This window comes from Arvicanthis niloticus, chromosome 20 (genome assembly GCF_011762505.2).
Source record: "Arvicanthis niloticus isolate mArvNil1 chromosome 20, mArvNil1.pat.X, whole genome shotgun sequence".
Lineage (NCBI taxonomy): Eukaryota > Metazoa > Chordata > Mammalia > Rodentia > Muridae > Arvicanthis > Arvicanthis niloticus.
In genome coordinates, this window is record NC_047677.1 from 1,559,407 (window position 1) to 1,631,495 (window position 72,089).

General features: G+C 38.2%; 2 protein-coding genes across 3 annotated transcripts; one reads left to right on the forward strand and one right to left on the reverse strand.

Moving 5' to 3' along the window:
• The first annotated feature begins 3,166 nt into the window (after positions 1–3,166).
• Positions 3,167–19,427, forward strand: Serinc1 (serine incorporator 1). Its single transcript, XM_034524176.2, has 10 exons — positions 3,167–3,330; positions 8,256–8,417; positions 11,340–11,509; positions 12,584–12,663; positions 12,883–13,020; positions 13,554–13,723; positions 13,828–13,918; positions 15,599–15,743; positions 15,864–16,094; positions 17,921–19,427. Exons 1-10 carry the CDS (start codon positions 3,292–3,294, stop codon positions 18,054–18,056), a joined length of 1,362 nt encoding a protein of 453 aa, XP_034380067.1. The 5' UTR covers positions 3,167–3,291; the 3' UTR covers positions 18,057–19,427.
• Positions 19,428–22,954: 3,527 nt separating this feature from the next.
• On the reverse strand, positions 22,955–51,138 carry Hsf2 (heat shock transcription factor 2). 2 transcript variants are annotated; one of them, XM_034524689.2, is made up of 13 exons: positions 50,891–51,138; positions 41,437–41,545; positions 41,196–41,323; positions 39,968–40,092; positions 38,051–38,126; positions 36,140–36,201; positions 34,636–34,723; positions 32,589–32,737; positions 31,915–32,151; positions 31,171–31,276; positions 27,758–27,811; positions 25,082–25,166; positions 22,955–24,171 (listed from the first exon to the last, which is right to left on the reverse strand). In XM_034524689.2, the coding sequence occupies exons 1-13, from the start codon at positions 50,981–50,983 to the stop codon at positions 23,876–23,878; spliced, it is 1,608 nt and encodes a 535-aa protein (XP_034380580.1). In that variant the 5' UTR covers positions 50,984–51,138; the 3' UTR covers positions 22,955–23,875. The 2 variants fall into 2 exon arrangements, with proteins under 2 accessions (XP_034380580.1, XP_034380581.1); XM_034524690.2 differs by lacking the exon at positions 27,758–27,811 and having other exon boundaries at positions 50,891–51,121.
• Between the last annotated feature and the right edge of the window lie 20,951 nt (positions 51,139–72,089).

Here is a 72,089-nt window from a genome sequence, read left to right on the forward strand (position 1 = left end):
AAAATTACATATCACAGTAGAGGCATTGCAGGTGTAAGATAAAGCTATATATTCTATAAATTTTAACAGGAAAATCTATTACCTATATAAAAAAACAAAATATAATTTTAGTTAGGCACGTACCAAAAGTATCTCCAGCTCACCACATGCTTAATATCGAAGAATTTCATAAATATATTGGTTCAAGGAATGACAGTTCCTCACTATATTTTGTAATTATATTAAAAAATTATAGGCCATCCACAACTCAATATAAATAGGTAGATAGTCCAACTGTGACTTTTTTAAAGACTTGAAAGCAACTTTATCTAGAAGAGTTTATCTCATTGTTCAATAAGGAAAGCAACGTTGTCAACCTTATCAGTGATCAAGAGTGTCAATGGACAGCATAAAGGGCTTCATTTTTCCATAGTAAATGTGATAAATTTATGTTAACCAATAGCAGTGCAACACAAACACAAGTGGAGAAAGTGCTTCGAGAAAATTAATTTTAAGCACAATTTGCAACTTGATGGCAGTAAACTGAAGCTATTACAGCACAGACTGTTGGTTGTACACTAGCTGCCTTCATTTCTAACAATAAAGCGGCACATAAATATAATCAGGAGCATCCCCATTTGTAATGTTTTCTTTCTTTTTTTCTTTTCTTTTCTTTCTTTCTTTCTTTTTTTTTGTTTTTTTTTTTTTTTTTTGTTTTTTTGTTTTGTTGTTTTTCGAGACAGGGATTCTCTGTGTAGCCCTGGCTGTCATGGAACTCACTCTGTAGACCAGGCTGGCCTTGAACTCAGAAATCCACCTGCCTCTGCCTCCTAAGTGCTGGGATTAAAAGCATGCACCACCACTGCCCGGCATGTTTTATTTCTTGAGGACAGAATGAGTTAATGGTCATGTCATTTCTCATCTTATTATGCTTCTAAAATATTTTGAAAATGTTTAGTTTTTTTAGTAACACATAATTTCCTCTTTTGATATGGCACATTTAAGTATCTAGTAGGCATCCATATGAATCATTTTGTGTGTGCGAAGTTCCTTCTTGAAAAAAAAATATTCTGATGCCACCAGTCTCTCCCCTGCTACCTCTATCCTGGCACCACATAATTGCAGATTCTCCAAAATTTGTTTGTAGAAGTCATGCTTTTTATAATTAACATATCACTTATTATCAGACATAACAAGCACTGTTCTCACATAAATTATTATACATCTGAGGAAAAGACATGAGTGACACCAGAAATTGTGACTGAATAGGCGGTCTTTACATGAACAACAAATATTAAGTGATATCTGGGTCTCCCTCCTAAATGTATCAAATGTATAGGAAGAAAACTTCCATTTTATAAGTTGGCTGGTTATATCCATTCCACAGAGATAGACAAGAAAATGCAAAGGAACATGGAGACATCACCTGAGAAACGGACACAACCCGTTGGGTAGAGGTTGTGTCCAACCTTGGTTGGGAAATCACAGACATTAGTAGTTTTGGTAGAGAAGAAAGTAGGGAAAATAGCCTGGGTTGATTATCTATGGATTCCTGTATATGGTGCTAGCATTTGCGTTTGTAAGGATGTGTGTCATATAATTTAATCCTTACAATTCCATAGTTGATTTTCATATCTGTATAGTATTAATGAAGACACTAAGCTTTTGAGAAATCAAGTATCTTACTAATGGTGTCTTGGTTTTCCTCCCTCCCTCCCTCCCTCCCTCCCTCCCTCCCTTCCTTCCTTCCTTCCTTCCTTCTGTTGTTGTTACAGTGATAGAATACTGTCACCAAAGAAGCTTAGAGAGCAAGGGCTGATTTTAGCTCATAGCTCCAGGTTATATCCCATCACAGCCCTGTTCACAATTAAGGCCATATCAATTAGAGTAATCAGAATGATGCTGCATAGTCGTGACCAGAGATGAATCTGGATTCTGTCAAGTTGACAATACTAACCATAACAATTAGTGTCTTCACAACTTATACAAAAAATGGAGTTTCTTGGGCAAAAGAGAGTATAGAGGTAACATTATTAGCCAAAGGAGGTACAAAGTAGTAGTCTCTATGTGATAGTTGTTTGTCTTGAAATGTTGGGCTCTATTTTCAGGACTCTTCTAACTACAATGTTTAACAGTGGTGATCATCTTCCATAAGTATCTTCAACTACAAATGAAATCACTGTACATTTTGCAGCTCTTTTTTTTTTTAAGAAAAAAAATTTTTTTCAAGCTTTTTAAAACATTTTTTTAAACTTTTTTTTTTTTTTTTGAATTTCCAAATACTAGTGGCCTCATTCCAGAGACTGCAGATTAGCATGCTCAAAATACACTGATTATCTTTTGTTTGCAATTTCACCCTCAGTTTTTGGTCTGTGTTAGTTAATAGTCTAGTTCTGCCATACTGATAAGAGTTTCTCCACCCCTATCTCTGCGATTTTTTAAATCAATTTTATGAGACATCTTTATTTTAAAATAATTATACTAATGGGTATTTCAAAGTGATGTCTACGTGCCAAACCGTTCTCACAGAATATTTTCAGGGGCAAATTACAGAAAAATAAGAATCAACACTTTCCCATGGACATATTCCAAATATATGCATCAAAACAAGGATGCCAATCGTATGTCTGGACAGCTGTCAGTAAAACTTCTATACTGTAATGTCTTAACTAAGCATTTTTCACGTATAAACCATGTACTTGGAAAATGTTACTAGAAAAAAAAAAAGTTAAAATGTGCATCAATAGTAAACAAAAGAACCTAAAGGACTATACTCGAGGGAAATAATATGCATATGTATATACCAGTGAAACTTGTTCCACACAGTGGCTGCAGGCATAAAATGGGTATGTGAGTCCAACAACAAAAGAACACAAAACTAGAAAGGGGACGTAAGCGGAAATGAGATGGCTACATCCCAAGAGGAACCAATGTCTCAAAAAACAGTAACAGTCTACAGCTCTTCTAACGTCCAAATTCAAGAAAATGGTAAGCATGGGTCTTCCTTAACACAGTCTTCGCTACTTGGCGAAGTAGGGCCACTCCACGAAGCCTCAAATGTATTTTTTAGCAGTGGCACTCGGAGTTCGCAACGCTGAAGACCACGCCCTTCTTACCGGCGGGCACACTGCGCACACCCAGCAGCAGTCACCCCCGCCCGGTGCAGGTCTTAACGGAAGTGACGCAGGCGAAGCTGAGGGGCGGGTGCGTCTGCGCCGGAAGTGCCTGCCAGACAGTAAATAAGCCCAGAAAAAGGAGGAAAGAAGCTGTCTCCATCTTGTCGGCACGCGCTGGGCTGGTGACGCTGCGGCGATGGGGAGCGTTCTGGGACTGTGCTCCGTGGCGAGCTGGGTAAGGTGGCCTGGGGCTCGCGGCCCGTGCAAGCTGGGTTTATCCGCCCTCCTCTGGTCTGCGTCTCCGCTTCGGGGCTGGAGCCTAGTGAGGGCGAGGCCGGGCGGAGCGGGGCGTCTCCCAAGCAATGGCTCTCCTTCTGGTGTGAGCCACGGACGTCGCTGTTGCAGCTCTTTTCTCCCGCGGGCACAGCGTCTCTCGTTGTCACCCCGATTCCGGCGACCTAGCACTGCGGCACTGTCATTCCCGGAGGCCTCTTTGTTCTGACACGCAGCCGCCAGGGAATCGGGCCCGTTATTTGGGACCTCTTGACAAGTGTCGATGTAATCTTCTCGTTTTTTTTCTTTAAATACAGTAGTCTAAATTACCTTCCTACCTGCCTTCTTCGGCTTCGGTTGCTTGGATTCTTTATATTTCCAAATTTACGTTTCTAGAAAAGGCGTTCAGGCCCGTGGTACTGATTTTTTTTTTTTTTTTTTGACGTAAAACATGAGCGTGCAATCTGAAAGTCTAAGCTATCGGAAGGGTATGTTGCGTTTTCGTGAGACAGTACAATCCTCTTTAGAACAATGGCAAGATTTTGTAACCCAGATGACACAGACGACCGCATTCTCCAATCGACAAAACATCGGCAGTGCAGTTTATAATAAAAAAGCTTCATTACTTTGAGCCAGGTGTTTGGACTCAAATCTTATTCTTTGGCCTGTGATATCTTTTTTTGTTTGTTTGTTTTTGTTGTTGTTTTTCGAGACAGGGTTTCTCTGTGTAGCCCTGGCTGTCCTGGAACTCTGAAGGCCAGGTTGTCCTCGAATTCAGAAATCCACCTGCCTCTGCCTCCCAAGTGCTGGGATTAAAGGCGTGCACCACTACTGCCTGGCTGGCCTATGATTTCTAAGTTTGCAATTTTTTGACTAACCAAATCATCCCATTGCATATATGTTAACCAATGTACTGGCTAGTTTACATGGCTTATCTCTTGAAAACTGCTTTGGTATGATTTGAATTATAAAGCCTTAGTTTTTAATCTAATACTGGAAGTCCAACAAGCTATTCCCTTATATTTTTCTATCCGCAGTTGGATATGGAAACTTGACCTCAGAGATTAAGAGAGTCTAATTGAGTCTGTTGACCCTTTTATACAGAGTGCAAAATTTAGTGTAATAAAAATTAACAAATAGGGCTGGGGAGATGATTCAGCTTGATGATTCTTGCTAGATTATGGAGTTTAGTTCCCAGCACCCACACATTCCATTAGGTAGTTCACAACTGCTTGTAACTCCAGCTCCAGGGAGTCTGACACCCCCTTCTACTCTCCACTGACATTGGCTCCCATGGAGACATAATTCCCACACACAGACACTCACGCATGCACATAAACATTGTTAAGTAGTTGATAAAATGTTTCCTTGTTTGGGCTGGGTTTTCTTTCCTTTATTTTTGTTAGGATGTTGAGTTATTTATTGTAATACTAGAATTAGCTTAGTTGTGGTGTGGGCACACAGCAGTTCCGTTGAGGGCATAGAGTTAGAGGGATATGAAATCTCCAGTCTAAGGGATATGAACGCCTTTTTTTTTTTTTTTTTGGTGTCAATGTTGATATTTCAATATTTTTTTCTTTTTAAAAGTCTTAAGGAATTTTTGTATATGTGTATAAAAGTCAAAAGAGTTTTGGAGAACACCATTGGATAAATTTCATTACTACATCTACGATTTAGATGGATTCTTTCGTTCACTAAAGGAATGCCTTTGGTGAAACTGGTGCTGCCTTGCCAGCATCATTTTCCTATACCTAGGTCCACTGAAAAGGTGGCAGCAATGACAATAGCAGGGTTAGGTCTGACTGAAGCTGGGGCAAGCTGTTCTTCCTGATGCTCCTTTCTTATGACTCATCTGGAGGTTCACGGTGTGGAGTTTGAGTCGCCCCTTTTGCTCAGAGTGCTCCTTTTAACTATTACATTTCAGTGCATATCTGTAAGTAGAATTTGTATTATGAGGTACAAATCCATCCTTTCCACACGCCCAAGTTAATATGCTTACTTGCTTGGGAGCTTTGATGACGTAAAATTTTATTCAGCTATTCCTACGATTGAAATCATTAAGTTATGTCAAGTAATCCATAATTTAAAGGCTTGCATTTTTGAACAGATTTTTGTAGACTTAGTCAAACGTAGTCACATTTTCCTTCTTGTTCATACAATAGCTACAGAACATTATTCCTAAACTACAAAAATGTATGAAAGAAAAATTACATGTGAGCATCTCTGGACCTTTTATCCAACTCTAAGTCTACAAATACCGCCAGCCACTAATTAACATGCCTTCCCCCAGTATAAGGTTAGCACTGGTGTTCTGAATAGGTTTATTTTAATAACTAGACCTTGTAAACAATCACAATCATTTCTTTATCCAAAATAGTTAATGTAGTTAAGTAATGAAAAGGAAAGAAGTAGGAATTACCAAATACCCAGTTCATTGCCCTGCTCTGCTCCATTCTTGTTTTGCAGCGGAATTTTTTTTTTTTTTTTTAAAGAAATGACTCCTGGATGCTATGAGACACAGCACAGTTTGGTAGGACTTATCAGCTTTGACTTTATCATGGACTGATCTAGTTTTGCCATTTACAGCAGAAAGCTCATCTGAGGTGCACCCAGAGAAAACTTGCAGGTTCCTGTCTGTATAGGATATTTGGGGAGCCCAGCATAGTGAAGTGTCACCTGCATATAAAGTCTGCTCTTATGTAATCAATATGTTGTTGACTTCACTTGCTGGTCATCTGTCAAGAACCTTGTTTTATTCTTTTCAGTTTTGTCTTCCACTTTAAGTTTTCCTGTCTCCTGTATTGGCTAAGCTCCTCGGTGTAAATGTGAAGACCCATACTTGCCTTGTTTCACGTGGTAGTCTTTCTGTTTTATGGCATTGAGTTGACATATCTTGTTTTTAATCTTCAAATATTAACATGTTCTTTTAAATTATCTCCCATGTCTCCTTTCCATGCTCTGGTCTCCCTCTGCTGTCTTGACTGTGTAAAGTGTAGTTAACAATATAAAAGACATTGGTACATGTTACCTTCCAGATTTGTTTTTGACTACTTGGTCCTCATAGGTTGTATTTTCCTGATCTTCTGCATGTCTTCGGAGACTCTGTTAGATGTGAGATACAGGTTTTACCTTGATGAAAGCTGGATATCCTTCCATGCTTAAACTATTCTTGTGCCGGGCAGTGGTGGTGCACGCCTTTAATCCCAGCAGTTGGGAGGCAGAGGCAGGCCTGGTCTACAGAGTGAGTTCCAGGACAGCCAGGGCTACACAGAGAAACCCTGTCTCGAAAAACAAACAAAACAAAACAAAAAAACCCAACAAAAACAAACAAACAAACAAACAAAAAACCCCAACTATTCTTGGATATAGGTGAATTATTTAGAGATTTAGAGATGTTTATGTCTTTGATGCTTGCTTATAAGTAAAATGATTCCAGCCTGTTTTACGTAGCTTGGATTCTGCCCCAGGAATGCTAGCTGCTTTCCCTTCTGTGAATTCTCAGCTCTGTCTCCTCAGGTAGACTGCTGTGCTCTTAGAAAGATGATCAACTTCTAGGATCTACACCATCTGCTTTCCAGAATCACTACCTTGCATTTCTTCTTTCCAGTTCTATCAGTTCATACTGTATCTAAAATAATTGCTTGATTATTTTTTCCATTGTTAAGACAAAGGGTAAGTCTGATCACTGTTACTTCATCTTGGCCTGCATTTAGGTAATTATCCCAAGTACATTCTCCATCTGCAGTTCTGTTATCAGCAGTGTCTTTTTGTTTCTGGATAGCATGCTTATTCTTTTGTTTTTACCTTTTCTTTTCTTTCATTATCCCTATGATTCCTTCCTCATCCTAATCTGCTATTTTCTCATTTCATTTCTGAGCTAATGTCACAGTCTCTGTTCTTCCTGCCCTCCAGGTGCCCCTCCTCTTGGCCTTCCTTCCCTCCCCTCCCCTTCCCTCTGTCTCTGGTTTTTGTTTCTCTAGTTCAAATGAAGTGCATTGGCAGGATTTGTCCTTTTCTCACTGAGTTATTTTTATGTAAATGTCTTATTTTGTAGTTGTAGAATTCTTCTGTGTATGTTAGCATAATTACTGTGCCATCAATTTCTGTTTCTGAAACATAACGTACAGCTGCTTTGTGTACATCTTAGCAGTTGTATTTGTTATAGAAATTTGTCTACTACAACACTTATTTCCCTGGAGTATCTGTGGTTCGTTTTCCCAGAGCTGGAATCCCTTGGTACATCCAACCTGAAGTCTGACTGATGGAGTTCAGTGTAGGTTATGGACAACCCTTGTGAGGATACTTAAATTTTACCTTTTTGAGATATTTCTTATTAATGCCTGTATATGTTAAGCTCTCCTGGGCAAAGCAAAGAGTTCATTAGAGAAAGTTAGCTAGTTGTTAACAAGTTGTTGACTTACCCTTAAAAAAAATCTTGTTCTAGTCATAGTTTTATTGCTATTAGCAGAAAGATGGAACAGGAAAAAATAAGAATACCAATTCACTTAGGGCTTGTGATGGATCATCTTTCCCCTGCCGCCTACCACTAGGGTTGAAAATTCCCACAATTCTATTGGATGTACTCTTATCTGGAAGGTGGGGCCTGGAGGTAAGCTTAGTAGCTGTGCTATTTATGAATCTTCATTTCTTAGGTAAGTCTTGGTTGCTGATGGTTATTCCATAATTTTACTTGATGTAGAGGACGGAGGCTATTTATTATTTGACCTTGTTCCATCTTTGCCTTAGGTTTTAGAGCATGTAGATAAGGTGTGTGAGCCAAATACTTTTAAGCCTTTTGAATTAATGTCACTGTTTATCCCTTCAACAAATAGAATGTGCATTTTATTGGACTGGTTTGAACTATGCTGACGTTTAATATTTTCCCAGATCCCATGTTTGTGTGGCAGTGCCCCGTGTTTGCTGTGCCGATGCTGCCCCAGTGGGAACAACTCCACTGTGACTAGATTGATCTACGCACTTTTCTTGCTTGTCGGAGTGTGTGTAGCTTGTGTCATGTTAATACCAGGAATGGAAGAACAACTGAATAAGGTCAGGCTTTTGTTTTAATGTTGATGAACTATAATTGTAGAATATGCATAAAATAGCATTGGGGGCATTAAAAGTAAGTAATAGAAAAGTACAGTAATATGAAATCCCAGTTTTAGTAGATTATAGTCTTATGATGGCAGCACAGAAAATGTTCTTTTGCAGTTTCTATGATTGTTAGTTCCCACCAGAACAGACAGTAGATTCCATTACTGAAGATACAACATGCTTTAGGGTCAGGCCATAAAGAAATCAGTCTGGAAGTGGTCTGGATGGTCCCTTCCTGTGACCAGCCCTCATCATATCAGCAATGCTATGCAGGCTGTTAGGGAAGAATTGTCATCTGCAGTCTTACTCAGTTGTTGACTCTGCACATAATTGTACCAACTAGCCAGGCAAGATGTAGCCAAGGGTACAGTAGTGACAAGCCTGTTAGGCCCATACACTGGAAGGAATTTCATCTGTTGTTGTAAACTCTCTTACTATAAGCCTCATCAAAAGCCTGAATAGAGAGTATGGGCCTACTCAGGATGCTACTGCTACTGTTTTACTAAATGAACTACCCATCAAATTTCCTTCTAAGTAACTGTTCTTCAGATATACATCTCAGTAGTGGTATTTAGCTATGGTCAGGAAAGCTTGTGTTTTACTGTGGACACCAGTACCTACAGACCCCTAGAAACTAGTTACAGTGTTGAAAATAACTTGATGGTTGAATGCTCAGCTGTGAATGGGTTATCTGTGTCACTGCATCCAGGGCTCAGGGAACATTGTTTATGTGGGGACAAAAAGAATGAAGAATGGTGTCAAATCCTGACTTTCAGACATACCATTCCACTTGCAAACTCACAGTGTCTGATGAACACATGATGGGACCATTAACATCAGTGATGGAGAAGGAAGAGCTCACAAGGCTCTACCTCTTCACATGCACTTAGGTAGTTGCTGGGGGGGTGGGGGAAGACAGTTTCTTCAGCAGTGTAGCCTGTGGTAAGGTGCCTGTGGTCCTATAAACAACCTTCTAAAAGCAACTATAATGAAAGTATCATTGGGTCAAAGGAAAAAATAAACAGGGAAATAGGAAGATGGCAGGGATCAACAGGAGTAGGAGGGGGGACAAGAAAGGATGACGGGCTGAATGTGATCAGAGTATAGAACTGTCATGATAGAAGCCATCATGTATTAATATATATCAGTACAAAAGTAAAGAAGCTGTAGTTTGGTAATGTCATTGTATCAGGAAAGCAGACTTTTTGTGTGTTTCATTTTTTTTTTTTTTTTTGTCCCTGAAAAGGGGACATTTTAAAAATAAGTAAAATGTAAATGCAGTGCCTGAAAATGAAGCAGTAATGACTGGGAGAAGTTTTGAGCAAATTACGTGTGAAGATTGCCTTGGTAGAGACAGAAGTCAAGCACTTAGATATAGAGGCTGTTGCAGTGGTAAGATCGTGGGGGATAGGCCTCAAGTGGCTTCTATGGATAGTGTAGTAACTGGCATTCAAGTATTTGTAGTGCTAAACTGTAATCAGCCAGGGTCTAGTTCTTGGAAACTAGGGGGAATGTTCTCTATCCCAGAAACAAGGGCTGGAGAGTTGGTTCAGTGCTCGCTGCTCTTCCTAAGGACCAGAATTTGGTTCTTATCCATAGTTGGGTTGCTCATAGCTGCCTGAACTCCACTTCCTAGAGATCTGATGGCCCTCTTCTGACCTCCATGGACACCTGTAGTCATGTGCACATATCTACACACAGACACATAACAAAAATAAATCTTTTTATACATTAATAAATTAATAACTATAACTATATGATATATATGTGTGTGTATATACATATACACACATGTATACACACAGAATATATATATACACACACACACACACATGTATACACACACACACACGTATGCTTGTGTGTGTGTGCTGTAGAAAATGACTCAGTGTCAGCTAGAACATGATCAACAGCTCTAAAGGGTTGACAGAGAGCAAGGACATGACCTGAAGAAGGAGTGTAAAAAACCACAGGAATACAGGCTTTAGATAGAATTGTAGGAAAGACTGTCAGTATACCAGGATTAAAGAAGGTCAGGACTAAACAGCTGCTCGATATGACTGCTACAGAACTGGTTTCTAAAGTGCAGTATCCTTGGAGTGCTGCCACTAGGTGTGGGAGAAGTAGTTTCTTCTTATACATATAACGGTACGTGTAGTTCTAAATGGTACTGCCACTTAACTCATCAAAATTTCTTCTTTGTATTCTGAGTTCAATGTGACTTTCTGTCTGTGAGTGTGTTGGTGGAGATCAAGCCCTGGGCTTCACCTGTGTTGCCTGGCAACAGTGCTATTACTATGCCTCTCTACCCCAATCGATTGTACGTACCTTTCTGAAGTGGTCCCTGCTGTTAGTCAAGATTCTCAATTACAATATGAATATACTGTCAGCTCCAGTTAAGTCCATAATCTCCTTATGATCACAAATAAAGTTTTAAGGTCTTATTCTCAAAATCAGTATAAATAGCCTTGGCTTTAAAAAGCTACTTTTTTATTGTCTGTCTTAGACGTGACTGTATTATGTAATTCTTTAAGGTTTTGTTCACTTCTCACCTTTTTTTTACATATATAATTCAGCATACCACAGCAAGTCTTAGGAAATTTGGGATTATGACAGTATAAATATGTACATTTTGTTTTCATTACATATTTAAAAAATAAATCTTGAGCTCAAAGTAATCATCCATCTTAGACTTGGCAATTTTTAGTTTATTATTTACTTGCCGGAAAGTTTTAATGTTTGTGTGTGAGTGTGTGTGTGTGTGTGTGTGTGTGTGTGTGTGTGTGTGTGTTTGATAGCCTGTAAAGCAGATTAAAGTTTACATGGAACTTTTAGTTTATGAAAAGTATTGATCATAAATCCATTTTGTTTTTCTAGATTCCTGGGTTCTGTGAGAATGAGAAAGGTGTTGTTCCTTGTAATATTCTGGTTGGCTACAAAGCTGTGTATCGCCTGTGTTTTGGCCTGGCCATGTTCTATCTTCTCCTTTCTTTACTAATGATCAAGGTGAAAAGCAGCAGTGACCCTAGAGCCGCAGTCCACAATGGGTAAGCTTTGATTATGGGAGAGAACATCTATATCACTTTTTCCTCCCAGGAATTTTGATTTTTGTCTAAAGAAATTTCAAAGCAGATTATCGTTTTCATTTTAAAAAAAGTTTTAAAAACTGCTGATTTTACTAGAGAAATTCTTGTTTGGGATATTAAATAATAGTTCTGGGTCATTAGTTGGCATCACGTCTGATTATGTATTTTAATTTCAAAGGAGGCTATATGTGTGATTAAAGGACGAGGATTGGTGCCTCTTAGCTTTTGGTGAACTAGTCCTATTATATAGAATTCTGAATTCCTAGATCTACAGGGCAGCCAACTAGAAAGAAACATAATTACTGAACAGGTATTGCTTTTCTAGATGATTGTTTTCCATAACCTAGAAAGAAAACAAAAGTGCTAATTTAATCAGTCTCATCTAATACTGATTAGATCATCATTATTTTATTTGAATGATTTGAATTTTATCTGTTTCTTCTTATAAATTAGTTTTCTTAATATGTTCTATTGTTTATTTGTTGACATGCTAAAATGACAGGGAGTAAAAATGTATTATTAGGGTAGTAAAAATTGTTCTATAACAGGTTTTTACCATTTTAGTCATTAGCTGTATTAAACTACTATTTTGATGTAGGCCTTTGTCATAATTTATTAAAGCTATTCATTTGGTTTTTTTGCTTGTTTGTTTTTTTGGTTTTTCGAGACAGGGTTTCTCTGAGTAGCCCTGGCTGTCCTGGAACTCACTCTGTAGACCAGGCTGGCCTCGAACTCAGAAATCTGACTGCCTCTGCCTCCCAAGTATGGGGATTAAAAAGCTATTCATTTGTGAACTGAAATTGTACTTTATATACACATGCAGCTCAGTGCTTTGACATGAAGCCAGTATTCTTAAGTGAATCGGTGGCACGTCTTTCTTATGACCATCTTTACAATAGTCTACATAATGAATTTTTTTATGTTCAGTATATGCTAGAACTATTATATAAAGTGTAACTGTTCTGTAAGTGGTTCTGAAAAGCTTTATTATTCCAGGTATATTTTGGGTTCTTATTACATTTGTTTCTGTCTTAGATTCTGGTTCTTTAAATTTGCTACAGCAGTTGCAATTATTATTGGCGCATTCTTCATCCCGGAAGGCACTTTTACAACTGGTGAGGAGTTTTTAAAAATCCTTTTGTTTTGTATAGGAAACGATGGTAAGCGCTGCCTGGAGCTCTAACTTTTTCTTGTTTGGTATTTCCTTTTTTACCCCAGTTGTGAAATCAATTTACATATAATTTTGTTTACCCTTTGTATTATGATTACTAAGAAAAATAATTAAAACGAAAGCAGTCATTCCTATGCTTAAAATGCACTGTTTTTCCTTTCAGTGTGGTTTTATGTAGGCATGGCGGGTGCCTTTTGTTTCATCCTTATACAACTAGTCTTACTAATTGATTTTGCCCATTCTTGGAATGAATCATGGGTTGAAAAAATGGAAGAAGGGAACTCAAGATGTTGGTATGCAGGTAAGCTTTTGTTTCTTCTACCTTCAGTATAGTGAATGTCGGTGAGAACAGAATAGGCTGCTGGCGAGTCACTTAGGGTTTTTGTGATCTAATGTTCTCTGAAGAGGCATTCAGTTGAAGTTAAGTGACTGTATCAACAACTTGTTGAAAGTTTTGTTCTCATAACTAGGGACCAGTAAAGAAACCAAAGACCCTTGAATATCCAAAATAGCGCTCTGAGTCCATTACTTAAAGCTTTATTTTTGCACCCAAATTTCCCAATACATTAAAAGTTGAAAGGGAAGACTACTAGAAATAAACACAGAGTTGTGGAATTGGTCAGCAGCAGTACGCAGCACAAACAAGTACTTTGGAACAGTATATAAAGGTATAAAGGATGCCTAACCGCTGAGGGGAATTCTGTAGTAGTGTAATTATAACAAGCTTGAACTGATTAGTTACATTAAATGTAAGATTTATTTAGAACCAAATGCCATGCGGAATTCCTAATATATTTTATAAAATCTAATAATTCAATTGTATTTCTTTCACAGCCCTGTTGTCAGCTACAGCTCTGAATTATTTGCTGTCTTTAGTTGCCATCATCCTATTCTTTGTCTACTATACTCACCCAGCCAGCTGTGCAGAAAACAAGGCGTTCATCAGTGTCAACATGCTCCTCTGCATTGGAGCATCTGTAATGTCTATACTGCCCAAGATCCAAGTATGCACTTCCTACCACTCATTTTATAGAGCCTTTGTGCTACATTTTCACAAATCAGAATGATGTCAGATTTTTATCTGCATTGCTTAATATTTTGTTTGTAGGAATCACAACCAAGATCTGGCTTGTTGCAGTCTTCAGTAATTACAATCTACACAATGTATTTGACATGGTCTGCTATGACCAATGAACCAGGTATGTTTTATCTATAATGAGTCCTGCAGTGTTGTTTTTTATTCAAAACTCATCATTTTAAGAGATGAAGTTACTTAATTATTAGTACAGGAGTAGAGCACGGAGGCAGTACCAGTTCACCTTGGAGGTGTTGTTATCTTTTCTTTTCACTTAGTGTCTTCCTCTACTAACAAAATGAGATGGCTCTAAAAATATGTATATTTCATTTTTACAGTTAGCTAAGATAGTTGAATATGGGGAGAAATCAAATATTTTCAAATGTTTTCTGTTTTCTTTAAGACAGAGTCTCTATGTGGTTTGTGTATTAGGGTAACTGTGGCCTCATGAAATGAACCGGGCAGGTGTTCCTTTTATTTCTATTTTGTGGAATAATTTGAGGAATATTGGTATTAACTCTCCTTTGAAAGTCTGGTTGAAAGTCTGTGCTAAATCTATTTGGTCCTGGAGATTTTTTCAGTTGGGATACTTTTAATGACTGCTTCTATTTCACTAGGGATTATAGAGCTTTAAAAATCTGATCTTTGGTAACTTTGGTAGATGTGACCTACCAAAATTATCCATTTATTTTAGGTTATCCAATTTGGTAGAATATGGGTGTTTAGTATGTTCCTATGAGTCTTTGGATTTCCTCGGTGTCTGCTATGTACCCTTTCATTTCTCATTTTATTAATTTGGATAGTCTCCACATTTTGGTTGGTTTAGATAAAGGATTGCCTATTTTGATGATTTTTCTCAAAGAAACAACTCTTTTTTTATTGACTCTTCATATCTTCTGTTGTATTTCTGCCCTTGGTTTGGTTATTTCTTGCTGTCTATTCCTCTTGCATGTTCTTCTTTTTGTTTAGAAAAATCTTTAATTCATTTCTGTCTTGTCCTATCTTCTCATTCAGTAGAGAGTTGTTTTGTTCCTATGAGCTTGTAAGCTTTCTGTTCTTGTTGCTAATATCGAGCTTTAACCTGTGATGGTCTGATAAAATGTAGGGATTGCAGTTTCTTTTATCTGTTGAGAATTGCTTTGTCTTCAAGTATGTGGTCAGTTTTGGAGAATGTTCCGTGAGCTGCAGAGGCGTATTCTTTTCTGTTAATAAGAAATGTTCTATACTAGTCTGTTAGGTCCATTTGGTTTGTAACGTCTGTTAGCTACAGTACTTCTGTTTAGTTTTTAGCTGAATGACTTGTCCATTGGTTAAAGGGTTATATTTAAGTTTCCCATTAGTATGTGAGGGTCACTGTGTGATGTAAGCTGCAGTGATGTTTCTTTTACAAACTAGGATGCCTTTGAATTTGGGGCATAGCTGTTAAGGACTGAAGAGTTACCTTGATGGATTTTTCCATTGATGAGTATGTGTCCTTCCCTATCTCGATTAATTTTGGTTTGAAGCCTATTTTGTTAGATATTAAAATGGCTACAACAACTTGCTTTGTATTTCTAAATGTATTAACTTTATCTAAATTATCTAAATTTTACTCATTTGTTGAACAAGATACCTTGGCTCTAAGATAAGATTGGAAAGAAAGTGATTTTAGTTTTCTAAATACTTTTCTAAAGTCTTATTAATAACATAAAAATTATGCTTAAGTATTTTGTTAATTTGTGCCTTTTAAAGCTCTCTTGGAGGTTCCAAGGGTTAAATATATCCTATTTTTTTAATATTACTAACATTTTGATGTACTTTATAGAAACAAATTGCAATCCAAGTTTACTAAGCATCATTGGCTTCAATACCACCAGTCCTATCCCAAAGGACGGACAGTCTGTTCAGTGGTGGCATCCTCAAGGAATCATAGGACTCGTCCTCTTCCTGCTGTGTGTGTTTTACTCGAGGTAAGACAGGCTAAGGCTATGAATCCACTTTTACAGGAAGCATATTTATATATAGACGAAGGAATCATTTAAAACACTGTTCCTTTCTTTCTTTCTTTCTCTATGAATTTCTTCCTGCAGCATCCGTACCTCCAACAACAGTCAGGTTAATAAGCTGACTCTAACAAGTGATGAGTCAACCCTGATCGAGGATGGGAATGGCAGAAGTGACGGTTCACTAGATGATGGTGATGGTGTCCACCGAGCTATAGACAATGAAAGGGACGGAGTCACTTACAGTTACTCCTTCTTTCACTTCATGCTCTTCCTGGCTTCGCTTTACATCATGATGACCCTCACCAACTGGTACAGGTACTACATTTCATGATAACTTCAAATAATTCTTGTGGATTTTTCATGATATATGGCACTACTTGAGTATGCATATGTGTGTACATGTTTGTGTATATGCAGGTTTGCGTACCTGGTGTGTGAAGGCCAGAGAGGAAACTCGTATGTATTCTTCAGTCACTGTGACCATTTAGTTCTCCAGAGCAGTAGGGGAAATGTTCTGGGGATCAGACTTCAGTCCTAATGTTTGCAAAGCAAATACTTTACCTCCTGAGCCATTTCTTGAGCTCCAGAATCTCTGATGTATTTCAATAGTTAAAGTGAATTTTGAGAATTCATACAGTTGTTTAAAAGAGGATTCTTTTTTATCGATATAATTAAAAGATCTGAAAAGCTGGACTGGAGAGATTGATGACTCTGGTTAAGAGCACTGGCTGCTTTTCCAAAGGACCCTGGTTCAATTTTCAGCATCCATTTGGTACCTCACAATTTTGTAACTCCATTTCCAGAGCATCTGATACCTTGTCTAGACAGTGGTACCATAAACATAGACATATATAGAATGCACAGACATATGTAGAAGTAAAATAACCATATAACACATAAATTTAAAAAGGTATCTGAAAATCTTTGATGCAGATATATTAATGTGTGTTGATTTTTAGAGCTTTTAAAATATAAATACATTTATTTATTTATTTATTTATTTATTTATTTATTTATTTATTACATCCCAATCAGTTTCCCCTCCTTCCTCTTACCCTGGCTCCTATCCCCCACTTCTCCATTCCACTCCCCTCTTTTTCTCGTTAGAAAAAAGATATCAACCAGCCATGGCATATCAAGTTGTAGTAAGACTGGGCACCTTCCCTCATAGTGAGGCTGCATAACCCAGTAGGAAGAAGAGGTCCCTAAAGTAAGCAAGAGTCAGAGACAGCCCCTGCCCCCACTTTTATGAGTCCTACAAGAAGACCAAGCTATTAACTATAATTTTTGTTAATCCCTTCAAAATTAATAAATAATTTCCTAATAAAATAAAAGTAACTTTATAATTTGCTTTTAAAATGACTTTGACTAAAATGATTTGCCAAAAGAATCTACACAAGATTGACATTGACCTGTATGGTTGGACAAGTATTTTTAAACATGTCTTTAAATATTATAGAACCAGAAAAAGATGGCAAAAACATCATTCTTTTCTGATGTATTTGATGCTAGTATTTATTCATTTTTATTATGAAAGAGTATTTTATAAAATTACTAATGATATCTTACTGAGCTAAGAAGTAAGTAGTTATCAGTAATTTATAATTTATTTACTATATAGCAAATATTGAAAATTTAGATCTAAGCCAGGCAGTAGTGGATGGAGCACACCTTTAATCCCAGCACTTGAGAGGCAGAGGCAGCCTGATTTATAGAGTGAATTCCAGAAAAGCCAGGACTACAGAGAAATGTGTTGAAAAAAATAAAAAATAAATATGAAGGTGTGTATCTGTACATATAAAAAGATCAGCTTACTTCAGGATCTTTTTCCTTCCCTATCTGTCAGATCTGAGAAGGAGAGGGAGGTGAGGTAGAGAAGGGAGGCCCATAAACATTGCAGTCACGTACAAAATAGTCAGATGATACTTTACTCACTTCTCATCTGCTCCTATTTAATAAACTGTACAGACTGCATACTGTGCCTCAAATTGTGGGAAAGATCTGCTGGAGCCATATGGAGGGTATGGCAGCACCACCATGAAACTCTGTACAAAGGAAGCTTAAATTAAGGGCCCAGTAGCCTGATGGCTTAGTAACACAGACCACTAACCGCCAGTCACTGACTTTTTCTCAAATCGTAGGTATGAGCCTTCTCGTGAGATGAAGAGTCAGTGGACAGCAGTCTGGGTGAAAATCTCTTCCAGTTGGATTGGCCTTGTGCTGTATGTGTGGACACTGGTGGCACCACTTGTTCTTACAAATCGGGATTTTGACTGAATGGGATGTCTGGCATGAGTCTCACTTTGGCCATTGTTCATTTGACAGTAACAGTATTCCCAGTTTTTGTAAAGTTGTATGTGCTGTTGTGTAACACTCTTTTTTTCTCTTGCATGAAATAGATTTACTCTGCCATTTTATCTATGTTCTTGCTAAGTATATGATGATATGAATTGCAATGGGAGAATTTTGAATATTGTGGGAAAGATGGACATTGATAGGCATATCATCTGCTCTGTACATATGGTATTAAAACTGAAAACAAAAGTTCTTGACAATTGGGTTTCAAAATTGTGTTAGAACTTATGCTCTTTTAGAAACATTAAGTATATGGCTGCCTTTTGAAATACTTCCTGTGTTGTTGCCTTACAGAGGACTACAAATACAAAGCAAATAGCTGTTTTACAATTATGTAAATAAGCCACAAGCTAGTTGTCTGAAAACTGTAAGTCACTTTAATTTTGTCAGAATGTTCTATTACTAGGCCCAGGATGTTCCATGTTTAGTGGAAAATAGTATAGGAAGTGGGGGGAAACTAAGCAGTAGACAAGAGCCTTCACAGAAAGTCATTGGTAATGGGTTTTAAAGGAGGTACTTAGATCATGATTTTCTCTGTAAGTATGGTCTTCACCAAAAAAATGAATGCTTTGCTCTTTGTGAACACAAAATTACGGATTTCATGGAGATATTAACTCTGCATTTACACAAGGTTTTGAAAAGGATATTGTGTTAGAAAAATTTGAAACTAAAAGTTTCCCAAACAAAATGGGAAACTTAAAAGGACAAAAAATATTAGGCTTGGGTTAGGAACTTAAGATAAAGTCTAGTCCAGTTCTTATTTTAAAAGTCAACTAGCTCAAAAGCTAGTTAATAACAAAGTTGGATACCAAAAATAGCCAACACTATGACATAAAAACTTTGTATTCAAAATATACAATTCACTTTATAAATTATTAACGGTAGATAATTTGTGTAAAATGTATTGCTGCTATCCAGCATGCCGTTTTTTTTTTTTTTTTAATCCAGACACAAGGCCAGGAGGATAATTAACTGAGGAATAGACAACTCACCTTACACTACATATTTAGCCATGCTTAAAATGTAATGTTTGTGTTTACTGCCATGCAATTGATATAATAATTCAACTTGAAAGTCAGGATGCCACTTAATTTAGATAAAAATGCTTAGTTATTTATGTTAGTATCTAGCTAAAAAACTTTTAAAGATCTATATGCTTCTTTAAAAATATTTATTGTGCAAATGAAATATAGCAATTCATCTTAATTTTCCAACCTTACTCTGTGTTAATACTTTGTTTCACAATTTTGAATGGCTGTGTTCTGTCTATTAAATAAATGAATTCAAAGAAAATGTGTGGTGTTAGCTCTTTAAGCATTACAAATTTAGGTGTATTTAACTCAGATTCTTCCTTCCACAGGCCCCTTTTTTAAAAAGGTGGTGGTCAGTGTTTTTCTCTGGCCAACAATTTGTGTCAGGATTTCTTTTGCTGTGATAAAACAGTGACTGTAAGTAATTGGGAGAGAAAGGATTTATTTCATCTTACACTTTGAAGTCTACCATCCAGAGAAGTCAGGAACTGATCAGGGCCTCGAGGGAGTGCTGCTTATTGGCTAGTTGCCTGTGACTTGGTCTGCCTATTTTTGCATAGCATTCCAGAACCACAGGCCTTGGGGGTGCAGTGATACCACCACCTCAATTGGTGGGCTCTCATCAGGGTGATTTAAGAAAATGATCGGGCTTACGTACTAGCCAGTATAATTGGGACATTTTCTCAATTGAGACCTATGCCCAAATGACTCCATCCATGAATTACTACATTAACATTGGTCTCTATAATGGAACACATGAGAAGACATATATGTTTATTTTGGCTCATAAGTCTGAAGATTCCAGTACACAATTAAGTGTCCTTATTTCTTTGGAATGCCAAGGTATGCCAGTGAGAACCCATAGCAGAGCAAAATTCTGGACTCCTCAGCCCTCAAAATGGACAGGATTATATAATCAAGGGTCTTCCTACAAGGTCCCACCTTCTGAAGTTTCCTGGGAACACCCTGTCAACATGGGAACATTTGACATCCAGTTCTAGCAGGTGCCAAACTTTGGTACATTTTATTTGTAAATTCTGTATAGTTTCTATAGTATTTAGGCAAGCAATTTGTATGTGTGTGTGTGTGTGTGAGAGAGAGAGAGAGAGAGAGAGAGAGAGAGAGAGAGAGAGAGAGAGAGAGAGAGAGAGAAAGAGAGAAAGAGAGAGAGAGAGAGACAGACACCAGAGGTAGGCACTGAAGTCCCTGAAGCTGCCTGATGAGAACAGAACTCTGGTTTCTAGCCATTACAGCTGCTTGCAATAGCCAAACCTAGACAATAGCTGCTTCTCGGTGGCTGAATGATTAAACACAGGGTATAAGCTAAGTAGTAAGAAAATAGCTAACTCAAATTCTGGGTTAGTGAAAAACCAGAAATGAAATGTGGAAATGGCTTGTCTATAAAATACTACTACTTGTAGATTGCCTTTACAAACCAAACTTTAACCTATGGCCAACGTAATAAGACTTTGAGATCATTTAGAACCATGTACTCATTCTGATCACATGTTTACCAAGCCAGTTTTAAGATCATACATGTATGTAAAATGTGGTGGCTAGACCAAAGATTATTTGCTGGAAGCAACTAGAGTTGAAAGCAACACTTCATTATGTGAGTTTTATTTTTTTTTACAAATACATATTTTATGGGATAAACAGTTTCCTCTGAGATCAAAATATTGCACACTATAGTAGGAAGTTCTTAAGTAGGAAGGAAACCTCAAAATAGCTTCAGGAAGTTCCTGAAATTGACCAGATTGACTAGGCCTGTTCCTGCCAGAGGGAGTCAAGCTTGGAAAACTATCAAATCAGATAAGCCCCAGCTGCCTGGAAGAAGTAAAAACCAGCTTATTTAAGAGGTTTAAATCAACTTGGAAAGAACACTTGTAAAACCCAAATGAAAAGGACCTCACCGATCTGTGGAGAACTGCAGACGCACCCCAAATCACTCACGAGAAACACAACTTGATGCAGCGGAATTCAGCCCAAGAACAAAAGAAGTTTACAGCTTTTAAGGGTGAATCTACAAACCAGGTGGGGGTGGAGTTAGGGAAGGGGGAAGGTTGAGAGTGGAGTTAGGGAAGGGGGAAGGAGGGGGAACAGGTCACTAGGTCATCGATACATTTGATCTCAAATTCCTAAGATGCATGGTGTGTCACTTTATAATTGGCTATTTCGAAGTAGTTTCACACTATATATCATGAGCTCCAGTTCAAGGGGGTCAGGCTTATCTCAAACTTTTAGCATCCTGGCACCAACTGTCTCAGGGCTGTTAGTTCAAAGCCCGGCCAAGCTAATCTCGGGCCCATAGCATCCTGACACCATGAATCTTAAGATTTGTTTAGTTAGGGCCATCTGTTCAAATGGTCAGCTAATTTCCTGGGACTGAGGCAACACAGTGTTTGACTTACAGGTTTTTATGTCTTTGCTTTTAAAAGTAGGGTTCAGGGGATCAACTTATGATTTTTCTATCTTTCACACTCAATCTCCAACTTGTACCTCACTCACATTCTGTACTTGCTGGGCTGTTCAATAGTGATGCTCTTTATACAGGAGGAAAGATCTGAACTCTTCTGAACAAATCAGGCCGACTTGGATAGATGGCACTGAGGGTTAGTTTTATTTCTTGTCTATTACTTTTCACATGTCTGTATCTTTCTTATAGTTTCCTTTCAGAAAAATTAAACATGACCTGATGAATAGCTGAATTCTAATATAGAATTATAAAAGAATTAATATTTAATGTAACAAAATTTATTTTAATGCTTGTTGATAGCAAAATCAAAACAGATGCTCAAGAGCCATTATTAAACTTTGGATCTTGTTTATCCCAGTAAAAGATGTATTTGTGAGGGGGGAAAAAAAGACTTAGTTTAACAGCTCACATAATTCTGATTATTCAGTATGTTAGTATTCTGTCTAAACTCCACCTCCCCAGTTACCTGGCAACAGCCAGGTATGCTCCTCCCCAGTTACCTGGCAACTGCCAGGTAGGCCGATCCACTATAAAAGGGGCTGCTTGCCCCTTATTCTTACTCTCTTACCCTCTTGCCTCTCTGTCCCCTCCCCCACCTTCCTCTCTCTCCACGTGGTCATGGCCGGCCTCTACTTCTCTTTTATCTCTTCCACCTTCCTCTCCCCACCTTTGCCCTATCCCCTGAATAAACCTCCTCCCCCTTGGAACCGCCTGGTCTGGAGTGGTCTGTTCTGAGCTGCGGTTGGACTTCTTAAAAGAACTAATACAGTACCCATGAGCACTAAAAGCTTTAACAGACCAACCTAGAAAGCTCATATAGTCTAAAGTATGCAGGAGGGATGGGTGGCTCTCCTATAAACTGATTTCGAAAACCAAGTCAGTTCCTTTTGTGAATGTATATTTAAAAGGTGTGCACTTCTCCAGTCAAGAAAGGAAGGAAGCCAGTGAAGAAATAGACTGGAGGACTGCGGGAGGAAGGTCAGAAAAGTCAGGAATGCTAGTCTTCATTTCTCCTGAAAACTCAGAACTCTAATTTACCACTTATAAGAAAAATTCTAATACCTGGGGCACAATATGGCCCAAAGAAGCATTCTCAAAATGCCTTACTGCATGACTGTACAATTTAGGTATTAACCACACTGCTTCTAGCCCTCTGCCAGAATGGAGATTTCTCCAAGTTTTAAAGAACCCTTTTAAAGCCGCTTCAATTCTTGAAAGGGACAACTTGATTCTCTTGTCCTATATTGTGGCAAAATATGTTAGCATTTGGTGGCATCCAGTGGTAATGTTTTCATCTTATTTGCAACAATGAGTGATTTTTCTCTTGGTTCTTTATTAGAAACATAGAAAGCAAGCCAGTATACTTTTTAAACAAAGAACATTAAAACACATTAAGGTCAGAAGCATATTACTCCCATACTACAATACACAGTCTTTTTCCCCCCAAGTAAAGCACAAAGACTCTGATGTGACTCACAGTGTGATAATGGACAACAGACAATTTAAAGCCACCTTCTTCCTATGAGAAGGAAAAAATCACTTCATGTGGGCATCACTTCCAAAGACGACTCAACAAATAATAGTACTTGACATTCATCATATTTATTTTACTAAATACCATGGTTCAAAAGAACACAAACCAGAAAATGTACTTAAACTAGTCTAAATGGGTGGAGTTAACCACACCCGGTCTCCACATTCTCTCTATGTATACGGAGCTAGTACCACGTCAGAGTGAATGATTACTCGTGTACACTTTGCCTTTTCTGTTAACATGAATAAATTTCTCTGAACCAACAAAGACATGAAATATTACAAGATACAGGCACTTCATGTTCCCAGTTTTAGAAATAAGCCAAGAGAAAAATACTTAATAAAAAGTAACTGGGCCAGAGTTTTCTACTTTAGTTCTAGACGCTTTAACTCAATTGAAAATAAACAAGCTTAGTTGGTCATATTTGTAAAAAAAAAAAAAAAATCCAATTACAACTGGGGAAAATGGCCATTTGAATTCACCGTAAGATACGCCAATCATGTGCACTACAGTGTGTATGCCAGGCAGCGAGTACATCTGAAAGCTTTGTGAGAGTATGGGGAGCGAGAAAAGCAAAAGGTGCTTTTATTCCACAGTATCTGATTAAACAAAAAGTAATTTACAAAACAAAGTACCAAATGATACTTTAAAATAAATACTTCATCATTTTGATGAATATATACAGTGTCCACTTGGGAGTTTAACTATCTAAAAGTGGCATTTCAGTATCCAGAGGAGCAGGAGCAAGTTCACATAAATAGAACAGGGTGGCTTCACTGGCTTCAGCTTCAGTCAAGGGCTCCAGGCGGACAAGCTTACTCTGGGTGGGTTCTGGATCCAGGCTGCTCTCCAGGAGCTCGTCAGCTTCCTCGGGTTTGTCTACAGAGGGCACAACTTCTGAGGATGCAGCTGTGCTCCCCTGCTCAATAGCAGATGCAGAGTTCCCATCAAGGAATGCAAGCAGTGGAAAGGCAGTATACTGGATAAGCTGTTTATCTATAAAGATCAGAAAAATACTTTTATAAATCCAAGTAAGATATTATACATTTTATGTCACTACATTTTAAAATACGTACATAAGGAAAGCTAGCCTTTCATTTCAACAATTTAACCGTGAGATTCATTTTTTAATGTTAAATTAAGGGGAAAAGTTTCAAACTATAAGAACCATTACTTTACCATGTTTTACTAGACACAAGGCCGAGTCAGCTCTCTCATTTGTTTATATGGTTTATAGCACTGGGGCTGAGCCCAGGGCTCTCTATGGGGCAGTGGGCTGTAAGAAGCAGCTGGGTGCTTGGTTGAACATGGGCTTGGAACCCCAGAACCAGCTCTGCTCCCAGGCCCTGGTTCTTTTCATTTAGCTTCAGCCCTCCAACAACCCCTCCCACAGAGAGGTCTATGGCCATCAGTCACAGAGGAACAGGCCTCAGACCCTACAGAGATTTACATACTAATGAGGTACCTGAAGGCCAGAGGGTGGAGTCAATTAAGCATTCTTCCCCAGCCCCTCCCCACCTCCTTTCCTATTTAACTCAGGTCTGCCCTGGGTTTTGGCGGGGTGCATCCAGATCCATCTACCATCTGCCATGACACTAAAGCCTGTAAAAACCCATGGACTTTGTGAGGAACTGTGGAGCCATAGCAGCAGTGCCTAACTTCCCCCTGGAGGAACCCAGAGCGTTCCCAGCCAACTACCCACAGCCTGGTGTAAGGAACCCATGCACAATTACCCAGCCACAATTACCTACAGCTCTCTCTACACATGCTATACCAGAGCCCGATCCATCCAGCTGTTACCATCCAGCTGTTTAGTATGACAATTTTTTCCACGGTTTGCATTAAATTTTATACTGAAATTCTTAAAAGAAAAACCTAAAGAAATTAAGACTGCTTCCATTCCTACCTGGTTTGGATTTAGATTTTCTTCCCTCTTCTGAAACTTGTTGAACAACACTGTTCTTGGTTGCTTCTAATCCCTTATTCTCTGACTAAAAAAAATTATGAAACATTACCATTTTACGTAAAATCCTTAAAAGTATCAAATAATTAGAAACTGATAAAATAACTTCAACACATCTGCAATATACTGGAAAGGGAAACATCAGAAATGATGAACCAGAAGAGAAATCTCACTGGAATTATCCAGACCGGCTAAGAAACCTGTCCCCAAGGGCAGAATAAAGCTCCCAGTGGGATAAAGGAAGGGCATTCAGTAACAGAGGGCACTCCATAACAGGACACAGAGATGGGTGTAAATCACACACGCTGGTTCACATGCTAGTGAAGATGTAATTAAATCCACACTTTAACAGTTCTGATTAGAAATGCATCGCACACTGCTCTTCTCGTGAACAGGACAGCCTACAGAGATGAACACGCTCAGGTCGCCATGGATGACAGGGGACACCTTTCAAACTGCCCCTGCTCTTGGAAGCTTCAATTGTGATGGTTTCTTCTGGTCCTTTCTGTGACTCCTTCGATCTCTTCATTTTGGTGGATTCTTCGGCCACAGTTGTCCTTCCTTCTGGTTACTGTGGAATGACATCCACAACGCTGCTGACAAGGCAGTGAGCTGGACAGTGCCCGGACTCTGAGGGCAGCTGAGGCTCAACTGTTTCAGATAACCCTAGTGTCACACACAACCAGCTACCACATCCCTACATGTTGCTATAGTATGTATGGAATAGTGAACACCTGTGTAAATCCTCTAGGCCTCTGCAGCTGTTATAAAGTGAAGCAGTAAAAGTTTCAAGATTCTACAAAATGACCTCAAGATGAAAAATCATTCTAAATTAAGGAAAAATAATTCATCATTTAGAAGTTATAATACATAAATGTTAATATATTTTTATAAACCTTAAAATAGGAATTTTCTAAGAATACCACTGTTGATATTCTAAACATGAGAACCAAGATTATAAATGCATTTTTCCCATGTATGTTCTTGTTCATTACTAGTGGCCACTCAGCTATGCTATAAGGTACCTAGACTAAGAAAATATTGATACATGTTATATATGCTTGTCATGAACAAGAGATAAAAATACCAATAATTTTCAAATCTCAGAACTGTATTAAAGCATCACCCTTAAATATATTTTTATAAGATCAGAAAGCAGTATGTAATTATTTGTGCTTACTGGTATTTTTGAAAATTCTAAAGTTATTGGGGTTTCTAGAATAAAGAGTATAATCAAAGAACAATGAGTCAGTTTTAGTAATCAACAGTAAAGCATATTCACTAAAGTATGATGTAACTTAATATAATGTCAAAATCTTACGCTATAAACACAGGTAAATAATGGTGAAATTCAGCTTACTGCCTATTTATTAAAAGTCTTTCTAAACACAGCCACACATTCTTTTATGCAATATCTATATCTGCTTAATCAACAATTACAGCATTCACTGTTGGGACATACAACTTACAAAACCAAAAATATTTACGTTTGGCCATTTATAGAAATAGTGTATGTATGCCAATAACTCAACAATGCACAATGAACCTCCAACTCTACAAATCCATCCAGTCGTGAGTCAGCCAGGGTGAACTTTCACTCCAGGCATCTCCTCACACGACAACAGGAAATCCCAACTCATCAGCTGTATAATCCTTCACATTTACCCGAGACGTCTTATTTTTAGATTACAAAGGACAAGCATGTAACTGACTTCACTAATTCAGAAATTGAGCTTAATTTATTTTGTAACTAATAAAAAATAAGGATTAAACAATTTGGTATATATATTAGATACAGGAGTAAATCAGTTAGGACAATTAACCTTTACAAAAGTAACAAGAATTTTATAAGCATCTGCCATTACATATTGCCCTAAAGAATCTCCTGTCAACTTGCTAAGTCCAACTAGATCCTATTTGTTGAAAAAATTGTTATAGCTTAAAACAGGGAAGATAAAGATATATACATCTATGTATCTCCATCCCTACTTAGTAAAACTGACCCTTGAATTAGTTACTGCTTTTAATGCTGACAAAGTAAACGAACTTACAGAGGAAATAGGAACCAGTTATTTTCAACTTAAATTGAGAAGTTGTTTGTGGAAAGAAAAAATAGACAATGCAGAAATATTTTAATCATTTTTTTGTTTGTTTGTTTTTTGTTTTTCCAGACAGGGTTTCTCTGTGTAGTCCTGGCTGTCCTGGAACTCACTCTGTAGACCAGGCTGGCCTCGAACTCAGAAATCCGCCTGCCTCTGCCTCCCAAGTTCTGGGATTAAAGGTGTGCACCACCACTGCCTGGCTATTTTCATCATTTTTATTTTAAAGAACTATCTGAACAAGCCGAGGCATAGTGATTTCCCAGCACTAAGAGGCTGGTTTCATACTGAGAATGTGTCCCACATGTGCCAAAACTGGGCAGAGAAAGACCACCCCATAACCAACTGCTGACCTTCCATCTAGCACTGCACTGCTCAGTCATGCACAGCAGTGAAGAATAGGAAAAAAAAAAGAAATATTTTCTGTCACTGAGAGTGATACTGCTTTCTATGTCTGTTTAATAGGACACTTTCATATTTGTATAGCTATGGGTCCTAAGCAACATGGATTAAAACTTACTTTTGTATTATTGATGTAATCTGTGGGATTCATCTGCACAGAACTAGTGAAAAGCTGAAAGACCAAACAAGAAAGATGATAAGTTTAAAAAATATTTAAAAAGATTTGTGTTAAAAATTTTTATACAATCATGGTGAGTGAAGAGATGTCACTCCTACATGAGGAAGTTTCCACAGATTCAATCAAGTTTGGAAAAGCAAGAAAGCAGAAAGAAAAACAAACAAAAGGCAGAGCAAGCTGGCCCGTGCGCTAGATGGAATTTTATCTTGTAAGGATCTCTCTACAGTGGGGTAAATAGTTCTCCATAATTCTTATCCCTTCATTAATCTCCATTAAATTTAATATCTTTTATCCCCGCTACTCAGTCTCTAAATGTTTGTTCTTGGCCATAGGAATCACCAAAGGCCGAGTCCCATGTCTTGAAGATAAGCATTTATTGAATAACTACTTACTGATTACACGACAAACTCATCAAATCTACTGACAGTGGAACCTAGCATTCATATCAAGTGGGACCTCTGACAATATGGCATACCTACTTTATTTTCTACATAGCAAAGGAAGTTAATAAGTGCTAAGACAATGCCAATGAACTGTACTTACATTCCAGCCAATTTATAAATACAACTTTCACGTCATAAGCTTCAAAATCCTAGCAAATCCCCTGCACAGGGTAAAGCTTATAAGACATCACTGGCACCATAAAAACATTTATTTCTGCTCTCCAGGAGCTTACAATCTAAAAGATGATATGGACGTTAAATAGCCAACTTATACTCATATACAATCCAGGTTTACAATTATAGAACTTAAAAGCACTAGGGAGTTTGGAGACCAAGAGGAGAGGAAAGCATGAACACAGGCAGACATAGGATGAAACCAAAGGTCATAATGAAGCTAGGTGCTACGTCATCAATCTGAGAGAACATCAGGAATTTAGAAGATAGACGAGTACTTAGGAATAGTAACACCAAGAAGGTAGAGCATGTTCTAGAAATGGTTAAGACCAATCCAAATAACAGAAGTTCTAACTCACACAGTTATAACACAATAGTTAAAAGGAAAAAAAAAAAAAAAAAAAAAAAAAAAAAAGACCTGAGCAAAGCCAAGAGTGGTCCAGGCCCTGTCCAATCAGGCTTAGTTCAGAGCCCTAAGAACAATCTGAGCAATGAAAAAGACCACAGGTTTGCCCTGGATGAGAATGAACAAAGCAAGAAAACAACAAAATGCAGGTTAGTTCTTTCTGCTTCCAGTCTCTGTAGCCTCAAGACTCCTTTCCTTAAAGACCACAGTTGTCAGAGGTATCCCTGGCTTTCTTTCCATTTTCCTCTTTTCTTATTGCCTACTGGCCACTGAAGAGCAATGGAGCTCACATCCTCGGTGGCAGATGACTGTACTACTACAGAGAACCCTGATGCAGCTCTACACCTATAGACAGGGTGACACCTGAGTGAGGCCAGCAATGCAAGCAAACTTCCTTCTCCTTCTTTTGCCTCAGCATCCTGTTCAGACTTGGGAACATGTCTTACATACTCCCAGAAGGTAGATGAGGCAAAATATACACAATCAATTCCCATATAAGGAACTGATGCAACTTAAGTTCTCTGGCCCGACGCCCTCTTGCTGACTCCACCCTGATACAGAGAGAACTGAACATTACAAAGTGCAGCCAGAATTCTCAATGCACTTGGTTTTGGGTTTATATCTTGAGCATCTTCACCATTTTAGAGAATAGGGCAAGCCAGAGCTAGATTTTAAAATTTATGACACTTGAATCTAATTCATGAGTGATATAAGTCTTACATGAGAGAAGTGAAAATATAAAGTTGGGATGGTTTGTCAATGTTATTTTGATAAACAGTATCGAATGATGAGATAAGAAAAGCAAAATGAGTCTGATATATACGTGAGCTCCATTCCTCTTCAGCAGCTAGTGGGTGATATGAAAACCGAGGGAAATGGAATGGAAAGAGAGCCAAGGACACTTCTATGACAATTGTGGTCTTTAAAGAAAAGTCCATGTCTAAAGAGACTGGAAACAGAAGGGGAAAATGCTATTAATGGGTATATATAGTTTCAGGAATAAAAAACATTTGGGCACTGAATTTGAATAATCTAAGGACCATCAGGTAAAGCAAGATATCCCAAATGCACAGAGTAGAATAGAAGAAAGGTAGACAGACACACAGCCCAAGGATAGAAATTTGAATTGGGTATAAGGAGGCAGCTAATGATTACCTCCAAGAAAGGATACAGAACTGCTACAGTTGGAGAGGCCTGGAACATAGTGATTTATTCTCAGCAAGTATGGGGGTTTGAACAGCAATTTAGTATATGTTCAAAGTGAAACTGAAATGAACCAAAGACCACATGGCTTTGTAGATAGCCAGAATTATTATTATTTTTTAACACTTTCATTCAGAGTTGAGACTGAGGCTAATAGACTCAGGGAGGTCTGTTAAGTTACTGCTACCAAGCTGGAATGGGATATCCACACTTACTCAATTACCATGGTAATAAGAATAGCATGGAAAGGAATTCTTTAAAGACAATGAAATACAACGCTGTGTGGTACGGGTAATTTGGGAACGATGTTTAGCTCTGTGATGAACTAATTTCATGAGAAGGGATGTACATGATTAATTAACCAGAAATAAGACAGAAGAGGAAGAAAGGTCTAATTCCTTTTGCATCATTAAGAGTTTCTTGGAATGACAATACTACAGAATCCTTTGATATGAAAGACTCCCTGTAAGGCATGTCTCGAAATAAAGAACAGATATCGGGAAGAGGAAAGAACAAGTGTCATGTGAGCAGGACAAAGCCGGGTGACTCTAGAAAGCTTTGGAGACCAAGAGAAGAACATCACAGACAAAAATCAAAATGGCAAATCCAGATGCTCAGGGGCCTGAAATCAAAGGGAAAGATCACAAGTGTACACAACACTGGAGTTCAGTTCACACAGCTGGGGACAAAGACGGAGACAGGGAATCAGACTCGACATTAAAAATATACCAAATAAAATGCAATGTATTTGCTAGAAAAACATCAATTCTCTAAGTATTAAGAAGTGTATTTATGCTATTCCCACTTCTACTACTAGTTTCCAAAGGTCTTTATTCAACTTACTCTAGAGAAAAATACACATACAGTAACACAACAGCAAGTCCAGACTGACCTGTATTCAGTAACAATAATGTTGAAAAGAAAGGCTTGTTGTTAGAGGAGCAACTGCTCCTCAGAGGCAGACAGCTACCACATGTCAGTGACCTGTACCCATCTGTCTATGCTTCCTAGTAAAATCATTAAGAAAGTAAAATACAGGAAGTATAGAATACAAAGAGTATTCATTTTAAATGACACACGAAAGTACACAAAACACCAGTACAATAAAGAGTATCCAAAATACCTACATCAACCAGGAGATCTGGGTCTATGCTAAACTGTCTTCCTGAGAGCATAGCTTGGAAGTCCTCTAAACTGCAATCAATACTGTCAAGGTAATCCAACAGCTCAACCCTAAAGAAAAAAAATAACAATTTCATATTCATTACATATTCTCATTCTTACATTGAAAACCACTGCTGGTAACCTAGCTAAGTGCTACAAAATAATCTTGGTGAGTCCTAAGTCCTGAACAGTTCTTAAGATACTCCATTTAAGGTTTGGAATTTCTAACTATAACCTTCACACAAATTTATTACCTTCAGAAAACATGTGCTGTAATAACAGTGTACTTTACCTTTTTCTTCTTTACTACCTCACTACTCTAATACTCCTAATAATCAAATTACTTCTGTACTATAAATTATTGAATTTTAATACAATGTATCCTTCAATAAAAACTATAGCACTCTATACACCTGGTAGTTAAAATCAAGAATATCTTACAATTAAAACAAGAATTTCATTTTAAAAATCTCAAGAATTGCTCACCAAAGTTCCAACACTACTCATGGACAATTAAATCCTGTTCACTAGAGAGTTCACCTTTGATCAACAGAAAGAGATAACACAGGGTCTACATCTAAAAGGAAGCTTACTGTATTACTTAAGCTATTATTGTTACTTTAAATTTATAGAAATTTAAATATTACTTTAGGTTTATTATAGAACTGAATAAGACAGTAATTCAAAACATATGTGTGAACACGCACTTTCCTAACAGGTTAATATTGTCATTCAAAATGGAATCCATCATGGTCACAGGGTCTTCTGAGGTGAGATTAGAGGAGCCGTTTAGCTGGATAGCACTCGACATGAGAGGGCTGCTGCAGCCAGCATTCCCTACACGTAAGGATCCTCTGGCTGCTTCGCTCTGCTCTGCACTCTGAATGACAGGAGCATACTCATCCTCGTTGTCATCTTCAACAATGACAATGTCAGGATACTGGCTACAGCCATATCAGCAATATGAGAAAAAAAAACACAAAACAAAAACCATTACAATTTTAGACGAACTAAATGATTGATTTTCATTCTCTGCAGGATCCCCAAATCTATGAAATGGTTTCCCTTACTAGAGTAAGTCCCTTGAGCACACATTTTCACAGTTCATAAGATAGAAAACCACAGAAACCAAAAAAAAAAAAAAAAAAAAAAAGTTTAACTCCAAATAAAAGCCATCAATTTTCATTTTTTTTTTTTAAGGTTTATCTGGTTTAATAATTCCAAACATGTAAAAAAGATTAGTATGGCAAACCAAATATCAAAAAAGAATTACTTTTTCATAAAACCAAACCAAAACAAAAAAGACAAACCAGGGCTTTTCTAGTATTTCAAAGAAAAAAAAGACCAATATTTTCCCAAATTTTATCTCATGATTCCTTACTTGGAGGGATCAACTATAACATCCTCATTTGTTTCTGGAATAACTGGAACATTTTCTTCATCCACATTATCATCAGTAACATCATAAATAATTATGTCATCTGAAATCCGTTCTCTTGACTTTAAACCTTCAGTCCTGCTGTGTGGAACCTAAAGAATCAGGAGAAAACAAAAATATATGGACTACTACAAAAGGTATCAGAAAAAAAAAAAAACAGGACACATCCTAAATACTAAAATGTTGAGGATCCAATACTAAACAAAACAGCTCTGTCCTCTGTCTTTCTGGGATTCACATTCTAATGACATATAATATTTTACACAGCTATTAAGTATATGTCCATATTCTACTTAACAAATTGCATTATTGTAAGAGACCCTGAAGATGAATAACATGCCCAAAGTATGTTTTTTCCAAGGAGATGTTCGAATTCTAAAATACTTTTTTAACAGATAAGCAACAAACAAGTTCAAGGCCTTCAGAAATTTCAATCCCAATTGCACAGCTGCTGAATTGGTAGTGACTGTTCTATCTGAACTTGCTGTGTCTAAAGAAGCTTTATTCTTACTCATTAAAGACCTTCGCTGAGAGAAATACAGCACTTCAACAATTCCATAGTTAGAGGTCACTTGGCTACTTTACCAACAACTGGTTTGTTTTAATGTTACGATGTAGATACACAGGTCTGTCTGATGACATAGGTCTGTAATCTCAATTACTCCAGAGGTCGACACAGGACTTCCTAGGCTACAGAGTGAGTTCAACAGCAGTCTAAGACTTGGTGGAATCCCATCACAAAATGAAAAAAGGTAGCTAGGGATAGAATTCAGTGTCCAATGCTTGCCTAGCAATCACTGGACTCTAGTGATACCCAGTAACACCAAAAGAAAAATACAATGTACGGGTACGTTCAGGTCAGTTACATTAAGAAGTCCAATTCTCTAAAGCAAGTACGTCATTATTATAATGCAAAAAAAAATTTAAGTTTCAACAATAGATGACACAGGTAAGAAAAGTAAAATGTTTTAAATATATAAATTCTAGTTAAACAAAAAAATCTAAAATATATGAAACACTTTAAAAATATATAAATTTCAGTTAAACTAAAACAAACCATTTACTTATATAAGCTTTTAATCCAACACTCACACTAAACAGGTTTACAATATATACTTGGTTTAGAAAGAAAAAAGGGGGTCAACACTGAAACATGAAGTTAACATTATCCCAAGGGATAAAATAAGCAAATAAAACTTCAACAGTTCAACAGTAAATCTGACATAATATTTAAAAATTCTAACAGTTCAAAATAACAACAGTAACTTAGTAGGACAGAATTTGCCTTGCTGTTCAAAAACCCAGTACACACACGTGCGCACACACCCCCCCCCCCCACACACACAGAAGATTATCAGTGACAGAAAGCAGTATCATAAGAAAGGCTTCAATTACTTTGATGGTAATCTGCAATTAGATGTTAAGACTGACAAATTATACAGTCTATAGCAGAAACAAAAGCATGCAAAATATTTTGAAATTGCTAGAGAAAAGTACTCTAGTTGGCATATAATTATAGAAGATGAAAAGAAAAAGCTGTATAGTGTAATCATGTTACACTATGATGATATCATCACACTCTTCAAACTTATACAGCATCTTCAACTTATACAGCATCACAAAAACTACATTTCTCAATTCCAAAAATAAAAAGGCCACATTGCAGTGTGCATGCAGTACACACTGCATAGTACTGAAATAACATCATCTATATCATATTTAGGTATTATGCAAAATAATAGCAATACTTGTGAATTCACCACATAAAAAAGCCAGGGCAATGACAAATATGAAAGCTTGGAAATAAGCAACTGTATTTGTAATGATATTTCTCAAAATACTTTAAAGTAAATAATGAACATGTCATGATGTAACAGAGCTGGAGAGTGAGCACTTACATTATTATTCACTAAACGTCTTTGACTGCATGACACACTGCCATAATAAAATTTAGTTTGAGACAAAAAATATAAAATACATTAAAATTTACTTTATGATGGTGATTATCAGATGGTTCTTTGACTATGTGCTGAAATAGATTCTTCTTTGGAGCTCCATTTGTGTTTAGAAGTAGGGGCCTGTAAATAATAATTGTAATATTAATTTAATCCCACCCCAAAAATTAAAGAACAAAAGGTTTCTAATAGTTTACTCATAACACATCATACTTGCTTCAACAGTGAATGAGAACTTTCAATAAAGATACAATAGAAGTTCTTTAGACTAGAACTATTCAACTCCATACAAAGTATACCTAGTTTTTTAAAAAGTAGTATCACAGAAAAAAAGGCAACAATTAAAGCCACAGACTTTATAAACTGTTAAAATCTTAGCCTTACAGCTCATCTTCTTCTCCTTCCATCTATGCCTTTTGTCAATTATTCTTCTAGTTTAGGTGTGACAATGGCATCAAGAACTAATATATTTGTATGCATTGCAACCTATCTTGAAGGTTTTGAATTACCAAGTCTACTAAATTTAAAATAATATTTGATTCTCTCCCTTCCTCACAACATTATTATTTTTGTTTGGTTTTTGTTGTTGTTGTTGTTTTGTTTGTTTGTTTTTCGAGACAGGGTTTCTTTGTGTATCCCTGGCTGTCCTGGAACTCACTCTGTAGACCAGGCTGGCCTCGAACTCATAAATCTGCCAGCCTCTGCCTCCCAAGTGCTGGGATTAAAGGCGTGCGCCACCACCACCCGACCACAACATTATTTTTAAAGAGTTCTCCTCCTAATGTTACTTTAAACTGTTAACATGAATAAACAATCAGTTAGTAACACACACAAGTTACTAAGTGATCATCTGGCCTGGCCTGTCTGTACTTCATAAACACATAAGCAGTAAGCTGAGCCTGTTGGTGCCTGTCTGCAACCCAGTACTCAGGAGGCACAGTAGGAAGATGGGGAGTTTGAGTCACTTCCAGGAATCTAGGTAAGACCCTATCTGAAGGAAGGAGGACAAGATGACAGTGAGAGGATAAACAGGTTGCATATATCCCAAACACGGAACCTGATTATGTTGATACGGCACAAATGGAAAATTCACTCATAAGTATGTGATGGGCCATGGTGAATTAAGGGCCTATGAGATGAAAATCTTCTGAAGCCTTTCAGCTGTATGACTAAACTAGCTCATGTACAAGATTATTAATGATGTTACATATAATTACTTTCACACTTTATGCACACAAAACACAAAAACTTGAACTCAGACATAAATTTCATCACAGGTAATTCATAGGTTTGCAAATATCCCAAATCTGGAAAAACAAACAAACAAACAAACAAAAACAACAACAAAAACCCTCTCAAATATTTATACTATCCTAAGTATTGTGGAAAGGGGTCCTCACCCTGTTAAGATTACTCTTGAAATGCTAACATAATTTAACAAAGGAAAGCTGTTCTCTGGTACCAGGCACACACACTCAGCAACCAGGTATTCATGCTTCAACACTAAAATGTTTGTAAGACAAAACTCAAAAAACTTACCTTTTACGTTTTAAACTCACAAGCTGATTATTCTGAACCAATGTAACAATAAACTGGACAATCTGAGAGGAAAATGTGAATAAAATTCTTTCATCAAAGACTGTGCAAATTATATTAAATCACACTAATTACTACCCAGTTTTCTGCCCTCAAGGTGCTCAATAAAGGACTCTAAAACACACACAAATAATGCTAAGTCTTTTTATTTTCCACAGTCTTAACATGGGAGATTTGCTTTTACAGGAAGATAGCACTGTGATGCAAAAAATACAAACTGCTGTTTGACAAACATTTTCTTTTCTTTCTTTTTTTAAGTTTTTCGAGACAGGGTTTCTCTGTATAGCCCTGGCTGTCCTGCAACTCACTCTGTAGACCAGGCTGGCCTCGAACTCAGAAATCCACCTGCCTCTGCCTCCCAAGTGCTGGGATTAAAGGCGTGCGCCACCACTGCGACAAACATTTTAAAACAAAGGTAATATAACTAGAAGCAAAAGGAGTTACTAACTCAGAACAGATCATAAAATTCAGGTTTGAAAGAGTATACTGGCCAGTTTTATCATCCATAGAAGCTTACCCAGATATAGACATAGTAAAATTTAAATATCTGCTAAATTTAGAGGAAACTCTATTAAACAGACATAACTAACCCTTCTTATTTTATAGACTTGTTTCTTTATGTAAGACACATGGCTAGCTCACTGAACCAGTATCTCCTTAAACATTTAATCCCCACCTCACTACAGAACGGTTCCATCTGAATTCTGATGGCACTGAGCAATGGATGGGTTAATTAGGTGTTTAGGAACCTTCTTGGTAACCTTTATGAGAGCCACTGTGGCTTACAGTAAGACTTGAAATTTTATTGTCAGCTTCCTACCATAGATGAGAAGTAGAAGTGAAGCCTGTGAGTAATAATGACCATAGTGTTCTGGTGTCTGAAAAAGGTCAAAGTAGTTGAAGGACGGTTCAGACTCTGTAGGGTTTTATATGCTTTATGAAACTTAATTACATACCAACTAAGTCTATTATGTTATACATCATATTCAAACTTCAGAGTTGAACAGGAAAAGTGCTGGTCAAAAACTGAAGTCCTGTTGTAACTTTACTAATTATCTTTGTCTTTTTGGAAAAAGAAAGTACAGATTAAGTAGTTAATATTTAACCAAAATGCTATCTTGTAAAAAAAATAGTAAGAGTCTTTTCATCAAGTACAAAATTAGGAACATCTGTTATTTTAACTCTCCTTAACACTTAAGGTCATTAAGGCCATACATTAGAACTGCGTGCAGAAGTTTAAAAAGAAAACATATACTTGAATGAAACACTGAGAACTGAATTCAATTATATTTAACCTTAATGTTATCTTATAATACTAGTATACTGTTTTGATCATAGGCCACATGTGACAACTGTTCTTCATCTCTGCCCTAAGGCTGGTTCACTACAACCAAACCCTGTCAGTCATCAACTTATTTTTAGCTCAAGTGCCTTTTCAGGCAAGAACAAGATTCATCACTCCCCATCCTCCCCCCTCAAAGAACCTGTTGCTATGAGCCTAGTTTACTCATAAGCAAAAAATAGATCCCTTTATTGCTCTCATGTTTCTTTTCTTAATAACAAATGGAAGTTGGAATGTACAGATTAAATGACAAGGACCCAATGCTGTGGCAGATTCTAAGTCTTCCTCGGATTCAGCTCAGTAATGCTGAATTTATTACTTTATTTTAACTACACTATATACAAAGCCCCCCAAAAAAGCACCACTGAACTCCTAGTTGGGCCAAATGACTTAAAAATTAACTATACCTATCAGAGTGAAAAGCAACAAGAAAAAGTCCATAGAACATCAAACACAAACACAGAACACAAACAAGCAAATACAGAGTACAGGACGGGCTGGAAGTTTCTTACCTTTCGAATAACTTGTTGCTGCTGTGCATGCTTTGCTCTTAACTCTGACACCTCCTTCCAAAGGGATTCATTCTCACTGTATTAAAATTTATTTAAAAACAAAAGCAAGAAAGATTGGGTCAAAAGATCAAGCCTCAATAGCTTTTAACCAAGAAAGCCAGAGAACTTGAACTCTGAGGTGGGAGGAGGCAGGCAGAGGTAGGAGAGTTACAGGTTCAAGACAAGCTTAAGTTATACAGTAAGACCTTGTCTAAAGAAACAAATACTACTTCTCCTATACTCTAAGTATTTCTTCTTAACTATTACCTACTTACTAGTCACAACAATACAGGGGGAAAAAAGATACATACTTACATGTGTATAGTAGTAGGTAATTTACTCCTTTTGATAAATGGGTTTGTTACTATTTGCTTAAACATATACTAAGTTTCAACAGTATAGCAAGTATTTTCAGACTTTGTTAATTGCTTCAGGAAACAAAGGAAAGTAACAGTGCCCAGCATCTGATGTTCTCCAGGCATCTTACATGTGTGATTCACTAAACTTCCATAAGCACAGCCAAGAAAAGAATCATGTTCTTCACTGCATAGATGAAGACACTGATGTAGGGAAAATAGAAGGGACTTTGCCCTACATCACTGAGATAAATCTACAACTATTAGAGTAATATGAAAGTCTGTCAGACCCTACAGTTATCTCAAGTTCTGTCTCAAACCCTCTAAGGAAGCAAAGGAACACCTCTAAGTGTTTTTAAAGAAGGAAATTCAGTAACTTATCCAATAGGCATAATTCCTTTCACTTCTTTCTTGCCTTGTAAGACTGAAATTATATGTGAATATTAGCAGAGTTAAATTAGAAAAATAATCCAACTTATATGAATTCCTATGTATCTCATAAAAGTTATCTTCCTCAATCTGTACTATTATTAAAAAAAAAAAAAGATGGCAGGTTCACATATGGAGATATCAGAAAAGGAAATTGTTTTAAAGTACTTACTAAATAATCACTGTTTTCAAATCAAACTTAAAGCTGCTGCTAGCTGTCTACCAAGATAGAAGATGGTTACCACTAATAGTTAAAGGATGGGTAAACAACCGAACACTTGAATTAGGTTAAAGGACACTGCTGACAGAAGACAAATAGAGCAAATAACACAGCTAGTTAGATAAAACAAGCAAAATTGGAAAGTTTACGGCTTTTTCAAACAAGGAATCAAAGTCCAAAGGCACTCATCATGAATATATTTGAATTAAAAACTAATGCAAAAATGTAAGATAGAATGTGTAAAATAACTATTCTCAGGCTCTTGTAATTAAGGGAAGACCCCAGAAATGTAAGAATAAAACACACCTAATCTATATACATTATTGGTATGGCAGTTAAGAAAATAATTAAGTAATTATTAAGTTAATGATTAATACAGTTAAGTAATGCAGTGAGACAAAAAAAAACATGCTTTTGAAGATAAGCGGTTTGTATAGGCCCTCTCCTGCATCTCTGTGCAGTAACAAGTAAGGCAACTCTCGTGTGTATATTCTTTTTATTCTTATTTCCCATGCCCTACTTTTTCCTAAGCCACAGCAAGACATACATTTTAACAAAGTCATTTATGCATAAAGACCGTATGAAAACTAATCTATATATATAATTTACTACACTATCTTAAAGATCATAAGCAAGTCCAGCTTCACGGCTAGGTTTATATATTCTTCTGACAACTATAATTTAAACTTATTAGGACAAAGTCTACAGCTACAAACTAAAAGTAAAGCAAACTAACACAGGCAAAGCAAACAAACAGAAAACACTGATCTTGGCTACTGAAGACTACTTAAAACACCAAAGAATCTCCAAACCCCAACACATACCCCACCCTCCATAATATAGTAGGATTATATTTGGAAATAATATTTTTACCTTTTTAATTCTGAAAGCCTGGACTCAATAGTTTCTTGTTTTATTTGAACCTTCTGAGCACTACTAATAATTTTTGTTAAATCTTCTTGACGAATTTTATTTTCCTCTGGTTTTGAAGATGAAACCTTCCAAAATACAAATTTAGAAAATTAAACACATACTAAGCCCCCATGATTACAAACTAAAACTTATTATTATCTAGAAGTTCTAGATAAATTCTAAAACAAGAATACACTTTATAGTTCAATACAGAAGAAAGCAAGGAATATCACTTTAGTCTCCCTAGCTTACTCAGGAGTAAGCCATCTCATTGTAATGGGACAAGCAGGACTATGAGAGTCTTTGTTTATTCCCTCTGACAAATGACTTACCATTTCCAAGCATCTGTATTGTCACATCCCACATTTAATTCAAAGTATGCAGTAATAGAGTTGCACAGTATGTACCTTTCTTCCATGGGCTCTTCACCTTTTGCTATTATTTTGCAGCATTTAGCACTGAAGTGGAGGACTTCATGTTAGGTGAGACTTACATACTTTAGCCACTGAGCTATGTATACACATTCCTTTGCCCCCCTTTCCTTTCACCACTGCTTCCCACTTGATGGTGATGGGAACTGAAGCCAGGGTTTTCAGGGTGTCCTATAATGGACTATGTCCCTGTTCTTTCTATCCACCTTTTTAGATTTAGTAAACATATTCATTTCAGCAGAAGATACCTGATTTTTGATTTTTTCCCCTCAGGCAGCTCAGGAGTAAGCGCCCCCATTAAGATGTGTAGCCACCCTCTGGCTCAACACAGTAAACATTTCCCTTCCCTTGTTAAAGTGAAAACACTGGAGCACTCTCAGCACCACTGAGCTTAGAAAATAAGTGATGGGAAGAGTCACACGATTCATCAATGCTTTGTTAGTCTAGTTTGTCTCAATAAAGAATAGTGCTGTATTTCTGTATGTTCCTTTTCATTATTTATATATTTGTTATTATTGGGGGTTACTGAGAAAGGGTCTCACTCCATAGTCCAGGCTGGGTTGGAACTCACTATTTAGTCCAAGATAGACTCAATCTTGCAGCAATCCTCTGCCTCCCAACTGCTGGGATTACAGGTGTGCACCACCACACCAGGCCTTTCTGTACACTCTTATCTTAAATTCAGTGGCTTAAAAAAAAAAAGTCATGCCTCACATTCATAACCTAGTAATTAGCTCACGTCAGCAGCAGAAGCTCACCTTCCTTTTAATGTTCTCCAACAAGTCATCCTGGCCTTGTTTGAAATAAGGATGTTGAAATTCAACAGGGCCATCTCTTTCCTGTTTGACAATTCCAGATTCGATATGTACTACTTTACGGAAGCCATCTGACAAAGATTCAAATTTGATGACTAACATTAGACAAGTGAAAAATTCATGGAGTTTATACAGCAATACACTGTTATTTTAATGAGAAGAGTAAACCATTGGTCACACTCACACATATTTAGCTGCCTCACAAAGCTCGCCATGTTGTTGTGTTTGAAGTACTTAGGAAGAATTTCCTTTGCAAATCTCTGCTCATCCAAGACCAGAAAACTTTGTCCATTCTAAAAATCAAACAAAGCCCAGAAATGTCAATTAGTTAAGGTCCACTGACAAAAATCTAAATCAGCTCTGGTAAGTGTTCTTAGATACCTCCAGACCAACACTCTTTCTGATAATGGGGAAAAAAAAAAACAAAAAACAAAACAAAAAAAAAAACTAACTAACAAAAAAAACCTCTACAATTACAAGCCAAATTATAAGAATGTTTTTGGTGTCAGCTTCAAACTAAAAGCTTCATCATATTCTGTGATGAAATATTAGAAGAATTTCTATTAGGTAAGCAAAAATAAATTGATAAACCACTGTTTTATCACTATCTATAACATATGTAACTACTACATTTTAGTACACGACAATGAAAAACTATAAAAGAATTCAGAAAGTTTTTGGTTACAAGATTAATTCAGTAGAGCGTGGTACAGGGACTGGAATTTAGAGCTAGGCAAGTACTTACTGAAATATATCTCTAGCCTGCTTTTTAATGTCTAAAATTAGATTTCCTTAATTATAGGTTAAGTATATATTATATAAGTGTAGACCACATGTATGTCCTGCCATCCACGGAGGTGAAAAGACACCTAGACCTGGAGTTACACACATGTATGCCAGCATGTGAACACTAGGAACCAAAGTGCTCTTAACCACTAAGTCATCTCTCCAGCCCTTAGTTTTTGTGATAGTCTCAATAGTTGCCAGGGCTGGCTTAGAACTCACTCTGCAGCCAGCCCAGGCTGGCCTCAATTTGGTGATACCATAACAGCCTACAAGGAGCTGCAACAAGATATACCACCACCACCATCAGGCCAGGCTGGTTTCTAGATTAGTGTTAAAAGTCTTAGTTTTCATTCAAAAACATTAAAACAATTAGAGGCTTAGTACAAAACTACATTAACTGGAGGAAGACAGAGCAACAACAACAACAACAAAAAAAAAAACAAAAAACAAACAAACAAAAAAACCAAAACAGCCCAGTAATAAAGTCTGTCAAAGAATTTTCAAGCTTCATGGCAAAATAACAAGTCCTTTTGGTAAATGGTATTGAAAAAACATATGTAAAACAATACAGCTGATATCATTTACAAATTTTAACTCAAAATAGATCAAAAACGTAATAAACCCATTAGTATCAAAGACCTAAATCTTACGATAAAAAATTTCATGACATTGGATTTGGAAATGATCTCTTGAATATAAAACTGAAGTACGGGAAACATAAGCAAAATCATGAGAAATATGGGACCATATCAAGTTTAAAAAGTATTGTATGTAGAACGTCAGCAAGAATGAAAAGAGCAAGCGCAGATGGGGAAGAAGATTGTAAATCATGTATGTCACATACACGTGTGACACACATTCACAATGGATATGCACCATCTACAATCCAAACAATAAAAAAGCTCATTAATAGTAAGCCAGAACTTTCAGCAGCAGTTTTTCCAAAGATTCATAAACTGCCAATAAACACATGAAAGTTGCTCCATATTCACCAACTGTTAGGGAGCTGAGACTGGAACAGTAAGATGCTACTCCTTCCCAGCAATTCAGAACGGCTCTTATCAAAACACGTGTTAAAGGTGTGAGGGATTTGAACCATTATGAATTTCTAGTGGAATAGAATATAGGACAGCTCTCGTGGAACTATAGTACAAAGGTTGCTAAAAACAAACTAAGTAAATACTAAATCAGTCAATAATTCCTATTCTGTATGAACACTACAAAACAGGAAAAAAAAAAAAAAAAAAACCCTGAAGAGATATGGGTACCACACGATCCCTGTAATAGAAGTCACAAAGCCAAAATATAAAAGCAACTAAAGTGTCCATCATTTGATTAATGGATAAACAAAATGTGGTGTACACATTCAATGAAATATTCAGATTCATTTGACCTAGATAAACAGTAAGAACATTATATACTATGTGAAATTAGCCAGTCCAAGGGCAATATATACTGTAAGATTCCACTTACATAAAGAATTTTTAAAAGCCAATTTCTTAGGTAAGTAGTATGGAAGTATGGGTAGTTCAGGAACAGGCAGGCACTTTGTAGCTGTTTGAATGAATATGGCTCCTGTGAGACTGGAGTGATTGGCCCAAGTTGGTGGAACTGTTTGGGAAGGATTAGAATGTGTGGCCTTGTTAGAGGGGTTTATCACTAGAGACCAGCTTTGAGGTTTCAAAAGTCTACACCATTTCCACTTAGCTCTCCTTGCCTCTGGCTTGTAGATTAGATGTAAACTCCTAGCTACTGCTCCAATGCCATGCCTGTCTGCCTGCCTCAGTCCCCGTCCTGATTGTCATGGACTCACCTTAACTGTAAGCCTCAAATGGACTCTGGTCATGGTCCATGCCCTGGTCATAGTGTCACATCATAGCAATACAAGTTAAGACACAATTTCAGTTTGAAAAGATAAACTGTAGTGTAATTGAAGTGTACACTTAAAAATAGCTAAAATGATTAATCTGATGTCATTGGTAAAATGTAATACATTTACAAACAAAATAAAACAAAAACAAAAAACCCACAAAGGTGGCAGTATAAATCATCCAGAAAAAGAGGATTATTTAATAAAGATGTGGAGCAACTAAATAAATAAAAAAGCAAGATGGATCCATCACACTACCTACAAAAGTTTATTTCACATAGACTTAGAGAAAAGAAAAAGCACATTTATTTCCATAAAACATAAAAGACAATTTGAACTGTCCATGAGTAAATGAGTAAAATGTCCCAATAATAAATTATCAAAACACACAGGATCTTTACTTAAGTATAAAGGTAAAAGGGTCTAAGGAAAACAAATTTAGCACTGGAAAGCCACTCATTCTCCCTTAACTTAACCAATGCATTAAACTGTCTTAACTTTAAATGGTCTTCATTTTCCAGCGTTTTAAAGACAATGAAATGCAATTACAACAAATAGTAGGTAATTAAATATTGACTCTAAGGAATATTGATTTTAAAAAAATCTACAATACAAATTTTCCACAGAACAAGAAGCTGTTGTAGCTAATAACAGAAGAGAACTTTAGAATTCACTAATTACTATACAGAAATAGAAATTAAAGCAAAGGCTTTTTTGAGATAGTATTTTCTATTTACTCCACTGGTAACCCTTAAGAATGGTAATATTCACTTTAAGAGGTGACGTAATTGAACATCTTATGCACAACCATCAAGAAAAAAAGACAATTTTATGTCTTTGGAAAGCAATGTATACAATCTGTGGTTAAATTATCAACATCTTATTTTCCTGTAACTCACAAATTGTTAATATACACCAGAAATTTGAAACATTTGATAGCAGCATGTGAACTAATTTCTATGGTCTCACTCTTGTGATTACTCTTTTTCCTGGTTCCTTCCGGTCTAATTAACTGGATTTTCCTTATCTCTATTTAAATACCAAATCATTTAGTTCCTTTTATAAGGGGTGGCTCTGATGTTTTGATTGTGAATCTGCATATGAACGATGAAGGTCCTGTTCCCCAACTGGTTCTTGATCAATCAATAAAGATGCCAACGGCCAATGGCTGGGAAGAAGAGGGCCAATGCTGGGTAGAAAGGCGGGACGTCCAGGTTCCCGCAGGCAGGCTAGGAGATGCAGGAGGAGGAGGATTCACCAGGCTTCTGAGGGATAGAGAGTCATCAGCTATGTGAGATCTTGGGTCGAGTGGCCATTGGCTGCTTCTAAGCTGAGGGCAGATTTAGGGTGTTGAGCAAGGAGAAGTTAACCAGGCAATACAGGCTAAAAGCACATTTAGAGTGTTGAGCAAAGGAGTAAAGGAAAAGGCACACTAGCCAGAGGGAGACTTAGAAAAGCCCAGCCACTGAACTACACTAGTAGTGGGAGGCTTAGAAGAGCCCAGCCACTGAGCCATAAGGTTAGTTAAAAACGAGCACTGAGTGCATTCGACTCACGAGCAATTCAAAGCAGTGTAAACAAAACTACACACCACACATTTTGTCTTTGTCTTCCCAAGTACTTTCTTTCAACCCCATGACTTTATCCTCAAAGGCTCTCCAGGAACCCCAATGCCAAAGGTACACCTAACAACCTAGTCACTGCATCCATTGGAAGGTTTTGAAGTACAGAAGTCATGCTGTTCAGAGATATTTCTGTTCCTAGTAGTACATATCCCCACTCCTTATGATATTAGGTATATGCATATGACTAAAGGTGGCTAACCAAATGTAAGCAGAATAAAACAATTCTAAAATAGGGGTTGGTATACCTTCTCCAAAATGTTTGAGATCAGAAGAGTTTCAAACATTGGTAAAACCTCTTCAGTTCAACAGCCATATTCCAAAAATACCTAATTAGTTTATTATACATGGACCAGTTCAGATCCCAAAGAAGGCATTCTTGTTCCACACTATAGTGATCTCTTTTAATTTCAAACATAAAATGAGACCATACAGAATCTGCAACTAACATGCCTCCTAATCTTCCACTATCTTCCACAGGCCAAATCTGAGTACCCCTTCTCTTCTGGACTTTCTTCCCTTCCTTTCTTTCTGGAAGTGGGGAAGTAAAAGATGGTATTGAGAATGAAATTCAGTCTAAAGCATGCCACAATCTTCTTTACTACTGAGCTATACCCTCCCCCGTGAGTCACTGTTAATTCTATTCTCTTCCCCGATTTGACTTTACAATAGGTATCCAACCAAAGAACTTCTCTTACCACTACTGCAACCAGTCTGGAAAACTGATTGTCTCTAACTGGTTCCCTTATCTCCTCCTGACCCAGAAAGGTCCTTAAGGCCCTAACGTCTCTGCTTTTGCCCACCACAACCTCATCTTCTTCCTAAAGACAGAACCACCACAAATCTGTCTGGTTCCCCCAGTAGGGCATAGTGACAAGTCTTATTTTTCATTCTTCTGCCTGACCCATCCATTCTAACCACCCTGGTCTCTACTTAAGTACTCTTTTAGACTGGTCTTTCCTTTACCTTTCCTAAACTACACACAGTTCCCACTCAGCTTATGTGCCAAGTTGTCAACTTCTTGCTGTAAACTCATTCATACTGTCTGATCTGAAACAACAGAGTCTCTTACACTCAGATCCTGGTTCCAGTGTGTTTAAGAGAGTCTCCTGCAAAGCAAATACGCTCATGCATGGTTAAGAGGAGCTAGAACAGCATTTTTTCCCCTCACCCTCTTATCCTTGGGAGGTTTCAAAGCCATGTTTCTAACACAGCACCTCCTTATTGTTTTCTGTGATGCTCTAAGATGGAAAACGGCAAACTTTTCTCAAAAATCAAATTGGTCTATCAGACTTGCTAATCCCCAAAGTTCATGATCCTACTTCTATCCAGCAATCAGCTAGGACAGTATGTAAAGATATTTGGGCATAAGGCTAAGGTATGGCTTAAAGACAAAGGTGGTTGCTTAGTAGCCCTGGCATTCCCACCACAAAAATAACAGTACGAACAAATGGGCATGGTTATGTCCCAATTAAATTGTATTTACTGTCAGGCAGATGACAAGAGTGTTGGCTAGTTTTCTGGTTTTTTTATTTTTTTATTGTGACAGAAATCCTCAGTTGAGAAAATGCTCTCAAGCTTGTTCGGCATTTTCTTGGTTGACCTTTGAAATGGAAGGTCCCAGCTTACTGAGGACAATGCCTCTCCTGGGCAGACAGATAACCCCGATGGCTGTAAGAGAGCATACTGAGGAAGCCACAGAGAGCAGGCCAGTAAGCAGTGTTTCTGTAAGGCCTCACCTCAGTTCCTACCTCCAGGTGCCTGTGTTCCTGTGCATGTCCCACAATGACCCAGCACCTGCAAGAGTACATAAGCCAAACAAATCCTCTCCCTAGTTGCCTTTGATCATCACAGCAATAGAAACCAATTAAGGAAACAGACCTGCAAGTTAGTGTATCAACCCCACTGTTTTGTAGATTTCCAGTTAAGTTCCAACTGTATAGCATTAAGTGACTTTTTTTGTTGTTGTTGTTCACTCAGTAACACAAGCACACACTTTCCCCAACGGTTTGCATCTTAGCTTTATGAGAAGAAATGTCATCTCTATCAACAGTGGCTGCTCCTTCTAACTAGTCTTACACTCTTGAGTTTGCTATTTCCATTTGCTTAATGTTGTAGGTAATTCTATTAAACTACTGTTGAAATACACGACTTCTGTGATGTAGCTGGATCTTCATTGTAAATACTGTGTTTACCCTGCTTTCTTTTCTTTTCTTTCTTTCTTTCTTTTTCCTTTTTGTGCTTATTACCACCCAAAATTTCATTACTTTCATTAAGGGAGCTTCACTTCAACATACAGTGATTAGCAAATGTTAATAAAAATAAAAGCTCTTCTTTATCAATAAGAATCTATTTAACTTTCATAAACCCTTTTCTCTATCAAGTTTCTCAACTTGTTTCCATGCTAACATATGCTCTGTTTGGGACAGTGTTACACTGAAATATCCTCAGGGGGTCTAAAAGTATTCTGTCTTAGATTTTGTTTACCAAAGCAAAAGAACAGCTATGTAAAACTCTGAAGCTACAGGAAATGTTCAAAACAAACACCATAAGGGAAACTTTGTTGGGAAAGACTGAAATACATTAATTAAAAAAAAAAAAAAGATAGTCTGGATCTAATACCTACTATTCTGACTATTCATAGCTCAGACTATCATATTTTTGTATTTAAGGACAATGAGAATATTCTTATTTTCAAGTTTGTCACATAACAAATATCTAGGAAATGTGAACTTATACAGACCTGTAGGACTAGTAAGTCAAAGGTTCCAGAATACAGGTGAGAAGGTTTCTTTCCTTGGTTTATACTCTACCTAAAGGAGTATATGATTTTCTACCACTGTAGAGGATAGGGGTTGCATGAAAGTTTACTTAGTCCCAGAGCTTTTGCTTTTAAAGGGCCTTAAAGTGATAGCCACTGAGTAAATGCAAAAAAAAAAAAAAAAAAAAAAATCACCTCTATAATTCAATACAAATTTAAAGGAAGGTATGCACACAAATAGAATCTTTTAGAAGATTACAGTAGGGCTGGAGAGATAGCTCAGCAGTTAAGAGAGAGTTGCTGCTCAGAGACCCCCCAGTTTGGTTCCTGGCACTCATGTGGGTAGGTTCCTTAACAGCCGAAGTCCAAGACTTGGAAGTCTGGCTCCCTCTTCTGCCCTCATTCAAATAAGCATATGCACACACAGACAAGAACACGATTAAACATAAAATCTTTTTTAAAAGAGACAAAAAAAAAAAAAAAAAAAAAAAAAAAAAACCCAACAATGTTTTTCATCAACATCAACTTAAAGTTGTACCTTTCAGTATTGGCATTCCAAATAGTATTCCATCCGGAGTGTCCAACCTTTGACATTACAATATGACTTTGTCATCTACAAATGATTTGGGCCACATTCCTAGCTATCTCAGAACACCTGTTACTCTGTTCCAATCAAACCCATTTTGTAACACTTTGAGTGACTCAAACATTAAGGCACCAACTGTGTCTCTAGAACCAACACCCCACTAGGTTTACACTTTGACTGTCCTAGTGGTGTATTAGAAACGGGCACTTAAAAATATAAACTGATACTTAATACGATAAATCAAAGTAATTAAGTAGCTCGTTTATATTCTCCACAGTCCGTACTGATCAAAACCAGGAAAGTTATTAAAATGTTTGGCTAATTTGACGTTATCTGGCCACTTATACAATACCTTTTAATTAGAACCAATTGCCAATACATTTGCGTAGAAGTTTTAGACAGTACAATACCTTTTAATTAGAACCAATTGCCAATACATTTGTGTAGAAGTTTTAGACAGTACAAATAAACCGCCTTTTGCAAGCTCAAGAAGTTCCATCAACTCAGCTCGGTTGGGATAAAGAATATATTTCAGTCCAGTTTCTAATGTTAAAAGACAGCTGAGAAGCAGTCTGGACTGATCGAGCCTCTCAACCTTTAATCCTTCTGACTGATGAAAAGCATGAGCCGTCGGTTTATTTTAAGTTCAAGCTGGTAGCTGCCTTTCTTATTTTCACTTCTTTGTACCAATGTATCAAATGAATCAATTGCTTAGTCTACACAACCAGCAGGGGTTGGGGGTGGGGCACCTGTGTGACAATACACAGGAAAATTAAATTCTAGAAAGAAATTTTTTAAAATTGGCACTAATACTCAGCAAAATTCAGTGACACAGTTGTCCAAATATCAGGTATATTCTATTGCTGTTACCTATTAAAAGCACGCAAGGGTGAAAACTAGTTTCAACAACAGAAAAGAACACAAGAAACGGAGAAGATAACATTTATTTTAACACATTTAGCTTGGTATTTCCCACTTACTCATCTCAAAAACTGTGAACATGAAAATACCCTGAATAAGTCACCAACTCCAGGAAGAGGGGCCGATCCCCTTCATGAAGTGATTCGAACAATCCAAGAATTGCACGTCTAGTAAAGCAAAGGCACAAGTGATGTAAATAATCACTCTGCAAAGAATCTTTGTGTGGAACTGGGGGGAGGGAGAGGTCTTGAGTCACCTAGGCAACGCATCCATCTAACGCATAACTCAGACCAGGCAAGATACCGGGCTTCATTAAGGTCATCTTTATTTATAAGGAGAATCTGGATCAAACTGATCAAGGCAACCACATACCACTCTGCAAGCAACTATTCTGTGAAATTTAAGGGCTCGTTTTTTTAACTCCAAGCCGCTAAGTTACTAAGCATGGTCTACAAGCACTTTTACTAGAATAATTATTCTAAAGAAACGATTAAACAAATGACCCAGCCTCCAAACAATAACCGGGAAATTTCTATGTTAAAAGTACATAAATAAAATTAAAAAAGCTCACGGTCAGAGCAGTCTGAGTCTGCACATTTTTCCATTACCATCATAAAAGACCCCAGAGGCGGGAGCAATCAATCCCCAAGGAGGTGATTTCTTTAGATAAGCCCGCTGCTCTCCCCAGACAGCCCGTTTGTCCGCCCCAGGCTCTGCGACCTCCGCGCCCCGCGGCGAGCAGACGGCGGAGGATGAGTGTGCAGAACGCGCGGCCGGGGCCGGTTCCGAGCTCCCGGGACCGGCGGGACCGTTACCAGGGCGCCCCTCCCCCACGGCGCGCGGCTGGAGGCGAACGGAGCCTGCGGGGCCCGGCTCGCCGCGCACACAAAGCCGGGGGTCCGCGCGAGGTGGGGAGGCCGCGCGCCGCCGCAGGCCGCGGGAGCCGCCGAGCCCAGCCCAGCCCAGCCCAGCCCAGCCCAGCCCAGCCCAGCCCGGCCCGGCCCGGCCCCGCCCCGCCCGGCCCAGCCGAGTCGAGCCGAGCCGAGTCGGTTCGACAAGGGAGACCCGAGGCCACCGTGTCCCCGACTGTACCTGGCTCCAGGTGATGAACTCGTTGGTGTGGGTTTCCTCCACAAGCGTCCACAGCTTGCTGAGAAAAGCCGGCACGTTGGAACTCTGCTTCATTGTTAGCTGGGCGCAGGGATTCCGAATTCTACTCCCGAACGCGGAGGTCGCGGCAGTGGCGGCGGCAGCGGCGGCGGCAGCGGCGGCGGTGGCAGCAGCTGCTGCTCCCGGGGACGCACACCGCGCAGGCGCGGCGGGTCCCGGGCTCCGCCCCCTCGGCGCCGCCGGGCGCGCGGTGAAGGCGGGGAGACCCCGCGGCGGCACGTGATGGACAAGGCTTCGCGCTCCACCCCTGCGTTCTGCTCCCGCGCCCGGCTTCCGCGAGTCCAATCCAAGGCTTCAAGTGCACCACGGAGCAAAGCGATTGGCTGTTGCCGGGAGGAGGGGTGGGTTCAGGAGTGGTTCAGCCTTCTCTGTTACCTTTTAGGCAGACTCCTCTGTTAAGGCAATGATACTGGGGCTAGGGAACCCATGTTTAGTGGATTCACATGGGAAGGGTTTGGATGCTCCGGCTGTGGTTGGCAGAGTGCAGAAACGCCCAAGGGCAATTGACTCATAAGTTTGGCCACCGAAGTACACTTCGCTCCATTCTAAAGGAAGGAATACATCACATGGGGCAGGGAGCTGCTTGTGAGCAAGATGTGCTAGGCCCCTGGTTAAAACTAACTTAAAGATAATGAGCTTTTTTATACACTTTTCATTGGAAGGAAATGGCTCATTTAAAGACACTTTTATCAAAACCTGAAGCATCAATAATAGCTCCCCATTTGCGAAGTACTTGCTATTATATATACTATTAGAAGCCAGCATCTCTTAAGAGCATCTTACATGCCGGTCTCAATTCAGCAGGCATCAGGTTCAACCCGGTTCAAAAGCAACTAGTCTTCTAGTTTTAGAGTATCTAAGTCAAAATGATTGCTCTGCATGTGCCTCACAGAGGGTTTCTCTGGCAAAATGTGTTTTGGAACAGCTGCTTTAGCGCAATTTCCCATTTCTTCATTGACAGTACGACTTTGTACCTATGAAGAAGAGTAACAATGTGGATCTCTGAAAAAAATATTTTTTTTTATCGTTTTTTATTTTGTTTTGTTTGTTACTTTATAGGTGATCATAGTGTCCGGAATCTATAAGTCGAGCACTCTAGAGGCTGAGGTAGAATTGTGAAGCAGTGGAGGCCAACCTGGGTTAAATAGTGAGCCCCAGGTAATGCTGGGCCAATGGCAAGAAATATATATCTATATCTATAGATATAGAAATATATATATTTATATTTAAAAATATATATTTAGAAATATATTTAGAAATATATAGATATATGCTTTTTATATCTATGCTTCTTATATCTATATATTTCTATATATATATAAGAAGATATATGCTTCTTATATCTATATATTTCTATATAGATAGATAAAATATGTGTATTTATGTTCACATGTATATGTACAAGTTTTTCAGTAAGCATATACTAAACATAGTCATATACAGCACTGTTTGCTACATAAAAATCGGATATATGATGGAGTAATTGTGATAAAAAAGACTAATATTTGATGAGATCTTATTTGACAACGGCTTTACATGTCTCATCGTATTTAATCCTTACCGAAACCCAAAGAGGAAGCTTCAAAGGGTCTGATTCAGGTTGGTAAAAATTCTATTCACCCAATTACACAAAGCTAATTAAAACCAATGCTATAACCAGATTCCCAAAGTGGGTTGGCTAGAAGTGTCCAGCCACATTCCAATGCGATGATGTGTTGGTTTACCTCAGTTTGGGAATATTTTCAGTCCCAGAGCCTCACAGATAAAATGGCATCCAAAATCCTGCTATAATTACATGACAAGGTAAAGCCCTAAGAAAGTGCCTCCTCTTCTGGTCCACCACTGCATGCTTACAAATATGTTTCTGAAACACAAATCTGGACAGCCACCTCCAGACTAGAAACTACCCAGTGGCCTTCCATGCTTCCAGAATAAGTCCTGCCCTGTTAAAATGGCACAGAAGGTCTTTTGTGATCCCATTACCACCTTCCAGTCCATTCATTGTCAATATCTGTTCATGTCTTTGTCACACTTGACAGCTATACTGCAGGCAACTATTAACATTCCTTCATGTCTCTGTATAATTCTGGCATGCTGTTAGCTCTGTCATGTTACTTCTTAGTCTGCAGGGTCAAGCAGAATCCCACACAGAATTTATGATGACTCTTCTTGGTTGTCAACTTGACTACATCTGGAATGTAACAAAACCCAAGTGGCTGGGTACACCAAAGATGGAGTCTTCTTGATTGAATAATCAGAGGTGGAAAGATGCACTCTAATTTCAGATCTTTTGAAGTGGGAAGATCCACCTTAAATCTGGGCCAAAACTTCTGCTGGCAGCCTGACTAGAATCTAGAAGGAGGAAGCACTTGCTATTTTCCCTGCTTGCTCTTGCTTTTGCTGGCAACTTCATACCTTGGATTCCAAAATAAGCTGAAGAACAACTAAGACATCGAGCTTCAAGGGCTGAACAACTAATGAATTCTTGGACTCCAGAGAGATAGAGAGACATTGTTGTGCTAGCTGGACCACAGCCTGTAAGCAACTCTAATTAATCCCATATGTATACTTGTGTGTATAATATGTTCATAAATATATACACAAATCATACATAATATACAATATATATGTGTGTGATATATATGATATATAAAATGAATATGTATATTCATTTTATCAATTCTATTTCTCTAGAGAATGCCAACTAATACAGAATACATGTTTTTGTAAAACCTTCCTTAATGCTGTATTATCCCATTTAACGTAATGGCACCTTTTTGTTCATATACTTTTTATGCTAGATTATAAGAACTTATCAGATTTACACTAGACTATGAACATAATTAATAGAAAGATAGTGTCCATAATGCCTTGTGTACATTCACCTCTTTAATATTTCTTAAATAAATCAATGAATACATAAGCAGACAAATACTAACCATCTGCTTAGTCTTCCATGACCTCCAACTCTGGATTAGTTATTCCTCCCGTGTGCTCCTGAAGCTTGTGGAACTCTGGCTTCATAAACTTGATCATACTGCAGTTGCTCATTTACTCCCCAGCGCCCTCATCAGTCTGGTAGACTGCTTACCCTGTGCACCCTGTGTATTTAGCACTAAACACAGTGCTAATAACATAGGAACTGCTGGATAAATATTTGTCACATGAATAATTTCAGCTTTAGGAAGTCATCTGGATAAGATACAGTCTACCTAATCATCGGAAAAGCCCTTTTGATTTACTGTCAGTCAGTACAAATCTTTTTGTTGACTAAAGAAAAAACTGGTGGTGTGGGGGCGGGTAAGATCAAACTGGAGCTATATGGCTAAGGAGCTATTAGCACTGAGAAAACATCAGATTCTTGAAAAGGCCAGGTAATAATGGAATGTCACTGAAACCTAGGTTTGAGGTCATCTGTGACGTCAAGACAAATACCAGTAGCAAAATGCCTAAGCACCCGTATGGAGGCATTTCTATAAGCAGAGAACTCAAAAGACTAGAAAAGTTCATTTAAAATTTTCAAGAAGGCTGATGCCTCACTTTGCTCTCTATCGATGTGATGAAACAGCATGACCAAAAGCAAGTTTGGGAGAAAATAGCTTATTTCAGCTTACAGTTGTAGTCCATCGTGAAGTGTAGTCAGGGCAGGAGCTCAATGCAGGAACCTGGAAGCTAGAACGGAAGCAAAGCCATGGAGGGGTGCTGCTGACTGGCTTGCTCCTCACAGCCTGTTCAGCTTGCTTTCTTAGAGAACCCAGGACCACCTGTTCAGAGGTGGCACTTTACCCGGTGAGCTGGGCCCTCCTCCCACATCAACCATTAATCAATAAATACCCTACAGACGTGCCTACAGGCAGTCCAATGGAGGCATTTTTTTTCAACTGGTAATTTCTCTTTCCTGCTAATTCTAACTTGCCTCAAGTTGTAAAACAACAACAACAACAACAACCTATAGATAGTAATCTCTTCTTTTTTTGTTTATCCGTAAGATCCCATGTTAATATCAATATAATACCATAAACATTCCAACTTTTAAAAGTCCCGCAGTATTTAAAAAATTCAAATATTTTAAAAGTTCAATCTCTTTAAAATACTCGAAGTTTATTAACTGTGGGTGCCTGAAAATCAAAAAAGAAGTTAAGCATCTTATTTCAAGAGGGAAGAATCAAAGTCCAGTCACAATCAAAGTCAAACCAAGCTTCAGTGGTCTAAATCAAATTCTATAGCTCCATGTCTTGCACCTGGGCTCCAAAGAGCTTGGGCAGCTTCCCCCTCTCAGAGCCCGCCATTCACACACAGCATGCAGCTTCTCTTCTAACTTAGGCCAACACCATTCAACACTTGCTGCTTTTCTTGGCAATCGTCCCATGGCCCTGCTATCTCCATGTTTGTGTCTGTACTGCTCCTGAGCTGAACCTTCACTAATAGCCTTTCCTGGGACCTCTCCAGGGACTGTGAACCTGCCATGTGGTGCCAAGCCTCAGCTCCTCTCTCTGACCCCTTAAATCCTGGGGTTGCCATTGTAACTGAAGCTTCCCCTTCACCAATGCCCTGGCCTCTCACAGTGCCAAGCCTCTGCTACTCTCCAGGATCCCTCATGCCTTCAAAAGCAGTGTCACCTGAGAGACTTACACAGTACCAAATCCATCTGACAGCATGAGTTGCAGCCTTGGCCCTGTCTAGACCACAGCTTCTCTGTGCTGGCCAGGAGAAAATACTTGCAGAAAACTCAGCTTCAATGATGCTAGTATCTTCATAATCACACAGCTGACTTAACCCCTGCTAACCCGAGTCATTTGTTCCAGTAAGAGTTTCACTTCAGTGGTATTGGTCTCTTCGTAATCCTAGCTGATTCTTTAACTCCAGCTGACACCAGATTCTTAATACAAAACATCATATCAATGGCTCCGATAGAAACTTTGAGGGACTCTCAAACTTCCCTCTAAGTGTCCCAAGTCTAGCCTCCATTGTCTTCAAGACAATGTCCTGTTCTCACAGTTATCTCCCAAGTCTCCACAACAGTTCATTAATCCCTAAACACTCATTCTCTCATTGTTTTTGCCAACTGGAGGGTTCAAACTTCTTTCACAACCCTCCCCTAAGTAACACTGGCCAGATCGGTCAAGTCATTCCCTGCTCTTGGTACCAGCTTTTGTCTTAGTTTGCTTTCTACTGCTGTGATTAAACATCCTGACCAAAAGCAACTTCAGTAGGAAAGGGTTTTACTTCAACTTCTACTTGTAGTCCATCCGAAAAAGAAGTGACGGCAGGAATTTCAAAGCAAGAATCTGGAAACAGGAACTGGAGAGGGGGTGAGGGGATGGAGAAGTCCTGCTTACTCATTTGCTTCTATGGCGTTCTCAGCGTAGCCCAGGAATGGCTCTGCACATAGTAAGCTAGACCCTTCCACATCAGTAAAATATCCTACAAGCAAGCTGAGGGAGGCATTCACAGTGGTTTTTCTCAGATTTAAGCTGACCAGAGCACTAACTAGCACACATGAACAACAATTTTTTTTTTTTTGAAAGGCCACACATGTCTGTGACAGACACATAGCTGTGGTAGGGAATGTGTTAACGTGGTTTGCAGCAGATGTGGGTTTAAAATGCCATATTGTGTTGAATTTGTTAGATTCCAGACTTTCCAGTTTTGACAGTGATGTACTCTAGGCTTGTGCAGGGCATATCTTAGTACTGAAAGTCCTACGCCCCAAACAAACCAGGATGGTTAGTCACCTCCACTCTAATCTCTTCCAGTTATTGATGTTGGACAGACAGCAAAATTGGGCAAGATAAGCATCTAGTGTGGATAGATGATATAACCACTTTAATATCGGCTGCCAGAGTTACCTGAGAGGAGAGAACTTCAACTGAGAATCTGCCTCCATCACAGTGGCCTGTGGGCATGTCTGTCAGGCATTTTCTTAATTACTGCTTGATTTAGGATGGCCCAGCCCACTGTGAACAGGGCCAGCCCTGGTCAGGCAGTCCTGGGTTCTACAAGGAAGCTAGCTGGGAAGGCTAAAGGAAGCAAGACAGTAAGCTGCATTCCTCCATGGTTACTGCCTCAGTTCCTGCCTTGGCTTCCTTTAACTGTAATCTGTTATCCAGATAAACCCTTTCCAACCCTAAGTTGCTTTAGGTGATAGTAATCACCGCAGGAACAGAAACCTAAGTAGAACACAGGCTTTAGCCTTTTTGGAAACAGTGGTGCTCTTTGACAGACCCTTCTGCGGACTGCAGATAAATAGATGAAGTCTCTGTGTTTTCCTTAAAGTACTGATAGAAGTTTGCTGGGTAGAAAGAGAACAGGTCCAGACAAGTGAAAGGTCTGGAAGCCTCAGGGAAAGGTAGTTAGATGGTAAGTGAGTGACTTGAAATCTAAGCTTTCTGTTCTTTTCACCAGAATAGAATCAGACTGAGGCTACAATTTCCATTTCTCATCTTTGCAATTGAAGGTGCAGGCGAAGATAAAGGAATTTGTAGTTCATCTTCCTAAATAATGGGATTTAAGTGAGCTTTTATTCCAAATAATCTTAACACAGATATCTCTGAAAACAGGGCTATTTGAACCACCTCAAATATTATATGATCTGTGTATGGACTGAGATCAGAAGTATACTCTTAATTTGAATACTAGATTAAAATGTAAATATTGGCTTCTGGAAGACAGAACGATTCTCCTGGATAAGTCATGATCTGAGAGGTTTATAGGAGGGCAATATTGTTGGGAACTGTTGTGTTTTATAAGAATATAAGGAGAGAAGGGAGATGTTTGATGCATGTGCAGTCAGGTGTGGGGGAAGAGGGTGCCTCTTGGGGTACATGCTGAGACATTCCTTCCCCCTGAGGGATGGTATAGAATAGGTATAGTATAGAATAGTTTATTCAGGGCATGGGGAGGGGAGTTGAGATAGTAGAGACAGAGAAAGGCAGAGATAGAGAGAGAGAGATAGAGAGAGAGAGAGAGAGAGAGAGAGAGAGAGAGAGAGAGGACGGAGAGGGTAGAGGAGTAGAGGCAGCCATGAGCGTGTAGAGAGGGGGGAGGGGAATGGAGGGGAGTAAGCAGCAAGAGGACAGAGCAAGAGAAAAAAAGCAAAAGAGAAAGAGGAGAAGACAAGCAGCCCCTTTTATAGTGAGTCGGGTTGTTGCCAGGTAATTGTGGGGCAGAGCCTAGACAAAATGCCAACAGGAACTCTTCTAACACTTTGCTGTTTAGTCATAATGGCGACCATCAAATCAGAGTTTGATATTGTCTTAACCATGGTCTTGTAGGACATGAGAAATAATTGCTAATTAATAGCAGAAATCTTAAGTTATATACCTCTGTTATGGCTGTTACAGTTACTCAAATTTGCTGTAAAATACCATTTAAACAATATTGTGGAGTGTAATAGCTTGTTGTAATCCATACTCTAGTGTAAGTTAAGACTTGAAATGTTGGAATGATGAATGCATACTTTTCTGTCGATTAACTAGGCAAGACGTATCAAATGCCTACCATATGAAAGCTTATCTTAATTTTTCTTCTTTTTTAAAAAACATCATGACTGATGTAGAAATGAATTTTTACTTTTTGGTTGTCCAATTAAAGCTCAAAGTAGTTATATCAACTAAAACCAGTGTTTTCTTTTGAATTGTTGGCCCAGTAGGGAGGCTAATATCTTGAGTGACAACCTATGACCTTGTGAAGATAGCCATACCTTTGGGTTCTCTTAAATTCTGCTGAAAGAATTGAGTGGCCTGAGGCCAAGGTAAAACATAGAGGACTACACACCATTCTTAGAGCACTTAAAGCCCACGAATCAAACTAACTAACCAATTGTTCAATTAAATACCTTGTTGAATGAATATTCAGAAAAACAGATTAAAAGATGTATAGAGTTTTTCTAAGATTGATTTACAAGGTGAGCACGTAGTTCAGTGATAGGGCACCTGCCTGATTCCCAACCCCAGGTATTATTGCCTGATGTTTTAAGATGGTTTTTAAAAATGATTATATATATATATATATATATATATATATATATATATATATATATGAATCTTTATTATATGTATATGCTTTATTTATTTATCTATTTTTTGAGACAGGATCTTTCTATGTAGCTCTGGTTGGTCTGGAACTTACTATGTAGAACAAGCTGGCCTGGAACTTCTAGTCTTTACCTAAACTTCCTAGGTGCTGGGATTATGGGCATTTTCCACCATATCTGTCTATGATTTATACAATTACCAACCATATAATTTAAATTATATAACTATAGCTTATAATTATATAATTATTGTTCTATGGCCACAGGATTACAATTATTGCCATAAATCTTTATTTCAGTAAAGCCACTGGTTGGTTTGAACTTATTAAAGTTAACATAAATCTGATGTTTTGTTGGCTATCTTGATCAAATTATTAAAAACTCAGTGTTTTCAAAGCACAAAAAAGTGATTGCATCATCCTAAAATATAAAAGCATTGAACATTGAAAATTATAAAGTTATATTCATGTAAATAAAAATTCAGAATTACAAATTTTCAAACTAAATATAAATATAATTAATAACTTCAAATTTTAAAATAAAATTATCTACATAAAATTGATATTTTAAACTTAATGTTTTGGGAATAGAATTTATTTATTTATTTATTTAAATAACTATTTAAAGAAGTGAATTCTTATACTGAAGCCATTCTGTATAACACCTGCAGACTGCATAGTTTGTAACCTTTGTATTCAAGGCATTTGAGACCCAAGAATTTTCCTGGAGTCCTCCATTACTGGAGTGGTACAGAGTGTTTCAGGTTAGTAATATTGAGTGTTGGATCTCAAGTAGTAAAATATATCCATTTTTAATACATTTTAGAGTTTTATTAAGTGATTAATTGTTAATTGTTCATATATGGCTTTGATATTTTCTAAATCCTGGCAGAGACCCAGCTTTCCAGAATGTAAAGGTGTTATCATCATATTTTTATTGCTCTTATAAAACATCACGAACCAAGAATATATACAGAATAAAGCGTATACTTGAGATTACCATTCTACAGAAACAGGACTTCACGATGACAGAGCAGATGACAGCTAGAGTTGTAAGCTGAGGACTTATTACACCTTGCTGTGCATAGAGAGAGAACACACTGTGAATAGTGCAACACTTTGAAACCTTAAAGTTCTTCCCTGGTGACTTGCTTTCTCTAGCAAGGCTACACCCTCTAAACTTACCCAAACAATGCCACCAGGTGGAGACTAAGTATTCAAATACTGGAGACCATGGAGGTCATACCACCACAGAAGGTGATAGTGCTGTTTTGCCTGCTGTCTTTCATCTTGGAAGAACACCTGTAGTCACTGTAATGTCTTCTAGGAAACACACTTCATCGGGTTGGTAAACATGGCGAACAACTCTTTGTGCCCTCTGGCTGACTCATTTTTGTATGTGTACAAGAATTCCAATTGAGATTTGTGTTCCTGGTAACATTCCACATTATTATAAAGTTGTGGAAGATAACTGGACCTTTTCCCTAACAGTAATTCTTTGGGAGCAACCAAAAATATCCAGTCATTGTCAATATGAAATTGGTTGAGTTTCATTCTTCTGGGTGGAAACTTGACAAAGTTTTCTAAACTTGTCAAACAGGACAGAGGCTTCTTTCAACTATGAGTTCAGTGAGGAGGCTGGATTTCAGCGAGGCTTGTAAAGTTCATTACGTGTGACTTTGCAGTGCCTCTCAGTGGTTAGAAGTATATTCCAAGATCTTACCAGCCGCCACACAGGCAGGTTTACTGTGTGATAAACTTCCAGTGTTTCCATATAGATCATGTATCACATATTTTCTTGATGTACTAGAACATCTATTACCCATGATCAAGCATTTACAGAAGGAAACACATTTGACAACCTGCTGTCAGCTTTCCAGCTTGCATAAATGACAATTCTGCTGCATCAGAGTATATATATATATATATATATATATATATATATATATATATTATATATTTATATGTGTATATGTTTATGAATGTTTATGCATACACATAAGGGGTGGCTAGGCCTATAGACATGTCTTAATTCCTGGTCTCAGTTGAGCCTCTTGTTCCAAAGTAACTGGGACTATAAGCATTCACCATTGTATCTTTTTCACCTTTTTAAGGTTTTCCTTTAACTTAATTTTAGTATAGTTAAATATTCTTCTGTGGGGATGTTTTTGTTTGAGACAGGGTCTCCAGGCCCCAGGCTGACCTTGATGAAATCCTTATTTAGGTGAAGATGCCCTGGAATTATTAATTTTCCTGCTTCTGCTTCCTGAGCTCAAGGTCACTGATGTACTACCACCCCCAGTTTATGTTAACTGTTTTAAGTGTAAGGTTAAATAGTGTTAAAAACATTAAATTGTGCAGCAAAGCTGCAGTGCTCTCTTTAACTTGAAAACCAAAAGCCGTGAAAATCTGTACTCATAAAACAACCACTTTTCTCTTCCTACTAATTCCTGACTATGAACAGTTTACTTTCTGTCCTTATAAATTTGGGCATTCTAAACTACCTCTTCTCCATAGAACCAAAAGTTGGGGTGTGTTGTGTGAAGGTGTGTCTTTGTATATTCATTTGTCAACTCTGTCCTGGCAAAGAGCTGCTATATGCCAGAATAATTCTGGTATTATCATTTCTATGGCCCATTACCAGGTTTTCTATTTTGTAAATTATTTATTATTCTTTACTGCCTAAGGCAGTCTATCTAGAATGCATCACTATTGATTGGCTGTAATAAAGATCTGATGGCCAATAGCTGAGCAGGAAGTGGAGTGGAACTTCTGAGGGGGTGGGAGGATGAACAAGAAAAGGAGAAGAGAGGGGGAGGGCAAGGGGGAAAGAGGAAAGAGACAAGGGAGGAGAGGATAGGGAGGAGGGGAAGAGAAAGGAGAGACGGAGAGAGAGGCAGGGAGAGAGAGGGAGGGAGATGAGATGTGAGAGATTCAGTCAGTGGACATGGAGGTGACAGACTAGAGAGAAGCAGAGAGGTAGACCTGGCCACATGGTGGGACATAGTGCTAAGATTAGTCAGGCAGGAGACCGCCCAGAAAAAGGCCTAAGCTTTAAAATATTAATGAGCCTTTGTGTCATTATTTATATTGCTGTTGGTCCTAGATAGTTTCACTATAACCATACACTACTTTTCTTTCTTTTTCCAAGTGGAGTATTTCCTTTTTAACACAGTGTTCTTAGGATTCATTTACCTTGTAGTGAAGACCCCCATACTTGGGAGACCCTTCCTCAAGTCTCAGGAAATCACAATCACCCAAAGATCACAAGAACCCATACCTGGATGCAATCAGCAGAGGCTTTATTAGGGTAGTTGGCCGGCGGTCAAAACACAAGCTCTCTCTCAAGAGCCAGGTTTGGCCTCGAGTGATGGGTTAAGCGGTCTTTTAAAGAGGAGAACCACAAACCAGGGGAGTGGGGAGGGGGTGAGGGGTTGCCAAGGATACATAACATAAGAATAGTGAAACATTCCAGAGAAACCCACCCTGAAAGGTTAATAGCCATGGAAATTACTCAGTACAATCATTTTTCTCAAAAATGTAGTCTTACCATGTCACTGTCCCCTATACTGTCATTACAAAATATTTCTCACTTCCTCCAGTCACAGCCCCACCTAGATGGCTTGTATTTTTTATGGTCAGGAATGTGTCTTCCTGCTTCGGGTCCCCCATCCCCCACCCCACCCACAGGTGGGCCTGCTGCCTGAGGCTTGAGGAATGTAATTCATCCAGCAAGTGTCCTGGGGGGCCTGAAATCTTATTTTCAGTTCCGTGTTCTGAGACCTGCATTTTTCTGCCCAGGTCTAAGGGCAAAGAAATCTAGACATATTTCATAAAATGGCCTTTATATTTTTTCACTCTACAGTAGCATTGGTCAGAATTTCCATCATATAGGATAAGTAGGATAATATCACATTTGGGAGCATACAATGTCACTTTGGGAGCTTGTCTATGCTAGATATTAGTTGCTCCCCAGTTTTGACTATTGTAAATAACACACTGTGAACATTGGCAAATACACACAACTTGCTATATTTTGTTGTTCTCTTTTGACTGCCCATGGTAGAAATTCTTTCAAGCTGACACAGCTATACTTATATTACTTATAATTAATACACATATATTACTTCTTTTAATGATTTCATATCATTCTGTGGTGTGACTAGCACACCCTAGATGTTTTGCTACCAATGGGCATCTTTGTCTCAAGCCTTAGATTCATTTTGTTCTTTAATGACATTGAATATAAGAACATTTTCTTGGACACATGTCTTTAAATACTTACGTTTCTCTGCATTAGTGGATTTAGGTTTTTGTGTATAATTTGAATGGTAAATCTAATATTATAGAGCAGGCAAAAACAGAATCCTGCTGATTAAAAAGCCTCCCATTTGAGCCAACAATGCTATTATTATATATGCTTCCAAGGATATGATGTGCCTAGCAACCAGAAATGTCAACAGCATGCTTTTATGGCAATAACAAATGTTTAAGCTTCATAAAAAAGAATCTAATAATGAGAGTTCCATGGAGATTTCATCACTGGCTAGAAATGAAAGTACTTTAATTCTTTGTTATTTTAATAAGATATTATTGCATTGCCAATAACTATATTTTATTACTTGTAACATTTTGGACATTGGTTGCTGATGATGTAATTTTGCATTTCTGGGGGACCAATTTCTTTCTGCTATAGTTTTCATTAGATTAATTTATAATCTTCCACAGCTATCTCTTTTGGTTCCACTCAGTTGTGAGATCAAAAGGAAATGAACAAGTATCCATAAAGATGTTTATAAAATTGAGATCCAGAGGTGTTTGATCATACTCTCTTTGGTCCATCATCATTGTGTATGTGTTTATGTGTGCAGTGTTGGAGCATGTATTCCTGCTAATTTATGATTGATCCTCCTAGCTCTAAAGGAATTCAAGTGAACTTCATATTCCAGGTCTGTTGTAGCCATTCCATCTGAAGTAAGGCCTACTATGCCCTTTTCCATCCAAATGGAAATCTCTCTTTTTGCCTCCTCTCAAACTTATAAATTGATGTATAGTTTTCTAGTTTGCACTCCATTTTCCATGTAACGTGCTAACCAGGCATCCAAACCTACCCACTTGGCTGGGAAACTTTCTTGTCTCTTAATCATGGGCTGGTAAATGAATGTTCTTGAAGATTTGAAAGGCCACTCGAAAATTAAGACTATATAAGAAACTGTAGTAAGATTCTACTTTTTCCTCGATGGTTTCAGTTTAATGGTTTATAAAATCTCAAAATCTCCAACAAACAAATCCACCCCCTACCTTAACAAAAACATGTTCTGGTTCCTGTGTCTATCTTAAATGTAAATAAACTGAGTATCCCAATCCAGAGTCTCCTTTGACCAGACAGATCTCTTAGATACTGAAAGTAGGTATTATAGACTCATTTATTTGCCCCCTTCTAGAAGGAATCTTCTTTGGTACCTCAGAATGTGACTGGGGTGCAGATAAGGCCTTTAGGATATGTAATTAAAGCAACTGAGGTGATGTGGGCGCTCATGATGCAATGTGATAGGCATCTTATCAAACAGACCATAGGAGAGGGATGCAGTATAGACTCGAAGGGACTATGTGTGGACACAGAAACAGCAACAACTTCCAAAGCCATGATAAGATATCTGCAAAGAAACCAGATAAGTGTAAAAAAAATGTTTAAAAGACATAGTGATGCTTATGGTGGCAGTCCAAATGCATAAATATCAGGTGAGCCATGGGCCAGCTCAGCCACCTTCCATCTCCCTGTCGTAGGTATCAGTACTATCTCAGAGTTCACTATGCTCTCTGGGTATGGCAACTTGATTTTCTGGCCATCTAGTCTCAGCTATTCTGAATCGCAGCTCCTTCTCTGACACTGGTTATAAGTTTACTCTTCTGAGATCTGATCTACTGCATCTGAAAGTGCTAACAAGTGCGCTGTAAGAAGTTCGCTTCCTTCACTTAAATCAAAACTTGTGGCCACCCCTCGATGCCAGCTGCTCTGCACGTGAAAGCAACCATAACAACACATTTTACTTGATTTCTAGTGGCTGAATACAGTGGAAGATCATTAACACTTTCATTTTAATAACTGAAAGTTAATGAGAAGACACTGTTCTAAGTCTGTATAAGCAAAGCATTTTCAGTTATGTTAGAATTAAGGTTAATTATCCAATATTTGTTAAGTACTATAAAGAACAACACAGTTTCACATCTAAGGGAATAACTTGGTGTTTTGGTGATGGGCTGTTTTCTTCTTTGTTTTTGGTTTTGTTTGTTTGGCTGTTTTTGTTGTTGTTGCTGTTGTTCTAGGCCTTGAACCCATGCTCTCACAGATGATAGACAAGCACCTAACTCCTGAGGTACAGCCCCTGCTCTTTTATCATTTTTTATTTTGAAATAAGGTCTTACTAAATTAAATTGCCCAGGCTAGTTTTGAACGTGTCATCCTCCTGCCTGAGTACCAAGAATAGCTGGGACTACACATCCACACCAGCAAGCCCGGCCTAATCTCCTGCTTTTGATTTATTTATTTATTTATTTATTAACAATAATTGCATGGTTTGGTGCTATTCACTTGGAAGAATATATAATATTAGCACCTGTCACTTTTGTAGTTTATCTCCCTCCGAGCAAAGCCAGAGTCCTTTCAAGGTCCTCACGTACCCACCGGCTTCGTCTTCTCCCACCCCACATGCTTCCCAGATTCCCAGACCAGCTCATCTCTTCCTGGTCTTGTCTGTTTCTGTCCAGATGTACTGGACACTTTATTGTTCATCAAACATGTCAGAAAAACTGTGCCTCAGGGCCTTCTCCCTGCTGGCTTTCTGCACCTATAATCCCATTTTTCTAGAGTTTCTCAAAGCTCCTTTCATCCTAAGTTTCTGTTCCAGTAGCTCACCTTTCCCTTGAGGCCTGTCTTGAGTTGCCTATTCTGTATTGCAGCTCTTGGTCTCTGTCCTTTTGCCTGGTAGACCCCAGTGCTTTCCTTCTTTCCTGAGGTACAGGAATGCTGCTGAGCTCAATGTGCATGCTTCTAATTCCACCACTAGAGAGACAGAGGCAGGAGGATTGTGGTAAATTTGGGGCCAGCATGGTCTACTTAGTGAGATCCTGGCCAGCCAGTGCTCCATAATAAGTCCCTGTCTCAGAAGAAAAGGGGAATGTTCGTTTTCTTTCATTAATGTATTCCAAAATTCTAAAAGTGTCAGAACATTACAGGTTCTCAACAGATACCAGTTGAAAACCAGATGATCAGATAAAAGCAGATTTTTATGGCACATTCGGTGAACTTAGTGACGGGCTGGTGAAGAATGTCCATGATGGCGGTTTATTTATTATTTTACTACAGAAAAGCCAAGAAATGATTCTTTCATGGAGGTCTAAAGGATGGGTGCTGATTCCTGAAAGATGACGTAAGTAATCTAATGCTTTGTTGACCTCAGAGCTTTGATTCTCTCAAAAATGAATGTTGATATCACATGTGAGAAAGTGTGTTGTACCATTGAAAAATGTTGGTGTTGATATGTTTTGGAACTTCTGACAAATCGTAAGAATTTCCAATCTTTTGAAAATCATTTTATTTATGTTCATAGCTCTCTTAATATTTCCTTGGTTAACTCTATAAGTACACCCTTTTCTTCATTTTTGTGCTATCTGTTCATTTAATAATTGTTCTGCCTTACACAATGGCTTAGACTAAAAAATGAGAATTATTACTTGCAGTTTACTCATATTGGTGGAAGACTCGTACGAGAAAGAGTGCACACTTAGTTTATAGATCTAGATATGGATCTTAGCCCCTCCATCATTGATAACATTATGATTGAGAACCTTGGTGAATCTCATTCTCTTACAAAACCTGCAAGGCTTTCACACAAATTAGAATGATAAATTCTGTGTAGATAAATATTTAATAGTAAATGTCAAGCAAATGTTTCCATTATAACTGAGCACCCTTGAAACAGGAAAATGTGTCGGACAGGCTAGTTTTTCTCAGCCCTCTTCCAAGCTTATGCATTATTCTTATATCCACTAACCAATATACAGACTTGCAGCTCACGGTGCTCGCCTCTTGAAATACTAATGCTTGGTCAGTGGGTGAGTGCATTAGCTATCGTGTACCCTGAGTCGTATGAGTTCTACAGAAAGCTAAACAAGCATGACAGTAGGCTACTGTCCAAGAGGAGCTCACCGACCAGTGAAGACACAAAATGAAAACACACAAAATAATTAGAGAATAATAGAATGTTATCCAGGCACAGTGTAATGATAGAGTCACGTGAGTTGGAGAGATTCTAAGAGTCTCTGGGAAATAACCTTTAGTGTAAGAATAACATCAAAGGCTGTAGCCCCTCCTTCCTTTCTTCCCCCATTGCCACAGATCCTCTGGGCTCACACAGATTTCCTTCTACCTGTGGACCTTCTCAGCTCTTGGCTTAGTGTCAGCTACCAATACCTAGAAACACATTCCATGTTGACCCCCAGTGGCCATGCACGCAGAATCTCAGAGGCATTCCCTACCACATACCCACAGTGACCACCACATTTTCCTAAGAACCAGAGACCAAGGAACAGAATGCCCATCCAACAAAGATAAGATCAGATCTTAGTACTACAAAATTACAATCATTCTAAACTCAGATGCCATAAAAAAAAAAAAAAAAAACAAACCCACAAACAAAGCATGTAGTACAATGCATCACAGCTAGAGGTCAGCAGCGACTACAACAGGCCCTGAAAATGCAATATGGCTGGCTGAAGTGCAAAACAAGGACTTTAAAAGGCTATTATGATTACGTCCAAGGACCTTAAAGAGAATCTGAGGAAATCTATTCATTGAAGTCTATGAGAATAGAGAAGTGGCAGTAGAAGGAGACAGAGAAGACAGTTCAAGACATGAGAGTTGAAATGGAATTGAATTGCAATTAAGGTGGAATTAAAAACTGAAACAGGCAGAACAGGAGATGAAAAATTTAGGAACAGAAACCTCAAAAGCAAGCCTCAGCAACAGAATACAATAGATGTAGGAGAGAACTTCAAGTGTTGATGAAAAATAGGAGTTCCTCAGTCGACATGTTTACTCAACTACAGCAGCCACAACATCGGTTGCAAAACTTCCAGGAAATCCGAGAGACTAGGACAATAACAAACCCATGGATAGGAATAGAGGAAGGAAAAGATGCCTTGGTCAAAGGCACAGAAATAGTTTCCACAGAATCATAGAAGTTGACAAAGCGAAAGAAGTGGGTATCTATTAGGAGGTACTGAAAGAGAATTTTTGAAATAGGCCCAAACTAATAATAATAACAGGGCCCTTTCCCTAACCTAAATAGTTAAAAGTGCCTGCCAGCAGGTTTGGGCCCAGTTAATTAGTTACAGAGGAGGTGGAGTTACAAGACAAAGGCCTGTTAAGAACACCTCAGAAACTGACTGGCCAAGGGAGGAACTACACCCTGCCCCCATGGTACAGCCTGCTAGTGTTCCAAAAAGTAAAACAACCAATCATGTGCACCCGAGCGAAAGTTCCCTTTCCCCACCCCGCCTCATGTGTTTGCATCAAGATGGTCTCTCGTGTGTCCTTTGGGTGCATGCTATCTTGTGACTCCAGTGGACTCCCCTTCTGGGGAGTCCTAGACCTTTCATTTTTCCATTAAGCTTATAAAAATATAGCTAGAAATATGTTTTTGAATTCTCAAAGCTTTTTTTTTTTTCCTAATCATCTTTAACACAAACAATGTCCTTGCAAAATTCACCACCTGGTTGAGTTTGAAATCTGCTACCTCCCTGTGGATGCAAGCACATGAGGTGGTTATTAAATCAGAGCTCTGGGCCAGTCTATAGCTCCATATCTCCCATAGGGGATAGAGGGACTGACTTCTCGGCTCAGGGTCTAGTGCTTATATTTGCCCTGTTATTATTATTAGTTTGGGCCTATTTCAAAAATTCTCTTTCAGTACAAGAAGCACACAGATGGACTGGCCCAGAAGAGAAATTACAAATGACAACCAAAAAATACTAAATGTATGGAACAAAGAATGTTAAAAGCTATAAGGAAAAAAGACAAGTAACTTATAAAGGCAGACCTATTAGAATAATACTTGACTTTCGAATGGAGACTCTAAAAGCAAAACAGGCCTACTTTCTGTTCCACAATCTCTAAAAGGCCACAGCTCAGACTACTATACCAAGCAAATATTTCAATCACAACAGATGGAGAAATTCCACAATAAAACTAGATTTAAGCAGTGTCCAGCTACTAATCCACTTCTACAGAAGGTTCTAAAATGAAAATTCCAACCTGAACAGGTTTACCACACCCAAGAAAACACAAGGAGTAAATCATCCCAGGCAAGCAATCAAAAAAGAGAGGAGGAGAAACCTAAACAACTGCAACAATATAACGGCAGTCAACAACCAATTGTTCGTTGATTGATGACATAACATCAATGGTCTCAATTGTCCTGTAAAAAGACCTATACTTACAGACTGGAATTTAAATTATGATCCATCTTTGCTGCTGCATCCGAAAAAATTACCTTAACATAAAGGGTAAACATTACCTCAGGGTAAAAGCCTGGGAAAAGATTTTTCTATGAAGCAAGGTGGAATAGTTATCTTAATATCTGACAAAATAGACCTTTGATCATAGAGTCCTAAATGGGATGCCCTCTTCAAATCCCTCCCCTTACGGATCAAGGAGCCCTGAAGAGGAGGCGGTGGAGAGTGTAAGAGCCAGAGGGGATGGAGGAGACCCAGGAAACAAGGCCTTCTAAGGATATTAAGACAAATACACACATGAACTCAAAGACTCATACAGCATGCATAGGGCCTACAATGGCCTGGACCACATGGCATCCTGGAATGGGTACAAGCCCATATCCTTAACCCAGAAGCTAGTTCCAGTTGATAACCACTCACAAATAAAATATTAGTTCTCTCCGCGTGTCAATGGGGATACAAAGCATTCTTTAGGGTAGACTCTATGGCCATAGTAGTAGATGCCACATCCATGTATCTGCAAACTTCTTGGTTTCATTTTTTGGTGGCTGAGTGATATTCTATTGTTCCACATTTTCTTTTTCATTTGATGAGCATCTAGATTGTTTCCAGTTTCTGGTTATTATGACTAGGACATAATGTTTTGTGGTAGGATTAGGTGTCCTTTGGATATAAGTCATCTAATTGTATCTTGAGGTAGTTTGATTCTAATTGGATATTTGATGGAGATTGCATTGAATTTGTATATTTGTTTTTGTAAGATGACCCCTTTTACTATATTAATCCTTTTTTTTTTTTTTTTTTTTTTTGAGACAGGGTTTCTCTGTGTAGTCCTGGCTATCCTGGAACTCACTCTGTAGACCAGGCTGACCTCAAACTCAGAAATTCACCTGCCTCTGCCTCCCAAGTGCTGAGATTAAAGGCGTGCGCCACCACCGCCCGGCCCTTACTATATTAATCCTATTGATCCAAGAGCATGGGGGAATCTTTCTGTCTTCTGATATCATCTTAGTTTTATAATCATGACCATGGCAACTCTTACAAAGGAAAGCATTTAGTTGGGGGCTTGCTTACAGTTTCAGAGACTCAGTTCATTATTATTACAGCAGGGATTGTGGCAGCAAGGAGCATGGCAGCATCTGGGCAAGCACGGTGTTGGAGAAGTAGCCATCTGTAGGCTGAGACAAAGAAAAACACTGTGCACTTTTGAAAGCCTCAAAGCCTACCCTGAGTGACACACTTTCTCCAACAAGGCCACACCCCTTAATTAGTCTTTTATCAGAGTTCCAATCCCTGGTGACTAAGCATTCAAATTTATCCAAACCACCACAGGTATTGGTATTCAGTCTCTTTCTTTCTTCAATATCTTAAAGTTTTATCATCAAAGTCCTTCACTTGCTTGGTTAAAGTTACCCCAAGATACACACACACACACACACACACACACACACACACACACACACGAGACGGATGTGAAAGATGTTAACATCATGTTATCCTGATTTCTTTCTCAGTCTCCAGTCTCTTTGTAATTTGTATCTAGGAAGGCAACTAATTTTTGTGAGTTAATCATGTATCCAGCTACTTTGCTGAAAGTGTTTATCACTGTAGGAGTTTCCTGGTGGAATTTTTAGCGCCACTTCTGTATATTATGAATCCATCTGCAAATGATTCTGTGACTTTTTTCCTTTCCTTTTGTATCTCCTTGATTCCCTTTAGTTGTGTTATTGCCCTAGCTAAAACTTCAGGTATCTCTGAATAGATACAGAGAGAGTGGACAACTTCATCTTGTTCCTAATTTTAGTGGAATTGCTTTAAATTTCTCTCTAAGTTGATATTGACTATGAACTTGCAATAAACTGCCTTTATTATGTTGAGAATGTCCCTTGTATCCCTAATCTCTCCAGGACTTTTAGCATGAAAAGGTGTTAGTTTTGTCAAAGGCCTTCTAATGAGATGATCCTGTGTTTTTTGCCTTTTGCTTTATTTCTATGGTAGATTACCTTTATCAACTTATGTATGTTGACCCATCCCTGTATCTTTGGGATGAAGCATACTCGATCATGGTGGATGATCTGTTTGATATGTTCTTGGATTCAATTTACAAGTATTTTATTTAAGAATATTTACATTTGGGAAAATTTCCCATAATTCTCTTCGTTGAATCTTTTTGTTTGTTTGTTTGTTTGTTTGTTTCTTTCGAGACAGTTTCTCTGTGTAGCCCTGGCTGTCCTGGAACTCACTCTGTAGACCAGGCTGGCCTCGAACTCAGAAATCCACCTGCCTCTGCCTCCCAAGTGCTGGGATTAAAGGCGTGCGCCACCACTGCCCGGCTCTTCGTTGAATCTTTATGCAGTTTAGGCATCAGGGTAATTTTGGTCTCTTAAAACGAACTGGTGAACTGGGCCATGTTCCCTCTTCTTTAAAAGCAGTAGAATTCTGTGCTCAAACCATCTGACCTTGCGCTCTCTCTCTCTCTCTCTCTCTCTCTCTCTCTCTCTCTCTCTCTCTCTCTCTCTCATCACCTTCCCTTCTTCTTCTTGCTACAGATGGTTGTGAGCCACCATGTAGT

What these genes read in the sequence shown, in the direction of transcription:
- Serinc1 (XM_034524176.2), top strand. Translation starts at nt 3,292, where the DNA reads ATGGGGAGCGTTCTGGGACTGTGCTCCGTGGCGAGCTGG. An exon ending in CTATACTGCCCAAGATCCAA is followed by an intron (nt 13,724 to 13,827) that starts GTATGCACTTCC and finishes TTTTGTTTGTAG; the next exon opens with GAATCACAACCAAGATCTGG. An exon ending in CTGTGTGTGTTTTACTCGAG is followed by an intron (nt 15,744 to 15,863) that starts GTAAGACAGGCT and finishes TTCTTCCTGCAG; the next exon opens with CATCCGTACCTCCAACAACA.
- Hsf2 (XM_034524689.2), bottom strand. Translation starts at nt 50,983, where the DNA reads ATGAAGCAGAGTTCCAACGTGCCGGCTTTTCTCAGCAAGCTGTGGACG. An exon ending in TGTGAGGCAGCTAAATATGT is followed by an intron (nt 41,324 to 41,436) that starts GTGAGTGTGACC and finishes AATCTTTGTCAG; the next exon opens with ATGGCTTCCGTAAAGTAGTA. An exon ending in GTTATAGTTGATCCCTCCAA is followed by an intron (nt 32,152 to 32,588) that starts GTAAGGAATCAT and finishes ATATGGCTGTAG; the next exon opens with CCAGTATCCTGACATTGTCA.